This window comes from Callorhinchus milii, unplaced genomic scaffold (genome assembly GCF_018977255.1).
Source record: "Callorhinchus milii isolate IMCB2004 unplaced genomic scaffold, IMCB_Cmil_1.0 Scaffold1, whole genome shotgun sequence".
Classification (NCBI taxonomy): Eukaryota; Metazoa; Chordata; class Chondrichthyes; order Chimaeriformes; family Callorhinchidae; genus Callorhinchus; species Callorhinchus milii.
Genome location: NW_024704742.1, coordinates 87,795,381 through 87,867,469, shown reverse-complemented (window position 1 = coordinate 87,867,469; position 72,089 = coordinate 87,795,381). Strand labels below are relative to the sequence as shown.

At 42.4% G+C, this 72,089-nt stretch overlaps 3 protein-coding genes across 3 annotated transcripts in view; 1 reads left to right on the top strand and 2 right to left on the bottom strand.

The window, feature by feature from the left end:
• Positions 1–6,056, top strand: part of pum3 (pumilio RNA-binding family member 3) — a 25,496-nt gene extending 19,440 nt beyond the window's left edge. Inside the window, exons 16-18 of the mRNA XM_042332960.1 lie at positions 423–510; positions 3,018–3,108; positions 5,641–6,056. Coding sequence (XP_042188894.1) covers positions 423–510; positions 3,018–3,108; positions 5,641–5,770 — 309 coding nt within the window. The 3' untranslated portion in view covers positions 5,771–6,056. The remainder of the gene's footprint in view (positions 1–422; positions 511–3,017; positions 3,109–5,640) is intronic.
• Positions 6,057–15,748: 9,692 nt separating this feature from the next.
• kcnv2a (potassium channel, subfamily V, member 2a) lies at positions 15,749–23,621 on the bottom strand. The gene is made up of 2 exons (XM_007892614.2): positions 22,302–23,621; positions 15,749–17,066 (listed from the first exon to the last, which is right to left on the bottom strand). Exons 1-2 carry the CDS (start codon positions 23,619–23,621, stop codon positions 16,791–16,793), a joined length of 1,596 nt encoding a protein of 531 aa, XP_007890805.1. The 3' UTR covers positions 15,749–16,790.
• Positions 23,622–26,737: 3,116 nt separating this feature from the next.
• On the bottom strand, positions 26,738–50,056 carry vldlr (very low density lipoprotein receptor). Its single transcript, XM_042332955.1, has 18 exons — positions 49,795–50,056; positions 44,742–44,861; positions 42,174–42,296; positions 41,528–41,650; positions 39,431–39,802; positions 38,393–38,518; positions 37,482–37,604; positions 36,098–36,217; positions 35,895–36,020; positions 34,669–34,840; positions 34,139–34,360; positions 33,091–33,209; positions 32,864–33,003; positions 31,682–31,823; positions 30,882–31,031; positions 28,162–28,242; positions 27,610–27,779; positions 26,738–27,291 (listed from the first exon to the last, which is right to left on the bottom strand). Exons 1-18 carry the CDS (start codon positions 49,991–49,993, stop codon positions 27,256–27,258), a joined length of 2,664 nt encoding a protein of 887 aa, XP_042188889.1. The 5' UTR covers positions 49,994–50,056; the 3' UTR covers positions 26,738–27,255.
• Positions 50,057–72,089: the final 22,033 nt, after the last annotated feature.

Sequence of the window (72,089 nt, the reverse complement as noted above, 5' to 3'; positions counted from 1 at the left end):
CATTTGTTAATCTCTCTCCAGCTCCCTCATAGAACTGACTTTTGAGCACTGATTATAGAGGACTTAAATGGATTTCAAACAGCTCAGGCACAATTGGCAAAACATCCTCCTCCTGTGCTGTGAAATGCTAGGATTTGGGGAGAGAATTCCAAAGAGCTCTATTCTTCTGCCTGTTTATAATTTTGCATAACATAAATACTGAATGGCATGTTTGCTTGACTTGTACAATGGTTGTAGAACAAAATTTCGTCCACAAAATACACAATCATTTACACAGTGATTGTGTCATACACAATACACAGTCAATCCATTTTACAATATATTCTGTGATGTGCTTTGAGACGTCTCAACAACATGATAAGGGGTTATATCAAATGCAAGTATTATTTAGAAATGTGACGTTTTCCTTTCTCTACATTTAGCTTCACATGGCAGAGCACCCTGCAGGCCACCTGGTTCTTAAATGGTTAATAGAACAGGATGGGAAGTTGAAGGAACTTGGAAAACCAGGTAGGGGAGATTGCATAAATCAGTAATAACATATGTTTCTCAAAGCTTGTTGAAACGTTGTTGGAAAAAACTTAGGCTGCCTTTCTGTCTCAGTGGCACTGTGTGTTGCTGGCTAAGTGTGCATTGGGCTGGTGGGATAAGGCTTCATACCTGCAGATGTTCACCAAGAGTTCCTGATCTCAACATGGAGCCCAGGGAGCTTAGAAGGAGGGAGGGAGATAGACCTTGGATCACTTTTGTGCACCTCTTAGAAGCAGCAAAATTCTGACTTCAAGAGAAACCTGGGAGGAGTCGTCCTTCAACCTGCTCTAAAACTGAGTACAATATAAAATTACATTTGTGCCTTTCACATCGGTGGGATGTCCCAAGGCACTGGACAGTCAGGTATTTGGATCCGAGAGGTAAGCGAGGGTGGAAGGCTGTAGGTAGGGGGGTGGTCGAAGAGGAGGCAAAGGGAATGTGGGATGGAGTTCCAAAGGGTGGGGGTGAAAAGGCTGAAGACCCGACTGCTGATGGTAGGGTGAGTCGGGGAGGGAGCGGACAGGTTGATAAGGGGTTAGTAGGTCACATAGGTAAGGCTGTGAAGTACAGAAACATACGGACCACAAACCCTCTGTCCCCATTTTTAAAACCCGCCTTAAGATCTATCTTTTCAACTACGCTTTTGGTCATCTTTTTACCCCCACCCCCTCCAGCTCGGGTGCCCAGTCAGCTGTGTGTAGCGCTTTGTGATGTCCTCCCGAACTGAAAGGTGCTATATAAATGTGAAGTGTTTAGTCACAGATTTGGTCATGAAATCAAAAGGTGAATTTAGAAGTGCAGAAAACATTTTATTTACAAGGGAAACTCCCATTTAGCTCCTTATCCAGTTTGGTAAGCTTCAGTGCACATTCATTGCCAAAATTGGGCTTTATGAAAAAGGGGGAGGAAATGAGATATGGACTTAACGTTTTAGCACATTATGTTCTATTGAGAGCTGGTGGAAGAAGAAGAGAAATAAATTTCTCTTTATTCTCTCTGGCTTGTACTTCGTTACGTAGCCAAATGTTTCTCTTACTATTTGCTTGTGATATCAGTTGTTGTTAACATGGGAATAAGGAGGGTGGAGAGGAAATGTTATCATAGATTGGGCTTGCCCTGTGGTACTGGATCCTGGGTGTGATGAGAGGTTAAACTATCCTTTTCGACGGTGTTAAATCCGTGTTAAACAGCGACGTATCAATCTTTCTGTTGAACTGTGACTGCCATTGCTTTCTTTCACTTACATATCTTTAGATCGTTGTGAATCTCTGTTTTATAATCCAAACTAACATTCTTGACATGTAGGCATTTGTATCTTGTGGCAAGTGGCCAAAATGAGAGAATTTTACTGCTCAAGTTAGTGCTGTTACTTGTCTCTGTTGCATTTAACGTTTTATAAAAGTTGCCTTTGATAAATAATCATGCCTTGTTTCAGCTAGTTTGGAAAGTTATATTTAGCTTCAATGCAGAAGAAAAGGGACATCTTTTACACTGTTGCAGCTGTATTCAGATTGAATGAACAGGGAAAGAGTTTTAGTCAACCAGCTCGTTTGCAGTAGTATGAACAGTATGAAATCCATTTGAGTATTCACTTGAAGTAAAACCTGAGCGCTGATCGTGTATTGTATGAAAAGCAATAGAATGCACCCTTGAGGAGCATTAGAAACTAGTTTGTCTGGAATCTGGATGAATACACTAATTGTTTATTTTCCAAGGTGTGTATATACCGTTTCAGGTCAGGCTCATGGCATAAGGAGAGGGTGTAGGCAGCTGAATCCTTGAATTAGGCAGAGTCTTTGAATTACTAATAAGGCACTTCTCTATTTCATCAAACTATGTTACAGCTAGAAACTCATAATAAGGGATGAAAATTATTTCATATGTGATTGAATCCTTGAAAATTTGCGGTTGAATCCAGACAATTATCAATGGTTGGATCCAAAGCCTGCAGAGTGTAACATTTGGTGTGAACCTTACTCAGTTGGTAGGATTCTCGTCTCTGAGTCAGGTTGCGGGTTCAGAATGACATGACTGAGCTCATCGTCCAGGCTGACACTCCAATGCAGTGTTGGGTGAGTGCCACGTTGTCAGAGTTCCTTCCTTCAGATGAGATTTAAACATGTCCAGTCTGCCTGTTCAGGTGGATGTTAAACATCCCATGGCACTATTCAAAACGAAAAGGGAGTTTCTCCTGATATCCTTGCCAGCAGTCCCTCCAATAATAAAATTGATCTTTCACTTCATGGCTGTGCACAAATTGACTGCCATGATTGCCTTCAAATGTATAGTCACTACACTTTACAGTAAATCCTGTGAAGCACTTTGAGACATTTTGAAGATGTAATCACGTGCAATATACCAAATGCAAGGATTATTATTTTATACTTGAGTGAATGATGAATTATGATAATTCCTTCCTTTTCTGTTGTATTGTGGGAGAAAATTCAGAATCAATTGGGTGATAGTTTCTTGAATCTGTTTTGCAGAATGCTTTGCGAGGACCTTGGTAGAGTGTGTCGGGATTGAGAATCTAAAGACCTGGGCACAAGTAAACCGTGGAGCCATTGTCCTTTGCTGGTGAGTAAGAAAGAATACTATTTCACCTAACTCAGTATATTGCAACTTTACTTTCTCTGAGTCTTTAATAGTTCTGCTCATACAGCATCCTCACTGGGCCTTTTCAATTGTTTTTACACTGGTAGTAGATTTTCTAGTTTTATTACATTTCAGAAACGTTTAAGTGTTTGAATAAATACAGCACAAAACGTACCCAGAACAGCAACAACTTGCGCGGGGTAGCCTCCTAGAACACTTAAACTAGGAATAATTGGCCTGAGGTCCAGTCCGTCATCTTAATTTGCACTAAACAATTACAGATTAAATATTCCCCCATTCTCTTCCCACACCACCATCGGTTGCAGCCACTATAGCACTAACCTCTGGAACTCCCTGCCTCAATCCCTCCACTTCGCACTCTCTTTAAATCCCATTTTAAGACTTAACTCTTTGGCCATGTCAATGGTCACGTCCCCCTTCTCCCTTGCACAGTATCCAACCCCCACCACTGTCCCGCGCTCCAAGTTGCTATTATACATGAAAGACACTGTATAAATGTAAATAGTTGTTAATACCAATAATCACCGACAAAAAAATTATTATTTGGTCATTCAATCCACAACTGTTTGTGGGACACTGCTGTGTGCAATTGATTGCTGCGTTTTGCCCACAATATATAGTCAATTAATTTTACAGTATATTCTGTGAAGCGCTTTGAGACGTCTCAATAAAGTGATAAGGCTCTAAACCTCTGGAGTAATTAAAAGCTTCCTGATGCAATTTGCAATGAAATTGTGAAATGGCAGTTAAATGGCACTGATTGGATTGCTGTGTCAAAGAACCAGCACAGACATGATAGGCCACGCGGACTTCTGTGATATAAAATTCTATGCAATTTCAGCTTTACTTATGCTGATCAAAAGGTAATTTTCTTATCTATTTATTGGTGAATTGTAGAGAGAGAGAAACAGAAGCCAAATCTCGATGTTTTCCTTTGCATCTCGATAGGTCACTGTTTAAGGTCATTCTCAATTATAGCCAGAGAGAGCAGTAGATTTTAATCAGGCCACAAGCTTCAGATTAATTCCTTTCCTTCCTGAGCTGCATACTTTACCCGCTTGTAATCCTTAGCAACACTGTAAGCAGCAATAAGAACTGGATTTATATGTGCTGCATCAATCTAAAACCAGCCAGTTTTATTCCAGTACGCTATTTTAAGACAGTGAAACTACCTTAACCATACATTAATTGCACTGGTCTGTGAATTGAACATATGGTGACCGCATTTTGTTTAACTCCTTTAATCCCCGACCTTCTGCTATCATGGCTGCTCAGTATCCCTCAGATCCACAACTTGTGTTTATGTAGCACCTGTGAGGGGTAGAGACAGGGAATTTCCAATCTTAGGGGCGACGAAGGCTCATCTACTGATAGTGGCACAGAAAGGGTGGGGTACGTGCAGTAGATCAGAGGGAGTGAGCACAGCAATACAACACAAAATTATATTTGACGCCTTTCATGTCAGGGAGGTGTCCCAATTTAAATAGTGAATTTAAGTGGGAGAGAGTGGCAGAGGAAAAAAGTTTATATAATACTAATAATTCTTACATTTGATGTCATCTTACTTTCACATTGTGAGGACGTCCAAAGTGCTTCACAGGATTGATTGTGAAGTGGAGTGACTGCATTTTGCAGGTGAACCCGGCAGCTAATTTTGCACACGGCAATTGTCCCACAAACAGCTGTGAAATGACTGATGAATGTTATCTGGGGGAATTTGGGAAAGTGAAAAATACACAATTTGAAGTGCAAAGCTGTTTTGGCAAAGCTTACAAAACCATGCAGTGAAGCAAAACAGATTTAACACTGTACAGTGGACTCTTGACGTTGTGGGTAGTATATGCCCTTGCATATGTTGCCCTTATTGGTTTCTGTTTATAAAAAAAATCTGACAACTGTATGCATGCAGAAGTATTGGCTTGTTGGTAAGTTTTGTTTCTTTGATGGTATCAAAATGGATGAAAAAGAAACCCAAGGCATCAAGTTTCAGACCCACGGAAACCGAATAGTTTTGAAAGCTCATTATGGCCTTTCAGCGTACCATGAAGTGTATCCTTTTTTCCATGTAACTATTCAAGGAATAAATTGCAGGAATAAAGGCAGGTAAATAGGCCTGAAAAGATTCTTTCAAAGAGGATGGCACAATGGGCCGAATGACATTCTGTTCTGTAAATTTCTGAAGAATATTCCGAGTTCAGGGTATATTGCTTTTATTTGATCATGTATTGCTGTTTCTTGTAACCAAATTATTTTAACAATGTTCCTTCTCTTTATTCTCCCTCCTCCCCACACGCATACACAGGCCCAATAATTCTTGTATAGTTGTACCTCTTAGATATGAAATCATTCAAGCAACATTAAATGTAGTTTAACAATTGGTATGTAACCAATTTCTCAATGGAAACCCAAAGGTTGACTCCTAGTGCTGGACTCTACCAAGCACTTGCAGTTAGTCAATGCAAGACCTAATACATTTCCTTTTTCTTTTTAAAGCCTCCTTCAGAGTAAAGACGAGGATGTCGCCAACACAATGAAAAAAGGTCTCAAGAGTCTTGTTCCAAAGCTCCAGAAGACAAAGAGTTTGAAGGGCGTGGAAATGTTGTTAGAAAAGTTGACTGCTTAAGTGAATCAAAGGAGTGTGACCCTGCTGCACCTGAGGAAACTACAGGCACAGGGCTTCAGTCAGCTGTCCAAATAATTAATTGATGTTTTATTACTAACCAACTGTCCTATACGTTCAGATGCTTCAAGCACCAGCTCCCAAATACATTTAATTGAGGAATCTGCCATCGCAGCAGGCGATTATTAAGGGGAAGGGGGTGTGAAGGCTGAAACTGGCGTTAATGTTAGTAAGTAAACCTGGAGGAAGTTTTTGTTTTTATGCAATAAATTATGTATTTCTCACTTGATCTGAACTGCAAAAGAATTTGCAATTCTTTACTAATGCCTTCTATGTTGACTATACTTTTATTGCTTTTTTCCTCTTCAATTCTTTCTCAAGCAGAAATAGAATCTTACATTGATCTGAACTCATTAATTTCACTGGCTTCAGCGAGGGAACAATACACAGTATTAATTTATCATCAAAGCTTTCATTTATTATTTATAGTGAGTCCACTCCCCCCGGCTGTGACGCAGAAGACTATAGGTTCAAACCCCACACGTCAGAATGTAGAATTTAACAACAACCTGCATTTATATAGAGCCTTCAAGCAGATAACATCCCAGAGTGCTCGACTGGAGGAGAATCTGACACCATCAAAAACGAAGGTGTGGAGGGAGGGGGCAAGGCAGAGGCTGGAGTCCTGTAGCTCAGTGGTTAGAGCACTCGCTTTGCAAGTGAGAGACCTGAGTTCAATTCCCGGCAGGGCAAAACCTTGGGCAAGTTTCCTTACTCCACATAGAGCCTAATAATAATCCCTCCAAAACCAAAANCAATAATAAATTGGTCATTTTCAATCTACGACTGTTTGTGGGACATTGCTGTGCACAATTGGCTGCCGCGTTCGCCCACAAATATACAGTCAATTCACTTTACAGTGTGTTCTGTGAAGCGCTTTGGGACGTCCTCCCGACGTGAAAAGCGCTATATCAAATGCAAGGATTATTATTATTATTGAGGAAGAGATTCCAGAGGTTCGGGGCACAGTGGCTGAAGGTACAGCCACCATTCATGTTCCAGGCTGGCAGTGCTGGGGGAGAATCTCGTTGGAGGTGCTGAGATCTTGTTTCCTGTTCAGACTGACGTTAACGATCCCATTCTAGGCAACAATCCCCTAGGTAAAATTGGTCAAAAATAATCCTTGCAGTTTCCACAGCGCCTTATCACATCTTCAAGACGTCTCAAAGCGCTTCACAGAATACAAGTAAAGTGTACTGACTGTTTTTTGGGCGAAACACAATAGCCAATTGCGCACAGCGACGTCCCACAAACAGTCGTGGATTGAGTGACCACATTATTATTATTTTGAAGGGCTTATTACCCCCAGAAACCGATCCGCCGATTGACTAACAAGCGGGTTCCTACATACTGCTGGTAAACAGGCATGTGTGTGTGTGTGTGTGGAGTAAGGAAACTTGCCTAAGGTTTCGCCCTGTCCTGGGAATCAAACCCAGGTCCTCTCACTTGCCAGGGGAGTGCTTCAAGCACTGCTACAGGACTACACAAAACACACAGATGTTTCAGCTCTCAGAGAGAGAGAGGGAAGTTTCATAGCTGCTTGCAGGACATTGAGGTGAGCAAATTGGTTGCCATGTTTGGCTACAAATCCAGTCACAACACTTGGCAGTAAATCCTTTGAAGTGCTGTGAAATGTTTTGATGATACTGCCTGCACAGATTATTATGAATTAATAATAATAATCCTTGCATTTGATATAGGAGTGCCTCCGTCCATATCGCACTCCTAAAGATGCCGAAAAAAAACCCTGTCCATGCTTTCATCACCTCCCGCCTTTTTTTCTTTTCAAGTATATATCCAAACACCTTTCCGTGCTGGTATCTGAGCTGCCATAAACTAAAGCATAATACTAAAAATAGATAACAGCTGAGGGTCGTACCGCCTCTCTCCATGGTATTCGCCCTTGGAATAGGAACAAATGAGGTTGCGTCCAACCTCATCACTGAGAAGAGCTCAGACATTATCCTACATGAAGGCACTATAAATACAAGGCATTGTGCTGTTGATAATCCAGCCTACTGAGTCTAGCGTGGCAATCCTTTACACTCCATATATGTTGGTGTAAGACATAATTTCAACTTGTATCAGGATTTCCAGCCATTTACTTGTAACAAACGGAGTGGCACAATTCATTCACGCCAATACGTGGAACATGCATATGGTCCAGACTCTTCATGTTTGTGTCATCCTGGCTCAGTTGGTAGCGCTCTCACCTCAGAGTTGGAAGGTTGTGGGTCCAAGCCCCACTTCAGAACTTGGAACTCCCCTCTGCTAGGCTGATACTCAATGCGGTGCTAGGGGTGTGCGACATTGTTGGAGATGCCGTCCTCCAGATGAGATATTAAACCGAGGTCCTGTCTGCCAGTTCAGGTGAATGTTAAAGATTCCATGGCACTAGTCAAAATGTGAAGAGTTATTCCCGATGGCCCGGCCAACAATCCCCCAACCAAGATTGATCACGTGCTTCATGGCTTTTTGTCGGACATTGCTGTGTGTAAATTGGCTGCCATGTTCACCTACAAATGCAAAGTACACTTTATCGTAAATCCTGTGAGAAACTGAGCGCAAATTGGCTGCTGCTCTTTCCAGGAATTGCCGTGAAGCTCTGAGATATCTAAATGATGTGAAAAGGCACTATATCAAATGCAAGAATTTTTATGATTATTGATAGTATTTGATTTACAATCTAACCTGGGAGTAATGAGCGTTTCAGTGCCAAAACAGAATGCAGTATCTCTTTGTGACCAGAGCAATTAGACTTCAGCATTATTATAGTGGTGACAGACTGTAAGGTTACATTGGCTTTGAAATTTGAAAACTCTTGTTGCAATAGACAATACAGATTGGTCGGACGGAGGGAGGGAAGGAGGGAGGGGGTGGTGTGTCCGTGATGATAGAAGAATAACTGGAAGGATCCATAATAATTAATGTAAATATAAATTTAGGAGCTGCCATCTGTTGAGGATAAGATGCAATCACCCTAAGGTAGGTTGCAATGAGCTGAAACTACCATGGTTTTGGTGACTCAGCCTTAGAGCATTACTTTGAAGCTTTCATGCATAAGTGATGCATCTGAACGAGCTACTCTGAAGAGGTAACAGACGGTAGTGAAGCAAGGAACAATAAAACATCAAAGGAACCCAACATATAAATCATATATACTGATTTACACTTTTTTTTACATTGCTCGCTGCCAAAGTTAGAAACCAAATAGTGGAGCTTGGAACAAGGGCTTATACAATTTACATTTATATAGCGGCTTTTACGTCAGTAAAACATGTATCTCAAAGAGCTTTACACAGCTGGCTGGGTAGTCAACCCTTAGGGGGAGTTGGCAGATGACTGAAAGTGTGGTCAAAGAGGCAAGTCTTGATGTGGAGTTTGATAGTGGTGGGGAGAGGAGGAGGTGAGTCAGGGTCTCCGGAATGGAGTTCAGGAGAGCAGGGCAGAAATTTGGAAATAGGACATGAAGCAAGATGAGTTTGCTGAGCAATGAGAACAGCTGGGTTGTTTGGTCTACAAGAGGCGGTAGAGCTAGAAGTAGGGTGAGGCAGTGCAGGGATTTGGTGCGCGAAGGACGATCTTGAATTTGATCTGCTGGAGAATGGAGAGCCAAGTGAGGATGGGAGTGATAGGCTCACAGAGCCTGGATATGCGGTGAAGTGGGCGGTCATATTATTGTATAGCCATGTTTTTTTAAGCAATATTCCAAGGTGCTATTGAATGAAATAAGTTCCTATCTGTATGAGGAAGAAGCAGTAAGGGTTCCTACTGTAAGTAGGAACCCAGTTGTTAGTCATTGGCAGATCACTTTCCGGAGGGAATAAAAGAAAAATAATTTGGTCGCTCAGTCCACAACAATTTGTGGGACACTGCTGTGTGCAATTGGCGACTGCATTTCTCCCAGAAAATATACAATCAATTCACTTTACAGTATATTCTGTGAAGGGCTTTGAGACATCTCAACAATGCAAAAAGACTTTATATCAAATGCAAGGATTATTATTAGTAGTAGTAGTTTAGTTGTAGTTAGGCTGAACAGGTTAATGTGAGGTTCTAGAGTGTATTCACATCAGTTTGGCTGTGAAATCAAAGATCATTCGAGAGTATAGGAGCTTTGAGGCCCAGTCAGGCCATTAACGTAAAGAGAGGTTGATATTACCAGTCTATGATTTGTTTTCTGTGTTAAGTATATCATGAAGGTATTGGGCCTTGTGCCGTGGCACATTATTTTGGTGAAAGATGCAGAGAGGAGAGCATTATTATGCATGTAACAAAATACTGCAGAAATTATATGTAATCCTTTTCAACCCATATCGATATTTTTAAAATACAAATGGTGTTAGCACACAATGTATATTGAGGACTGTTGCAAGAGGCAGGAGGAGCAGGCTCGAGGGGCCGAATGGCCTACTCCTGCTCCTAATTCCTATGTAAGAGAACTGTGTCATCTGTGGAATCTGACCAGTCAGGGACAAATCATGTATATTGATATTCTGGGGTTTTCATTCAATTTCATCCAATATGGAGCCTTTCACTTCAGGAGGACGTCTTAAAGCGTTGCACAGGATATACAGTAAAGTGAAGTGATTATTTTCTAGGCAATTGCAGCAGTCAATTTGCGCACAGGAATGTCCCACAAACAACCAGGAAGTGAATGTTTGTGGGAATTTAAAAATCAACTAATGTTTTTATGGATTTTTGCCTGGTTCCCTGGGGAACGCATTTTGGAAGAATTCATGACAATATAAATTACTTATACTGAAGTCCAAAAGCATTGGATTGTGTGAGCCAAATAATCTAGCCTCATTCTATACTTTCTAACTTACTTTGTGCCAATACAGGCGAATTATAAATTATAATCCAATCACTGGCCTGGATTTTTCATTTTCTAAAGAAACGTTGAATATCAAAATATTTGTTGTCAATTTACAAACTAGCGCATCATTTTATATTTACTTCCTTCTTGGGGCATCCCTCACAATTCCTTATAACATAACAATTAATATAATATTATGTTATAATAACAGTGTGATAAGGTGCTACATCAAATACAAGGATTATTACTATTATTATTAGGTTTAAATTCTGGAGATTCAGATTTTGAAACTACTCCACTTCAGGCTATGAGGTGTTCATGAGTTTCTTCAAACCTGGGACCTGATTACTTGTAATTGTGTTACTATGCATTACTACAAGATTACAGGAAGCATTTAATTACTTGGATTTAATCCTGGATTTAATTGACCGTGACATCAATACCATGGGTTTCCGCAAGAGTATATAATAAACTCGTCTTGGCATGTTGAAGCCCTCTTATTTTGGGTGCTGCAGAATTGTTTAATTGGCATTAAATAAGAATTTATAATTAATGAGTATCTTCAAAGATTAGCGACTGATGCAGAGATGAAAGGCACAGACAGATACGTATAATCAAATTGCAATGATTTAATTCACATTCAAGTTAATCAAGGAAAAGGGCAATGAATAAATACAGAGAGCTGGGAATGCATTGGATACAGCCATTTGTGACACAATTGCCCCTAAAGCACCGAATGTATTGTAGATGATTTTATTTACAACTACAGACTAAAACTCCAGCTGTGAAGCCACCAGACAGCACAAACAAGATGTGCTAACTGTTATTCTTGGGCCACTCGTATTATGACTTAGATGTAAGGGTTGCAAAATGTGACATTTCTTGACAGATTTGATGTGGTAACAGGAGAGGGGAGGGAGAGAGAGGAATTATCAATAGACACTTAACAGCAAGGTAGTAATTAATGATTTTAGTTAAATAGATTAGTCTTGTCCAAGGATGGAGCCCATTAATCATCTACTTGATTTAAAGAGGCTGTAAGATTTAACGGGGGTTTACAAAGAAACATGCCTTCTTAACAATCAGTAAATTGCACATCGTGGGTGTAGAATTCTGATTAGGCTGTGCTTCAAGGGCAAACATGGGAACATTCAGTCTGAAGGTTTTCCTTCACTTTGTGAATAAAAAGCTGTCTCTGTCATTTTACAAGTGTACAGATCACCATCTTCTTACTCCTGAATCAGTACCGCAGAATTCAACGAGAAACTATCAGCGTTTTCAGCCTCACCAAAAAAACACATTATATGCTCACATATAATAATAATAATTCTTGCATTTGATATATGAGCTACCAAGTCATCGAGATGTCTCAAAGTGCTTCACAGGATTTACTGTAAAGTGTAGTGACTGTATTTTGTAGGCAAACGCGGCAGCAGATTTGTGCTTGACAATGTCCCACAAACAGCCATGAAGTGAGTGACCAATTTTATCTGGAGGATTTTTGGCTAAGACACTGGGAGGAACTCTTCTCTTTCGAATAATGCCATGGGATCTTGTAATGTCTATGAACTTTCACACACTGACTTATAGAGAGGACTCAGGCTGACCCATGTGAACAATTTTGCTAGGACTGGACTTGATAACTAGGTTAACAGAGAAAGAATGGCCACATGAAGTGGATCTTGGACGGCAGCTGCCAACGCTTTTTTATTCATCTTGGGATGTGGGTGATGCTTGTTGTCTTGCTACCACCTGTTGCCACCACTCGACTGGCCTCCGGCCTCCTGCTTGTCCCTTGTCTCATCCGTTCCACCTTCAGTGGCCATGCTTTCAGCCACTATGTCCCAAAACTCTGAACACTCTACCTCAATCCCTCAATCTTCCCCCTCCTTCCCCATCTTCAAGTCGCAACTGAAGACCTTCTTCTTCGACCGTCCTTATGGTCACCTCCTCCTGACTTGGCGTTGTGTACTGCCACTGTCAAGCTTGCTTGGATTCTACCCTGAGGGGCAGTGTGTAAATGCAGGTTGTTATTGTCTTCAGCGGCTTGCTAGGCCATTTCCCAGGGCATTAGGAGTCAACTACACAGTGTGGGACTGCAGTCATGTGTAGAATAGTACAATTAAATATTCTTATTTGTTTCAGTAATTAGAAATACGCTGCAATGTCCTCTGCCTCCACTCATTACCAGAATTAGTGTATGTCAGAGAATGTCTCAGGCAAAGAATTCTTGAGAACTGAAAGTGGGAATGTTAGTGGCGATGATCTGAGATTTCAGCTTTTAGAAAGAAAGCGTCTCTTTCTGAGCAAGGTTGACAGTCAGTACAATGGCTTCATTGCTTCAAGTGGGAGTAGGAGTCCGGCAGAGCAAATTATGTCATTGTCCTGTGCCCCCACGTCTGATTGAAAGGCAGCCTTACAGGCTGAACATTAGTTACTGATGTGGTACTTTTTTAACTGGATAAGCAGAGTGAAATTTCAACCGAGCTTCACACAGACATCAGACAGAGCACACAGGAGGAAGCAAATGCGGAGTCAAAACATTTCTTAAATTTTCAGCTAATAAACGTGACTGTTCTCATTATCAGCCTGACTCAGTGGTAGCCCTCTGCATCAGAAGGTTGTGGGTTCAAGCCCCACATCAAGACTTGAACTCACGTAATCTAAGCTGACACTCCACTGCAGTCTGGGGGTGAGTTGCATTGTCGGAAGCGCTGACCTTTGAATGAGATATTAAACTAAGGCTCTGTCTGCCTTTTCAGGTGGATATTAAAGATCCTATGGCACTAATTGAAGTGAGAAGAGTGTTTCTCCCAATGTCCTGGCCAACAATTCTCCAAATAAAAAAAATTGGTCATTTAATTGATGGTTGTTTGTGGGACACTGCTGTGCACAAATTGGCTGCTGCAGTTGTCAATTTAGACTATATGAGTTCATGTCACGACATGGGGCTTGAACCCCCAATCTTCTGACTCACACTGTGTAGTTGACTCCTAATGCCCTGGGAAATGGCCTAGCAAGCCACTGAGCCTGGGAGACACACAAGGAGAACAGTTACTCTTTATAACAGAAATGTAAGAAACTTTTTGACACTGCACTTGCTTCCTCCTATAATGCAGCGGCCAATTTGTGCACAACAATGTTACTCTACATCACAGTAAATCTTGTGAAGCATTTTGTGACAGCCTTCTGATTGAAACATGCTCTACTAAATGCAAGGATTATTGTTATATTTGGGGAGTCCTTCCAACATGAAAGGTGCTATATAAACGTAAATTTGTATTGTACTTGACACAGCAGATCATACTCTGAAGAGTCAAGTGGAACAATAATAAGTCTTATATTGTATTTGATATTGCGTTATAGACTGTTTTAAAGTGCTTCACGTTTTTACTATAAAGTGTAGTAACTTTGTATCTTAGTATATTTTGTGCACAAACTCACAAAGCAATGTCCCAAAAACAGCCATGGAGTGAATCACCTTTACCTGGGGATTGGTTGGAAAGTGGTGAAAATCCCAAATAGTGCCATGGGATTTTTAACACCTCTTGGCTTGACTCCTTCCATCACATATGAGGCGCTCCACCAGCATTGCATTGGAGTGTCAGCCTTGTCTGATCTCTGCGTCAAAAAAGCAGCTCGATGCATGGGAGTGTTTTTGCTAATGGTTCAGATCACTAGTTACTGCATGATTCCTCGGTGCATCGTTCCTCCAGTAAGATTTGTGAATTTGATTGCTTGTTAAACACAAGCCATGTCGCTGCACGTCAGCGCATTATGTTACAAGAGGAATGGTTCAAAGTCACTATGTAACTGTGAATTGTGTTGTATTTTGTACCAACCGTTTTATGGCAGCAAGTCACGTGTACTTCACTCGATTATAATACAGAATCATTTATTTCATTTTTTTAAAAAAATTATACTCAAGGTACAGCACTGACCCAGTTACATTAAATTGCTTCAGATTTTAATTAAAAAGTTCCTTGAGTTGCACAATTTTACATTGACTTCCTCCAATATCCATCATAATTGTACTGAATCCACCCTTCAATGCCAACACATCCAATCTGGATCAATCCCAGTCCCTCTGCAGTGACACAATTACTGATTTGGCTGTGAAACAGACACTGTATCCATCACTCAGCCTGAGGATAAGATGATAAAAATAGTCAAAATAAATACTTTATGTTCTGCCAACATTCTCAAGAATGTTTGTCACTGGGGAAATTATCTCAACTTTTAGTATTTAGATGTGAGGTGAAAAAAAACATACTTTTTACCATAACATCGTAAGTGTTTCACAGGTAATTGTTATCAGGTGCAATGAAAACCAACTGAGCAGTTGTATGCTCCAACATAGGGGGCCCACAAACAGCCATGAAGTGAATATCCAATTAATCTGGAGGATTGTTACCCAGAACACCTGCCACTTTTCAAAATAGTGCAGTGGGATCATTCACTTCAGCAGGCATCCCGTTCAATAATAAGAATAATAATTATCCGTGTATTTGATGTAGCGCCTTATCAGAACTCTTAAAAGCGTGAAGAAAGCAGCCCAGGTAAATTATTGATCTTGGCAGTATCAAGGAATTTAAATGAACTTATCTAAATTAATAGATGCCATCACTATGCCTCTCTCACTCAAATTGCAAACAAGTTAATTAAACTCTCACACTACCAGAGGAAGAAGGCCCTTCAACCCACTTGATACTTGCTTGGAAACTAACTTCCCATTCAGCACTTTACCAAAGGCCATTTGAAAATCTTGGCTTCTCAATGTCAAAATAATAATATTCCTTGCATTTGATATAGCGCTGCATCATGTAATTAAAATGTCTCAAAGAGTTTTACAGAATATACTGTAAATTGAATTGACTGTGTATTTTGTGGGGGAAACGTAGCAGCCAATTGCACACAGCAGTATCCCACAAACAATTGTGGATTGAGTGACTCAATTGTTTTTTGAGTGATCATTACTCCCGGAAAGCAATCCGCCAATCAACAAACAACAGTGTTTCCACTTATTGCTAGGTAAAAAGAGACATGTGGAGTAACAAAACATGCCTAAAGTTTCACCTTGCCCGAGAATCAAACCCGGGTCCTTTCACTTGCGAGGCGAGTGCGCTAATCAATAGGCTAAACTACAGGACTTCAACAGGAGAAAGACATTCAAGGGACTGTACAGAACACCTCCAAGAATGGAGCACAACACTGGAGCATCAGCAGAGGTGCTCAAAGCTTCTTGTGGAGATTGAACCCACACCCTGCTGACCCAGTGCTACCAACTAAGCTAGCTTTTTTTTAAAAAACATTTTTAACTTTTGAGAAAGTCGAACTGGCAAAGGTATGTGACTGTCAGAATTTCTAGATGCTGCAGAATCAAAATCAGGCAAAAAAAAACCTCAAGGTGGTAGGAATTCATTAATGGAGACTGCCATAATTCATTCAAGCAGAAATCTCAGTACAGCTTAGTACACTTTGAGAAAATAGATACATTTTGGACTACAGCATGTTTAAACTTATCCATGGTAAGTGTGCAAAAAAACAGTACTGTCACAACCATCAGGGGCATTGAATAATTAAAGACCTCACCTTTCGATCTCGGACTGGGACTCAAACAAGCAGCTTATTGCGTAAGCTGCAGCTCTATCCAATACATTGAAGTCAAGATCCTCGTCCTCACTTTCAAATCCTTCCAAAATCCCTCCATGGTCTTGCCCATCTTATCTCTAATACCTCCTCAAATCTTACCAACCCAGCCAATCCCTTCGCTCGGTGGGCACCAACCTGCTTCATGTCCCCAGTTCAGGTGTCAAGATAGGACTGCCAAGCCCCTTGAGACATCCTCCCGACGTGGAAGGCGCTGTATAAATGTAAATTTGTATTGTATTTATGTATTGTATCTGGGCTGTCCCTCAGGCTAATATCCAAAAAAATCTAAGACCTATAAGCTCGGAAACTATTCAGAAGACTTCTCTTTATTCTCTTCTCTTTATTTCCTTCCCTTTCAAGACACAATATTGAGGATATCGTCTTGATCTTTTCCTTGAATTGTGCTGATGGAAGGTTTTATCAAGATCCCTGTCGTATCTCTTGACAGTGAAAAGCACACACCACTTTCACCGTCTTTCCCAGGGGAATTTACTACTCTCTTGGCAGGAGGTGATGAGGGACCCCTCCACAGCATTCAGCTATCTTCCTCATTGCTCTATCTGAAAAGTTAATCTGGCCTCTCTGCTGCTGTTTTGTTGTGTATTCGTTGCTTTTGAGCTTTGTGTAGTAGTCTGAGAATTTATTGTACAGGATGGAGATTGGCATGCCGTTTAAGATGATCCCAAAAGCAATGCAGCCAAATGCGAAAAACCTTCCCAGGAAAGTTTCTGGATACACATCTCCGTAGCCTACTGTGGAGATGCTGACCTGCAATCAAAGAAAATCCTCACTCAGATGGTACTCTTTAAAAATATGTTCATGCAAAAAAATTAAATTATGGTCACTCAATCAATGACTCTTTGTGGGACATTGCTGTGCATAATTGGCTGCTGCATTTCATCCACAAAACACAGTCAATTCACTTTACAGTGTACTCTATGAAGCGCTTTGAGATGTCTCAATGATGTGATTAAGGCGCTATATCAAATGCAAGGATTATTATTATTATTCATGCACATAGGCGTTTTGGGACAATGACTTTGGGACGTCCTTCCGACTTGAAGGGTGTATATATACGTAAATGTAATTTTGTTGTTTTTAACAAGTATTCCTGCCATACAACACAGAGTAAGGAATTGTCATTTCCTTCCAATGGGTGTAGAAGGGTTACGAGCATGGCTTTATGATAGCATCTGCTAGGTGGCCACAGATATAGAGATGGAAAATATAGGGTAATAATTGGAGATTTCTGAGGTAAAGCCAAAACACAACTAAGTAAATCCAGGAGGAGGGTATTATATGATTCAGGGATAGAATAGGGAACTGGAATTAGGATGGTTGCCCTCTTGAAGAAGCAAATGTCAACACAAAAAAAAGCAAGTCATATGACCTCCAGGCTTGTTGTACATTTCTTTGGTACTATGGGTTTGACTGGGAGCAGAAACAAGGTGACAAGACATGGAACCAATTGATGGAGAAAGGCAGAACTGAGCGATGAAGGAAAGAATAGAATCCATCAGTGAAATTGGACTTACAGTGACATAGGAAATTATGTAAATAGAAGCTTGGAAAGTTTACATTACAGCAGGAGTCTATTGGCCCATTGGCAATCCAGGTTAGATTACGCTAACTCTCTGCTTGTCAGTCTTCCCAAATCTTCCTCCAAATTGCAGATTATTCAGAATTCTGCTGCCCGCGTCATCTCCCGCACCAGGCTCCGTGACCCTATCACCCCCATCCTAGTCCAACTCCACTGGCTTCCCGTCACACAGAGAAGCAAGTTCAAAATCCTTGTCCTTGCTTTCAAAACCCTCCACAACCTTGCTCCCCACTACCTCTGTGACCTGCTAACCCCATACTGGCCCTACTGATCTCTCCGCTCAGCGGACTCTGGTTTACTCCACGTTCCTCCACCCTGCCTGCCGTACCATCAGCGGTTGGGCCTTCAGCCTTTCTGTCCCCACGCTTTGAAACTCCATCCCACAGTCCCTTTCAAGACCTTCCTCTTTGACCGTGCCTTCGGTCAACCTTGTGCCTCTACTCTCCCTGCCCTCCATCCCTCCTGATCCCAACTTCCAGCTTGGGCGTACATCCTTGACTATTCCAGCACTTTGGGATATCCTCCCATTATACAACTGTAATTTGTTATTGTTGTGTCTGTGATGGCTATCATAGCCTGGTGACTGATGGAAAGGACTGAAAAGTAAAATACAACCTACTAATGGTAAAGATAAAGCCCAGTGGTCACATTGAATGGTTTGGTATATTCAATGCTACAAAAAGGGACAATAAGGAATCTAATTGAAGGTAGTGTTTCTTCTACTACAGGATACTTCAGAGATGGTTCAAATTCAAGCAGTTGGGATATGGGGCTGATGTTCGTGAGTTTTCAAATAATAATTGATTGTTAATGCAACCGAAAGACCTGGGTTCAATTCCCAGCAGGGCGAAACGTTGGGAAAGTTTCCTTACTCCACACTCCTCTGTTAACATTAAGTAGGAAAGTAAGCATTAAGTAGGAGCCCGGTTGGGTTCAAATGCCAGGATTATTATTATTATTAATAAAAGCATGGTCAAAAAGATAGGATTTTAGAAAAGAGCTTTGAAAGTAGGGAGAGAAGAACAACAACAAATTACACTTGTATAGCGCTCTTCACGCCGGAAAGACATCCCAGGGAGCTGGACAATCAGGGTTTTTTGGACCCGAACTGGGAGTTGGGGGTTAGGAGGGGTGGAGGGCAGGGTGGTGGGGGTGAGAGGGTGGTCGAAGGCACAGTCTTTAGACGGGACTTGAAAGAGGCAAGATAGGGGGTGAGGAAGAAGGATTGCGGAATAGAGTTCCAGAGTGTGGGAGCAGAGATGCTGAATGTCTGACCGCCAGTAGTGGGGTGGGAACTGTGGGGGACCTGAAGCAGGTCGGTGTCTGCTGAGCAGAGGGAATGCACAGGCTGATATGAGGTTAGGAGGTTGGAGAGGTAGGGAGAAGCAAGACCGGGAAGGGCTTTGAAGGTGAGAACAAGAGTTTCAAACTCAATATTCTGAGGGATGGGGAGCCAGTGAAGCCAGGCAAGGATGGGGTTGATAGGTTCCCGGAGCCTGGTGCGGGAGAGGACACGAGCTGCCGAGTTCTGAATGATCTGCAGCTTGTGGAGGGAAGAGTTGGGAAGTCAAGTAAGCAGGCAGTTGGCGTAGTCAAGCCGGGATGTAATGAAAGCATGGATCAGGTTCTCGTCGGTATGCGGTGAGAGGCAGCGGTGGAGGCAGGCAATGTTGCACAGGTGGAAAAAGGCGGAACGGGTCTCAGCACGAATGTGGGGTTTGAAGGATAGCTTTGAAATTACCAAGGTGGAGGAATTTTGGTTGTGAGTTTCAGAAGAAGGAAACACAGTGGCTGCAATATGTTCAGACACTGAGCAGCTGAAGAGCAAACACTATGGATCTGTCCAGTTGAAGGCTGTTGGGAGCTGCATTTTACATTAATTATAATAATCCTTGCATTTGATATAGCACCTCATCAAGTCATTAAGAAGTCTCATAGAATATACAACAACAACAACTTGTATTTACAAAACGCCCTTCACATGGGGTAGCGTCCCAGACCGCTTCACATAAAGTGAACTGTAAAGTGTAGTGACTTTCTATTTTGTGGGCACACAGCAATGTCCCATAAACAGTCGTGGATTGAGTAATCAATTTTTTTTTTCCCGAGGGATTATTACCCCTGGAAAAGTGATCTGCCAATCGACTAACAACCGGTTTCTTACTTACTGCTAGGTAAACAGATGCATGTGACGTAAGGAAAATTGCCTAAGGTTTCACCCTATCCTGGAATCAAACCTTCGCTTGCGAGGCGAGTTCTCTAACTAATATGCTACAGGACTCCACAAGGAAAATAAGTGTGAATAGACACATACAGGAAATAAATAAACTGGACAAGTGTAAAAAAAACACGAAGACTAAAGAACAAGGCACAAACAGAAACATGCAGAGGAACTAAAATATTAAAGAAGTGCCAAACATCATTTAGGTACATTAAGGGGGAAAAAAAGGAATCACACTGTCAAAAGTAAGGACAGCAAAAAAGAATAGAAAATAAAGTTTTTTCTTAATAAGTAAAACCTGATAGGCATGTGGAACAAACGACCAGCAGAGATGATGAAAAGTAACTACTGTATAAAGCGTTTTAAAAAGGAAGTAGACCATTTCTGTCAGTTAAGAGGATTTGGGATTATGAGATTTAGAAATAGGAATATTGAATTATTGATTGCAGTATGTTCATACACTCAATCCACAAATGTTTGTGGGACACTGCTGTGTGCAATTGGCTGCCACTTTCGCCCACAAAATACACAGTCAATTCACTTTACAATATATCCTGTGAAACCCTTTGAGACGTCTCAACAATGTGATAAGGCACTATATCAAATGGAAGGATTGTTATCATTATTGGTTGGGTCGACAAGATGTACCAATTACCTACTCCAGCCTGAAATGGTTACTATGTTACTGACTGTATCTTCTTCCATATCTGTTTCCTTCTTGTCTGTTATATCAAACCCCACTCGCGCTGTGTCATGAACACTGCATTTCATTAGACTGTCTGCTCCCTCAGGATCCTTGGTTGTGGCAGCTCCTTGACTGGGTTAACCCTGCCCACATTTGCTAGTTTAAAACCCAAACTTAAACTAATTCATTGGGTGCTCCAAGATACCGAACCTGGACAACAACTTTATGTATCTCAATAAATATTTTAGCACTTAATCTGCATCATGAGTATTTCAGTGCCCAGCTTTTGAACTCCAATGACTAATGAGCACTAAATATGAAGAAAAATATTGAAAATAGCAATTGATAAATAAAACATTGAGGATTATGGAAGTAAGTGTATCCGATACTTATGCCTAATCATAGATCTTATTTGTTTCCTCGCGTAGGGAGAATAGAGATTTATGTGACATTATTATTCTCCACTTTTAACACACCCAGTGACAATAACTGTCGCCTCTCACGATAACAACAACCCCTCACACAGGGTAGTCCCAGAGCGCTTGACAGTGACGGAGCATGTCTCTGAGCTGGGGAGTAGTGGAGGTGACTGTAAGCACGGTCGAAGAGGAAGGTCTTCAGGCTAAAGTTTTCACTACTACCACTAAGGTTAAATCCGTGAACTTCAATACAGTTCCTGGGTGTGCTGACAAGACACAATGTCTCATAATTGGGGACACATTATCTCTACAATGTCAATTTCGCTCTGAGGAGCCTTAAGAATGGCTGGAGTGGAACAGAGGAACATTCAATCATATTTGGTGCAATTAAGCGTACCTTTCTGGAGTTAAAACACATTTTAGGTAGAGGACAGATAGCTTTACTCAGCACCCACAAAATACAGTCAATCTACTTTACAGTATATCCTGGAAAGTGCTTTGAGATGTCTCAATGATGTGATCTGGCACTACACCAAATGCAACGATTATTATTTATTATTATTATTAACCCTGATTTAAGAATGATTTATGCTGACAATGAGCATGGTGTTCCATAGAACTGATGTCTTCCCTAAAGTATAATTGTCAAAATTTACACTCAATGTTTATTATTCCGAAGTATTTCACAGTTGGAAATAATATTAACAATAATAATCCTTGCATTTGATAATAGTACCGGTCGTTGTGACATCTCAAAGCGCTTCACAGATATATTGTGAAGTGAATTGACTGTTTTGTGGGTGAAAAGTGGCAGCCAATTGCACACAGCAGTGTCCTACCAACAGACATGGATTGAGTGGGCTACATTTTTTTTTATAAAGGGATTATTGCGCCCAGAAAGCGATCCGCCAATTGACTAACAACCAAGTTCCTACTTACTACTAGGGAAACAAAGGCATGTGGAGTAACAAAACTTGTCTAAAGTTTTGCCCTGCCTGGGAATAAAACCTGCGTGCTTTCGCTTGCGAGGCGAGTGCTCCAACCAACATGCTACAGGACCACACAAGTTGGTACTCACAGCAGCCCACCACCAGGAATGGGGTATGCTTGTAAAATTGGTCCCGGGAACGTCGTGCTCTACGGAGAAGACCAGAGCAGAGAAGGAGAATATTCCCATGGCGATGAAGAGGAAGAGGCAGCCAACCTGCTGGTAGCATTGCTTCAATGTAAAGCCGAACGCCCTGAGCCCTGTGGAGTGTCGGGCAAGCTTTAAGATCCGAAAGATCCTCATCAACCTCATGATCCTGAGCACTTGGCCCATTTTGCCTACTTTGACCACTGTCTCGATGTCCTGGTCAAGGCCCTTGTGGTTCTCGTCCAGGAAGCACTCCAGGATCAACTGCAGGTAGAAGGGGAAGATAGCGATGAGGTCAACGGTGTTCAGGACGCTTCTGGTGAACTGCCGGATGTCAGGCGTGCACAAGATTCTCAGAAGGTACTCGAGGGTGAAGAAAATGATGCACAGGGTCTCCAGATGCTCCATGTAGGTATGGCCGCTGAGTTGACCAGCTGCACTTGTGTATTGCATCTCCTCCACTGTGTTCATAGCCATGCCCACAATGGAGACTAGCACGAAGCTGCTGGAAGCCACTGCCATCATCTTGGCCGTGACCGAGGAGAAGGGTTTCTCCATCAGGTTCCAGATGATCCTCCTTTGGTAGCCATAGATCATGTCCCTGAAGTGCTCCTCATCCTCCTCCACCTCGATCTCTGCCTTTAGCTCCCGCTGCAACTTCAGCTGTTCGTTCAGCTCGTCCTGCCTTTCCTCGAAAGAGATCCTACAGCACCGGTTGCTGTTCTTGATCCTCACGCCCCAGTAGTGAATCTCCTCCAGGAAATTCCTGGGGCAAAGCTCGTCCTTGATCCACAGCACACCCGTCCTATAGAAGCTGAAAATGTGCCGGAAGACCTCGGGGTCGCGATCGAAGAAATACTCATTGTTCAGCACGCTGTAGTCATCGCACAGATCTAGCTTCCTGGAGGGGTCGGTGTAGGTGGCCAGCCGGCCAATCCTGGTCTTGGGGAAGCGGGCTGCTGCCCGGTAGGTGATCTGGAAGTTGGTGCCCCCCACGTTGATGTTGAGGATGTAATTCTTGATGGGCGAGGAGGGCTTGAATTGCGGCAAGGTTGGAAGCTCCTCGTCTGACTCAGATTCGTCATCGTACTTGATCTCATAGATGGCAGAGCCCAGATCCTGCAGGGAGCTCCACTGCTTCACCGAGCACTTCTTGGCCAGCGGCAGGAGGCGGTCAGTCGAGGACCTGCGAGCCTCACTCGTGCTCTCGCCGAGTTTGCAGTTGGCAAAAAGGCTCTGGCGCCTTCGTTTGAGTTGCAACATTTTTTCTCTCCCTCACAGCTCCCCTTTGCTTCTAACTTGCTCCCCAGGTTGGGTGGTGACTGTCGAGAGTCAGTGAGTGACTGATTGACTGAGTGATTGAGAGAGTGAATGACTGACTGATTGAATTTCTGAGTGAGTGTCTATGTGAGTGAGTGGAAAGTTTGCTCGGTGGAGCAGCAGTGTGGACTCTCAGCACTGCTTATCCCATTTGATGTGCTGACAGAGAGGATCTGGGAGCTTAAGCAAAGATTTAAAATATTTATCCCGTTTCGGCTGCTTTCCCTGGCAGCCACTGCCTAACATCTCCAATTTGCACTCAGTCTTTATTATTGCTTGTGCCCAGGGCTGGGTGAGAGGATATTGTCAGTCTGGGGGCTGAGAACAGAGTTCTCACTGGCTATACAGTATAACATGAGCACAATTTCACTCCTTGCCATTAACACAGTATTAACTCAATGTCAGGAATGTGAGTACTGCGTTCCCTTTTCCCAAAACATTTTGTTTCTCTCTCTCCTCTCCATCTTTTTCTTTATTTCTCCTGTTCATTTCTTTTTACTAATTTTCTCTCCTTTTTTGTTCCAATTCACCTCTTTTACTGCATTTCTCCCTGTTTCTATTCATCTCTTTTCCCCTTTCTCTGTCCATTTTCCCTCATTTACTCGGATTTCTCCCTTTCTCTGTCTTGTTCTTGAACTGTTTTCAATCATGCATTTACATTTTTATCACCTGCTTGGTTTTATCTTTTTTTTCTGATTCCCGTCTGTCACTTGCCTCCTTTTCTATCACTTTTATTTTCTTTAAGTCTCTAACCCCTTTGTTTTATTTAGCTCCTTTTTGCTCTCTGCCTCTCCCCAGTTTTACAGTGTGCTTTGCTCCATCCCCACAGGATGTAATAATAATCCTTGCATTTGATATAGCACTTTATCACATTGTTGAGCTGTCTCAAAGTGCTTCACTGAATATATTACAAAGTGAATTGAATGTATATTTTGTGGGCAAAACATAATGTGATACCTTCTCCCCCACCCATCTATTTTTAGAATGGGGTTTCTCTGCAGTGACTCCCTTTGAGAAACTCGATCTTGAAACTAGGTCAACATAATACTATTAAGCAGGAGAATAGTATTATGTTGACCTAGTCTGCAGCTAGGAAGGTAAGTGGCTAACTTCAGAGTTTGAACCTTTCTTGTTGTCGTGCCCATTCCCAACACCTCTGCATTTTCTTAGGAGAGAAAAATAATTGAATTGTTTTGTCACATTGCACATATATTGAGAACAATCCCCAGATAGATCATAGTTCCTCTGCATGTTTTCACCTGCCTGGCTGAGTGACTTCCACTTTATCTGGGGTGGAACTGAGTGTTGGGCACTGCTTGATTTTAGCTGAATTGCTATGGTGATAGTGACCCCATTGTCAAACAGTCTTTAACAGCTAGTTGGAAAACACATGACCTAACCTCAGGGGATGGGAGGATCAGCGATTGAAACAAATGGAGAAATATTCACTGAGATGTGAGGTCTGCATGGCACATTTTTATTTCATGGCTGTTTTGGGACATTGCTGTGTGCAAATTGGTTGTTGCATTTGCCTACAAAATACACAGCTCATACACACCTTATAGTAAATCCTGTGAAGCTCTTTGAGATGTTTCCAGGAAGATGAGGCTCAAAATAGAGTGCAAGGATTATTATATAATAAATTTGTTAACTAATTACTCAAGGGAAAAGGGCTCAGCAACAAATTATCCAGAGCAACATAAGTATAAATACATAAATAAATGCAGCCAGGATATTAATAGCACAATGGTTTTGAGTGATGGTGACAAGTTAAGCCAGGGTTGAGTTATCAGGAGTTTACTGTACTTATTTATGCATGCCCAGCTGTACTGAAATATGCAAATTGGCCACCATGTTTGCCTACAAACCTTCGATCCTCAGTTAACCATTAAGCCCATGTTCAGGTTCTCACTCACTTGGCTTTCCCACACCTCTGTACCATCACTCGCTCCCACCACTACCTCTTCCCTCTCACCCAGGAGGGATACATCCTGCTTACTAAATTCTGGAATTAGGCACAGGTTGGTGACCCTAGAGTGTGCATTGGGGTCCTGCTGGACTAACCAGCTAATACCACATGGCTTGTCATTGATAGCATTGTGCGTTATTCAACCCTAATCCACACACCAAGGTCTGCTGCAACACAGCCTCTAGTTGGTCAGAGCACCAACCCCCCCCCTACCTCCAAGGCCAGTGACCACCCACATCTCTGATTAGTCCATCTCCCATCCACACTCCCATTCTAAAACATTCAATTATTGACCTACTCTATTGTATTTGTCTTCCTGTATTTGTTTTAGAATGATTGCAAGGGAGAGACCTGGGTTCGATTCCTGGCAGGGCAAAACCTTGGGCAAGTTTCCTTCCTCCACATGTCTGATAATAATCCCTCAAGAAAAACAAAAAAAATAAATTGGTCACTTCAATCCATGACTTTGTGGGACACTGCTGTGCACAATTGGCTGCTGTGTTTTGCCCACACATATACAGTCAATACACTTTACAGTATATTCTGTGAAGCACTTTGAGACATCTAGAAGACATGAAAAGCACTATATCAAATGCAAGGATTATTATTATTGGGGGGCTTGGGGTCAGACCATAGATTATCACCATAGTCATAATATCAACCACATCCTCACTTAGTTTACAGATTGTAATTGATGGTGCTTCTGTACTATCATTCTATTATAATAACAATCCTTGCATTTGATATAGTGCCTTATCTCATCAATGAGGCATCTTAAAGAATATACTAAAGTGTAGTGACTGTATATTTTGGGTGTGAAACACAGCAGCTAACTGCACAGCAGTTTTGTTCAGATTTGAAAAAAATAAAATGAATTTAAAAAACAGAAGTGGTTAGATTTTCAAGTTTTAAAATGTATTCAGCTAGAGTAGGCAGTGTATGATTTTGGATTGTGGCAAGGTGCCAGGAAAATTATATAATTAAGGAAATTAGCAGACAATCAGTAGCTCCTTAAATGGGAGTAGTATCCAGAGTCAAATCTTGTATCAAATCTGTGGCTTTAAAAAAAAAGTAAAAATATGCACAAATACAATTTGCAGCATTTTTATTTCAGATGTGAAAAGTTTACAACATTAAATCTTTCCCAAGATACAATTTCTGTAAGTTACAAGAAGCATAAAGTTGTCTTTTGGCACATATAAAATTCTTATAAATCCTTGGCAGTTTCATACCCCATTCCTGTCTCAACCATTGCAAAAAGTTACTGTCCTATGTATATTAACAATTATTTACACAGTAAGTAAAGTACTCAATGTATTTACAGAAATTTGTACAGGTTCATAGTTTTAGTACAGATTATATGGAAAATGCATGCTTTAATGTCTTCATGTGAAAGTGCTTGCAGATCACTCAATGCTGAAGATTGAGGAATACTAGTTGGATTTACAAAATATTTACATACTCAGAATCTCATTTGCATCAATAGATTACAAGAACATCCACATAAACTACATATGCATGTCACTGCATCTGAGGCTTTTTGCATTATTTTATTGAAACCATTAATCTTACCAAAAACTGTTGTGTGGGCTGAAGACATTGAAATAATCAAGCCATGTCATCTTCTGTCTTGACAATGGAGATCTAATAAACAAGATGCAAAAGCATTACATTTTGAAAGCAAGCCAGTATATTATTCCATTGCTGCAATAGCCAAGGCATGGACTGAATGACACACCCGTGCAGAGACAGCTATACATTAAGTAGGCAGGCCGGAAGTTAACATTGTTGAGAAGTTTCCCCATAAGAAGTGTTCTCAGGACCAAAGCAGAAGTCTGAATACCATTAGAACCGGCTTTGGGTGGGGGGGGCGAAGAGAGACACGAGAGGAAATGGTCTTACCAACAGAATAAGTGTTCACGCAGGGGTAGAAATTCCACTTGAAGACAAATGTCTACTTACTGCAGGGTAGGTATGACCGACTGATTGCCCTTGTCTATTGAGATCAATGTTCAAGTCATCTTCAGTTGTTTTCAGGTAGACTGGATTGTCAAAATTCATGCTCTTCAGGTTCTTGCTCTGCCAGTTGCGCCATGATAGGTAGCCGGCTACACCAGCTATTGCCAAAAGCACTAAACAGAGACAAGTTAGAATTAATACAAGCTTTACATTTGATGTTGCATCTTTTGAGAAACATCTCAAGTACTTCACAGGAGGATTTATTGTAGATGCAGTGACTTTTGATGAAAGCAGCAGCAAAATAGCCCACAAAGTAAATGTTTAAACCATTTTTAAAAATTAGAGGCGAATTGTTGGATAGGACACTTTTTGAAGGCCATGGGATCTTTAACATCCACCTGAACAGGCAGATAGGACCTTGGTTCTCATGTTTTGTCTGCATGCAAAAAAATAAGCTTAATTCTGAAAGATACATTAACTGCTTGAAGAATATGCCTGGAGTTAAATTGCCTATGTGCTGACACAACGAAAAAAAGTTTCACTCGTTGTACTCACAGATAGGAAGGATTATCCATGCTGCTGTTGGTGCTTTTCCAGACTGGTTTACAGGACTGACCTTAGCGCTCGAATTTGAATCTGTAATAGAATAAACAACATTACATTTGTAAAGCGCCTTTCATGTTGGAAGAACGTCCCAAGGTACTGAACAGTCAGGGATCAGGACCTGAGCGTGGGGGGCAGGGTTGGGATGAGGGAGGGCAGTGGGGGTAGGAGGGCGGCTGAAGGCATGGTCAAAAAGGAGGGTCTTGAGTCATGGCTTGAAAGGAGGCAAGAGAGGCAGCAAGGCAAAGGGATTGTGGAATGGGGTTCCAAAGAGTGGGGGCAGAGGCTGAAAGCCCAGCCGCCGATGGTAGGGTGGGTCGGGTAGGAGACCTGGAGCAGGCTGGAACCTGCTGAGCGGAGGGAGTGGACAGGTTAATTGGGGGTCAGCAGGTCAGAGATGTAAGAGGGGCAAGGCCCTGAAGGTGAGGACGAGGATTTTGAATTCTATCCGAGCAATGAGGAGCCAGGCGAGGGTGGGGGTGATGGGGTCTCGAAGCCTGGTGTTGGAGAGGACACGAGCTGCAGAGTTCTGGATTATCTGCAGCTTGTGGAGAGAAGAGGTGGGAAGGCTGACAAGGAGGGAGTTTCTGTAGTTGTGCTTTGAGTTGATGAATGTGTGTATGAGGGTTTTGGCAGCCTGAGGGTTGAGGCAGTGGCGGAGTTAGGCAATGTTGTAGAGGTGGGGGAAGGCAGAACAGGTCATAGCATGGATGAGGGTGAAAGGACAGTTGAGGGTTGAACCAGATGCCCAGGTTCCTAACTGGCTTGGTGAGGGAGGGTGCAACAGTAGATGCTGATCCTGCCAGCGCCTGAGGTGCTGGTGCGAGCCAATCAGGAGAGCCTCAATCTTGCTATCATTCAGCAAGAGAAAGTTGGCTTTCATCCAGGACTTGATGTCAGACAGACAGTGTCAGAACGTCAGTTGTCCTGGAATCGAGGGTGGAGGCAGAGAAATAAAGTTGGGTGTCGTCCACATACGTATGGAGGTTGACCCCATGTCTGCAGATGATGTCACCAAGGGGGAACATGTAGAGGTTGAAGAGAAGGGGACCAAGGACAGAGCCCTGAGGAACAACACAGTGCAGGGCTGGAAGAGAAACCATTGGCAGAGACAAATTGGAGACTATGTGAGAGATAAGACCTGAACCATTCAAGGACAAAACTCCAAAGGTTGAGGTGAGAGGAGAGGCAGTGGAGGAGAATGGAGTCATCCAGTTTTGAAGGCAGCAGAGAGGTCAAGGAGGCAGAGGGAGCCCTAGATTCAGAGGGAGTCATAGATGGACAAAATGTCATTTGGTAAGGTAAATCAGTACAGGAGGTAGGCCAGAGAGGGAGGAGTTCAGATAACTCCAGGGCAGCAGAGAGATTATGGGGAGATAGGAGATGGAAGTGGGGAGAGGGATTGAGGAATTAAAGGAAATGAATTAAGGCAAAATTAAAGGCTAGTTTCACAATGCTAATGTTTACTGGCCAGTTAAAATATTTATTGATGAAATAGGAAGCGTTACTGTTTTGACTGACATGGATTTAAAACGGATTCTTGGCAACTTTACTGGTGCTTTAGGCTGATACCCATTTCTCACCTTGGTCTCAAAACTAAGGCAAGGGAGGCTTTTCAAACCAAGAAGCAGAACCCAATGATGACAAGCTGAATATGATAAGAACCATGATCATTACTGCCAGATTTCTAAATGCAACCCTTACTTGAATATTGAAGTGAACCACCTTGCCTACATCCTAGCTGAGCAGGTTTATTGTTGAATTAAAGCACTTTTTCACATCACAGTAAATCATCAAGACAATAAACTCAAGCAGGAGTTTGGTGCATTTCAAACCTATGCAAAGACTTACATTTTGTGTACAATGCGAAACATGCCACAATGAGCCATTAAAACTCTGCATTACCTCTAGAACCAGGCAAAACTGTGGCATAGGAACCAAAATCTTTTGAGGAACCACTGGGAACCAAGGGTTTAGTATATTCAGTAGTTCCAGTTGCTGAACAGAAAGAGGAACAAGACCATTACAGGACATACACCAAATGACAATACACTGAAATTGCCAGTTGCTATAGAAGATTATAGGTAAGTAGTTCCAAGATGGAAAAGCAAAGGTCAATGCTGGAAGAGTGAAAGCAATTTGAAATATGGAAGCACTACACATAGGATGCTCATTTCAATATTATGTATAGCTATGGATCCTTTAAATGTGTGTTTAGGCACCAAAAACAGAGGCAATGCATTTCTTTGTAGCTTTAGATAAGCCATGCACAATAGAACCAAAGCTACAGATTTTGCACAACATTTCAATCTCATCAAGAAAAGCAGCATTGCCTAATTTGTGCAACTGGCTACAAAGAGTGGAGCATAGTGCACTTCACAAGCCTTTAAAGTACCCTTTTACAATAACTGAGGCAGACTGCCACTGAGGCAGTTCACATACATCTTCATAAGCTTACTGGAATGAAGCTTTGAGGGGAAGTCAATAGATTTTCTTGTGTTCTACCCTGCTTTTATTCCCCTTGCCCCCAAACACTAAATTTAAGTTGTGTTATGTATTGTAACAAGTCTCATTTGACAAAAGGGTACTCTAGTTAAAGTAGAATTTCAATGGCTTGTTAGAACATTAGCTATGCCCAGATCTTTGTCCTGGAGAAAGAGCTTCATACATACCCATTCTACAGTGCTGGCCATCCTCCTGCAGCTCATCTCCTGATGGACACACACAAGTGTATTTTGGAGAAAGGCTACTTATTTGAGGGGCAGGGAGACATAGGTAGTCACAACCACCATCTGGCAAGCTGCCATTGCACCAGTTTTTGCCTGCAAAAGGAATAAAACTGCACTCAGAATCATAGAATCCTACTGCACAGGAGGCCATTCAGCCCATTGTGCCTGTGCTGACTCTTTGAAAGAGCTAACCAACTAGTCCCACTCTCCTGCTCTTTCCCCAAAGCCTTGCAATTTTTCTATGTTCAAGTATACACCCAATTCATTTGAAAGTTATTGAATCTGCTTCCACCACCTTTTCAGGCACTGCATTCCAGATCATAATTCACTGTTTTTTTTTAAAAAAAAGTTCTCCTCATCTCCTCTCTAGTTCTTTTGCCAATTATTTTTAAATCGGTATTCTCTGGTTACCTAACCCACCTGACAGTGGAAACAATTTCTCCTTATGGATTCTGCCAAAACCATCATAATTTTTAACAACTCTATTAAATCTCCCTTTAACCTTCTCTGCTCTAAGGTGAACAATCCCAGCCTCTAATCTCCACATAACTGAAGACTACGATAGACTATTTTAAGTGGATATAGTCCTGCTGCTTTATGTAGTACAGTACTCAGAACCAGCTGATCCTGAATGCCTAACATCACAGAAGAAGCTGATAGTTGATGCCCTTGAGCTAACTTTGAAGTAGTCTACTGCCCAATAGTGAACTATAAGAACCCTCTAGCAGGTGCAGTTTGCTTACCAGGTGCCTGAACTAGTTGATGATAAATTATGATGTCTTGAGGTTCGTTTAAATTGGAGGCCAATATTGTCACGTCCTCGCCTGTGAACTTGTTGGCTCCATAGATGGCTTCATTTTCTCCATCAGTCCAGAAGGCCTGATCCTGGAAGGACCATTGTGTTAAAGTAATCCAACTACTAAGAAATACATAAGACCCACATATGCTCATGGAAATAAAAGATCTCACATCCCTTCCTTAGATTGGTTAAGCAAGTCTACAAGTAGCAGTAGCCTTTCATTATTTTACTCAAGTTCAGCCATTACACAATTTAAGAAAGGCAACAGGGGGGAGAAATAAAAAAAGCAGTAACAGGCTGGAGTCTAAGCTGCCCTGTGATGACAAGGTGGTTTAGCAGTGTACAAGGGGATGTGGAGTAATGCTCATGTTGGTTTGCTAACTGCATTTTTGTGAGCTGGAGAGGAATTATTTTCCCCCCTGTCACTGGTCTTTTGACTCTGTGCTCTGAGACACTACCCTGCGTGGAGGGTGCTACATAAGTGTAAATCACTAGAGATATGGTGTTATGGAAGACAAAAAAGCTTTGAGGTGCAATTCTGATGGGAGACATTTCCTGTCTAAATCTAGCTGCCCCTCCCTTGGATATTATAATTTAAAAAAACACTTGTTTTGGGAATGTAATAATACTGAAAGCAGTCATGTATATACCCACAAGGTTAGATTATTTTAAGTAGAAAGTTGCTAAATTGCAATGTGCATTAATAACTAACAGCGAAGCAGCAATTCATGCCCCAGATAGAAATGTCAAAACCAGGTAATGTACAGTAAACTGCTGATAACTCAACATACCAAGTGATGAGTTAAAGAGCAAGTTAAGCACATGTATAAATACAAAATGCAGTTGATAGACAGCATTCAATACTTAAGTAGTGGTGACAAGTTAAGATAGGATCAAGTTATCAGGAATTTACTGCAATAGAAGGGCCATTTAGCCCACCATACACAACTGCTAATCAACTTTCTCCCCCCCATATTCCTCAATTTAACTTCAGATTCCTTTTGCTCAAATTGACATCCAATTTGTTGATGTACTTCAGTCTCACTCAAACTTTAATACAGAAAATTGAATACTTAATTGAAGGCTGCTGCCTCTAATAAAATGATTTAAACATTTAATGCCTTACCTCAAACACAGCAACAGCAAAAGGATGAGCAAGGAATCTCTGTGACAGGAGCACTCTCCTTCTGTCCCCACCATTGAGGTCCACACTTGACAAGGTGTGCAACTTTGAATCAACCCAATAAAGTCGGCTTTTCACAAGATCTGTCAAAAATGTTGGAACATTGTAAATTTGATCTATTTATTGGAAGCATAAACTTAAATAAAAGTACTTTCATTCAATACACTTACCAAGTGCAATGCCATTTGGCCACTGAATATTTGTGGAAACCAGAAGTTGACGATCAACACCATTCATTCCAGCTTTCTCAATTTTTGCTGGTTCACCCCAATCTGACCAGTAAATAAACCTTTTTAAAAAAAGTAAAACAAGTAAATGTGATTATCTTTAGCTATCAAGGGGATGCAATTTAAAAAAAAGACTTTGTACTAAATAAGCCAATGGTGTAAATACAGCTTTAAAATGGAGTCAGCTGCACATCAGACAGGTCTCATGTGCAGGACCCTGTATACAGACCGGTAATAATAATCCTTCTATTTGATATAGCATCTAGCTTCTAGACCTCTCAAAGTGATTCACAGAATATACTGTAAAGTGAATGGACCATTTTGCAGGCAAAACTGTATGTAAACCACATCAGGTCAAGATCAGCTACAATTTGTAGGATGTATGCAGTTTTGTGAAAAGCAGAATGCATCACATGCATATACATCTTAGAAGGTGCAAGCAGAACTTGCTTAAGATTTTGATGGGGTGTCAAAAGCTGAAAAGAATCTCATTTTGACATTTCCAGCATTTGCAGGATATTTTCAGTGTAATTTGAGCAACCTACATCATCTAAATCAGTGCTTCACTCATTGAAAATGAGGTGAATTGTTAACAGCAGCTAAATCTGTTCCAGCTGTGTTCTATAATGAGAACAGCCAGTTAGGAGGGGAATGCAAGCTAGTTGACAGGGAGAAAGTCTTCATGCATCGTTGAAGTATCGATGTAGGGTGATGATAATCATCCTTGCATTTGAAATAGTGCTTCATCATGTTGTGATCCATCAACTTGAAATTCAAAATCAACAGAATTCAAGACTTGTGTACAGTGTAACATGTTAAAAGCATCCAATTTGCAATGTCTCATCACAAATGAAAGACAAAGTGTAACAACAGACAAGAGGGGGTGCTGGGTCTGGAGTTGCATCCAGGCAAGATTAGTGCCATTTTAACTGTTCACCCAAAGAACATTCCTTAACAGAAACTAGATGACATACAACAAAATTTGCAGTACCCTGATAGTGGATCAAGTGCTACAGAAGCTGGTTCCCTTAGGTCAGAGTCAAAAAGAATCTTCATCTTAGTTCCATCGAAGGTAGCCACAGATATCGTTTTAGTTTCCACATCAGTCCAGTAAATGTGCTTGTAGATCCAATCCACAGCAATTCCCACCGGCATTTGGACCTCAGCTATTCTAGATTTTCCAATAGCAGCTCCATTTTGGTCCATGGATATACTGCAAGATTAATGACTGTTAATTCCTACAAATTAATCTAGCAGGTTTCAGACTCCTAGGCCAGTCTAGCCATATTAACACAACTATAAATTGCATCTAAAAATCAATTTGAATACAATCAGATGGGGCCATGTGATGTGCAAATAAAGCCATTATTTTGTAGAGGAAAAAATATGAATCTGAACATATATAAAAAGGTGATTGGGCAAACAATTCATGGTTTTAGATTTGAGTGATTATTTACAGGTGGTGTGTAGCTCAAATTGAATAGTTTGGTTTAAAGGTTCCTGCTCACTACTTGTATTTACCTGAAGATTGCCCGCTGTCCCATGTCAGCCCAAAAGATCCTCTGTGCTACAATGTCAGCATCAAGTGCGACAACATTTCGCAACTGCTCAACTACCTGGGTGTACTCCTTGTGCTCCAGACCTAGTTTCCGTATATCACGGCGGTTAGTGAAGATCAGGTAGGGCTCTTTTCCTGTGCAAGAAACAGAAGGCAGCAAACTGATACTCAGCTTATCAACTGATACGTGGACTCTCAGCAGGTCAATGGTGTTTCATATCTTGTCAAAATCTAGTCTAATATTATGCAGTAACTGAAGGTGGTTCTTATCCACAAGAGCAATAATGTGGGCAATACTCCTCCCACATCCAAGTGGAGCATTTGACCACCTGAGCCAGATGCGAGACTTTGAATTCGAACAGAATCTACAACTAACCAATGCTGACAAGTCACTAATACGAAGAATTAAGAACACTACATTTAAACTGGCAAAGAATTTATTTGAAAGTTTAAGAATAAACATTAGAATTAAGGAATTAACTAAAGTGGCTTCAGCCTCTTGATTGTCCCTCATACGCGCCCCTCTGTTGCACCATCAGTGGCCATGCTTTCAGGCACTATGCTTCCAAACTCTGGAACACTCCCTCCACCTTGCCCATCTTCAGGTTGTTCCTTAAGACCTTCCTCTTCAACTGTACTTAGTCACCTCCCCAGGTGCTGTGTCGTGCTCAGTCACTGTCAAGCATTCTGGGACACAATCCTGCTTAAGGGTGCTATGTAAATTGTTAAACTAGATTAATTACTTTCATTTTTAGTGTTCAGGATAGGTTTACTAGTCCATGTCAAGTACAAGATTGACATCTGCATAGAAGTCTATTTCCTTTCTAGTCTTCATTTAGATTTGCAAACATTTGGAAAGATACAAATCGAGGGATTAAGGGATATGGGGATAAGGCGGGCAGATGTAGTTAGATTAGAAGATCAGCCATGATTTTATTGAATTGCGGGGTAGGCTCAAGGGGCTGAATGGCCTACTCCTAATACCTATGTTCCTAAACGACAATGTAACCAGTCTTGTATTTGTAAACAGAATTTAAGACTAATTAATTGATCAGGTTAGTAAGATTTCCTACAGCTTTACTGGATACTTGAGAATAATGGTAAAGGAAAGTTTGACATAATCCAGTATCAAAGTTAAATGGGCTAAAGGCTACTTGGTCTCACTTTGGTTAATTTTGATTGTACCTACCTATTGCCTTGCAAACCCCATTAGCTGGATCCATTTGATATCCTGCACGACATTCACATTTATAGCCTCCTTTCAGATTAAGGCAAATTTGACTGCATATTCCAGGGTTCTGACACTCATCAATATCTGTAAAGAAAACAAACTTTGAGATTCACAGATTAAAAAGTAGACTATTTCTTACAGCAATTAAACCCTCAACTTACCCCCACATGTTTTTCTGTCAACCAACTTAAAGCCAGGAGGACAGTAGCACTCGTAACCAATCACCAGATCCCTGCAGACGTGGGAACAACCACCGTTATTCTCCAAGCACTCGTTTAAACCTGCAGAAGAGAAGTCATGGACCATTACTTTAGTCCTTTCACACTAAGCAGTAGCCCCTTAACACCAAGCAAACTGAACTCCCAATCGATGCTCAACAGGGCTTAGATGCCAAAGACAGCCGTAGAACTTGACATGATATTTGGCTTAAACCAGTATTAGAGTGAAGACTGCTTACACAGGCAATAGTTTAACATACAGTATGCAGTTTATTTAAAAATGTACCCCATCTTTGAAGTTAACCATTTAAAATGGTAGCACAGTTGAAGGCTCTAAAGCAATGAGTCAATGCTCTAACAATACTGAAAATGCTTGCTTACTTGCCAGGTAGATTGCTTTCTTCAGGATTAGTAGCATAATCTGCTTAAGCAATATTACTAGCATAACCTCATCCAGAACTTCTGAGGCCTGCATTCTTTCCCACACCAGGCTTCATATGCCATCTCACCCAATCCTTGTCAGGCTCCATCAGCCTCCCCATTTTCTAACATTTCCAAAACCTTTGAATTTTAAAATAACTCCCATCTACATCTGCAGGTTTGTTGCACAATTTCCACCCTACTAAGGGCAGTGTGTGCTCATGCACATGTGGTGGGGGGTGGTGGTGATGTCTTAAAGTATCATCAATAGGCCAATATACAGCTTCCTCAATGCCAAGACTTGTACAAGATCTACCATTTGAGTTTGTTTGAAATCAAATGAAATATTCGCAAACTAGTTAACTAAGATGCGATTTCAAAGATGTGGTACAAGTTTTAGAAAGCAGATGCATAAATTCATTGTGAAAGTGGTTTCCTGATGTTTAAAGCTAGACAGACATTTTCAAGGTGCTGAGTAAAAGCCATTTTAAAGTCATCTGTTCAAATCATGGAGTGGAATTAAATACAACACAGGCTATTGAGGGAATTGCCATATTAAAGAAACCACTGCAGACTGCCACACTAAGACTTTAACTAGCTCTTTAACCCACAATTTAAAGTAGTTTCTAAGAATTAGATCAGTGGACTTTCATTTTCTACATATCAGAATTTGCATCTTGGATCTCACTACAGGGTCAGATTTACCCAGTGTGAAATTCTCCATTTCATTAAATAGGTCATAATCCACATTTCAAGGATGAGCATCACAATTTGAGTTGGAACATTGTTTTTCATTATATCTAAGGGCACTGAGTGACTAGCTCATCAATAAGGCAAGTTTAAAAAAAACATTCAGCATCATGAGCAGCCATGCAAAAAATTGAAATCAAAAGGGCCAGCCACTTACCACATTCTTTGAGAGGCTCATCGCTCCAGTCCCTGCAATCCCGCTGTTTGTTGCATACCAGGGTCATGTCTACGCATTCTCCAGTTTGGCATTTGAAGTTAGTTGGCCCTGTACATTCTGTAACTGTAAAATACAGACCCATCAGAAAGCTGCTGTATTACTTGTAGTTGTGACCTTATTATTCTAAAATAATCTGCTTTTGATATAGCACCTTATCACATCTTCAAGACATCTCAAAGCACGTCACAGAATATACTGTCAAGTAAATTGATTGTGGGAAAATGTGGCTGCCAACTGTGCATAGCAGTATCCAACAAACCATCGTGGATTGAGTAACCAAATTATTATTATTATTTAAAAAAGGAATTATTACACCTGGAAAGCGATCTGCCAATCGACTAACAACCAGGTTCCTATTTACTGCTAGGTAAACAGAGGCATGTGGAGGAAGGAAAATTGTCTAAGGTTTCACCCTGCCTGGGAATCGAACCCAGGTCCTCACTTGAGAGGAGTGCTCTAACCAATACACTACAGGACTTTACATTCTCAAGGTGCATGATATAGCACCTTGAGAACATCTCAAAGCACACACTTTCTATAAAATGTTGGCAAACGCTGCAACTAATTTGTGCACAGCAAAGGATTTATTAAAACAAAAAAAACTAGAGAATACTTTGAATAGTGAGTGTCACAGGATTTTTAATATACGTCGAATCAGGTAGATGGGGGGCCCTTGGTTGAGCATCTCATCTGAAGGTCAGTACCTCTGACAAAGCAGTGCTCTAAGCTCCACATTGGGAGTGTTAGCCAGGGCTATGAGCTCAAAGTCTCATGCAAAGTTTGAAACCTACAACCTTTCGATTCACAGGCAAGCGCTACCAACTGAGCCAGACCGACACCTAAACATGCACTTACCATTTGACAGCTGACTTCATCACTACCGTCAATACAGTCCCTAAAATGATTACATTGCCTGCTTCCATGAATGCAGCTACCATCACCACATCTAAAGTAGTCAGGTCGACAAGTCCGAGGAGCTGAGGAGAAATAAAATACATTTCATAAAAAAGTTGTTACTAGCTGAACAGTAGCTTTACCTTGGATTACGTTGGTCATAGGTATTAGATGAAGCCATTGCTGGTCTTCTACAAAAGCTCTCATTACTTGTACAAGCAGCAAATATGAAACAAATCAAGGCTTTATTCCTATGACATGTAACCTGACCCATTCAAACATTAAGATGTAAAGTGAAGTTTGAAGCAGGCAGCACTGGTTAGGATATGAGTAAATCATCCTTGCATAGGATATCGCTGCAAAGCATAGTGACCATTTTGTAGGTGAGGAAAATTTCTAGCAATAAAATAAATTATATTCTATGGGACTAAGTTCTATGAAACTGCAGAGGCAATTTGGTTATATATCATTTCTTCCAAAGGTCTTTACTAAACGTTTGAAATCCCAGCAATTTACATTCATTGTATTGGAATAAATACCAGTATCTGGTTGGCACATTTTGCAGCCATGCTTCACTTAATCCTTGCATTTGATATAGTGCCGTGTGTTGTCAAGACATCTCAAAGCACTTCACAAGATATATTGTGAAATGAATTGACTATTTTGTGGGCAAAACACAGTAGCTAGTTTTCACACAGCAATGTGTCACAAATAGCCAGAGTGATTGACCAAATTTATTTGGGGGATTGCTGGCCAGGACTCCCTTCTCTTTCTGAAGAATGCCATGGGATCTTTAACATCTATCTGAACAAGCAGATGGGACCTCAGTTAACATTTTATTCAAAAGATGGATAAAAGGACCTGAAAACTGTCAAGACTCAAGGTTACTTTAGAAAAATGAAAGTTGTTTCAGTTAAACTAAAACGGCCAAGTCCCTCGGTGAGGTAAAGCAACCATTGGCAAATATGCTATTAAAGATTTGACAGTCCACTTACGGCAGTTAATTTCATCACTTCCATCTTTGCAGTCAGCATCTCCATCACAGTACCATCGGCGGTGGATGCATTCCCCTGAGCCACACTGAACCTCACTGGTGGAGCATTTCACTAGAGGAGGAATTGTGTGTCCACAGTGATCTGCTGACTCATCAGATTGGTCCATGCAGTCAATGTCACTGTCACACACCCAACGGAAGGGGATACACTCTGAGCTATTGCAATGAAACTCATGTGGACCACAGGTAGGTGGAGCACACTCTTGCTCATCGCTTCCATCACCACAGTCATCCTCCCCATTGCACACAAAGGTCTTAGAAATGCACCGGCCACTGGAGCAAGTAAACTCTAGTATACTGCAAGTAAGCTGTCCTGAAAGATAAAACATTTGAAAGTTAGGTTTATACCACCTGAGACCATAAAGTAGTCTGCTCCTTCCACTATCCATAAACTTCTATTATTGTGAGCAACCGTTTATTTCCACAATGGCTTTGATTTGAAATATGGCACACACAAGGCAAATTCAATTGCATTGAAAGTGACATTGGCCTTGAAAGATTCACTCTTGGGAGTCAGATGTAGACTGCAGCAGATTTAGAAATCTAGAAAACAGGAGGCCATTCGACCGATTGAGTCTGCACTGACTCAGAGCAAGGAGATCAATTCAATCCCACTACCCCACCTCATTACCATATCCCTTCAAGCCCTATTTCATATGCTTATCTCAGTAGGGCATTCCACATCCCAACTCTCTGGTTGAAAAATTTGTCTCAAGTTCTCCTTTCACTGTTCTTGTGGCTCATAACCATGCTCCCTAGATTTATTGACAAATAGGACCTTATAGTAAGAACTAATGCAGCTGGTTACTGTAATATGCTTTGAAGCCCTGCGCTTCAGTTTTGAACTCTGTACACTAAAGAAAAACAAGTCAAAATAAAGCAGAGCAAAAGAAATGTGTATTAAATGTAATGGTCTGCAAGTATGCTCCTGCTTAAATATTACAACATGTGCTTTTAACAACAAGATTATTTATATAGCACCTTTCACGTCAGGAGGACATCCCAAGGTACTGGACAGAGTACAGCATTTTAGGCCTGAGCCTGGGTCGGGGGAGAAGCGAGGGGAAGGGGGGTGGCTGATGGCATAATAATAATAATAATAATCCTTGCATTTGATATAGCGCTTTTCACGTCGGGAGGACGTCCCAAAGCGCTTCACAGAACACACTGTAAAGTGAATTGACTGTATATTTGTGGGCGAACGCGGCAGCCAATTGCGCACAGCAATGTCCCACAAACAGTCGTAGATTGAAAATGACCAATTTTATTATTGTTTTTGGTTTTGGAGGGATTATTATTAGGCGTGTGGAGTAAGGAAACTTGCCCAAGGTTTCGCCCTGCCTGGAATTGAACTCAGGTCTCTCGCTTGCAAAGCGAGTGCTCAACCACTGAGCTACAGGACTCCACAATCCCAGGCATGGTCGAAGAAGAGGGTTTTGAGGCGGGATTTGGAGGATAAGGAGGGGTGACCCTCCGTGAGGGGATGCATCTATAAATGCAATCTTGTTGTTGTGGATGAGGTGGAGTCATTGGGGGATGGAGTTCCAGATGTTGGGGGCAGAGTGGCTGAAGGCTCTCCCGCCAAGATGGGGTGGGTGGGTCAGGGCATGTGGAGCAGGCCAGAGTGGAGGGAGCAGGCGGGTTGGTAGGGGGTTAGGAGGTTGCAGAGGTAGGGTGAGGCCATGGAGGGCTTTGTAGGTGAGGATCAGTATCTTGAACTGGGGGGGTGGGGTCACAGTTTTGTGCGGGAGAGGACACGAGCTGCAGAGTTCTGGATTATCTGCAGCCTGTGGAGGGAGGAGTTGGGAAGGCCGACAAGCAGGGCATTTGCATAGTCGAGCCTGGAGTGGTGAAGGCATGAACAAGAGTTTCAGCGGCCTGAGGAGTGCAGTAGTGGCGGAGTCGGGCGATGTTACGGAGGTGAGGGAAGGCAAAGGGAGTCATAGCTTGGATGTGGGGAAGAAGACAGTGGAGGGTCGAACAAAGCACAGATTTAAAGTCAAAGTTAAAATCAAAGTTAAACCTGCTATTAACTTACCACAGTTCTGCTCATCACCACCATTATCACAGTCCATCTCTCCATCACACCTCCATGGAAAAGGGATACACTGAAGGGATGCAGAGCCACAGCTGATTTCATTCACACCACATGTCCTCAATTCTGAAAGGGAAAGGTTATGTCAGAGTTTAACTGAGCATTTTCCTGAAGAAAATCAACCAACAAATTATTCCTCTTTGCTCAGTGATCCACATACTGTAGTGCAATTTGAACTATGCCCCTTCCTAGTTTAAAATTGTATCAGCAACACACAGATCTATATAATGCAGACAGGTCACAGGCAGCCTATGAAGATGCCACTATTCGTTACAGCTGTAATTGTAGTACTGTAGCTTATTGCATATTAAATCTTACTGTAAAAGGCATTGAATGCTGAGGTGGTACATTTCATGTGTATAAGAGGGCAGCCAATCTGATTAAACAGATGGCGAGGCTACAAAATCAGTCATCCAACTTGATAAGTAAAGGCTCATCACTAGAAGGATCAGTAGCTTCAGCATGGTTGTATGAAAATGTTTTTGTATGGTCATCGCTTTACTAGGAGTGAAGAAAATCATGTACAGACTTAATCTGTTAAACCTATACAGCAGGTGAATAGTTCATTTGTATTAAACGAAAAACTTACGACAAACTTCTAGACTTTCGTCAGATCCATCTTCGCAATCTGTATCACCATCACACTGCCATCTATCAGGTATGCATTGCCCATTGTGGCACACAAAGTCAGATGGGCCACAGGTCTTTTTTGCTAAATAAAAGAAAACCATTTAGAGTGAAATAGAACTGCACAACAACCTTGTCCAACACTGATGCCTTTACAAATTAAAGCTATCAAAAGCTTTGTGATTTCCTTCTCAGTGGGAAAGCTTTAAAATTCTAAACTAGTAAAACACAAACCAAAGTTAAAAACATGTAGGGCAAGGTCACCTGGCACCCAAGCCTCCTTCAGCTGGTCTTATTCACTCCCATAGTCTTGCAAGGAGAAAGATCCCTTTGCCACTTCTGAAAAGACTGGAATTCACTTGATTTAAAACTATATGAACAAGGAATAAGCCTTAAAATTAAGTCAGCATTTTGACGGTTCAATACAGGTTAGTAGTTCCAATACCGAGTTTATTGTAGCCTCATCACAGTACAGAGAATTTATACTGTACATCATCATGTCTAGGTTTATTGCTTCAAATAACCTGACTGCCACATTTATGGGCTCATTAATTACTGCTAGAATAAGTTTACACGAGGGATACATTTTTTGCTCAGACCCAGGTGTGAATAGCCTAGCTCTATTGAAGTTGGAGTATATAGGTGGTTGCCATTGGTGTGTTCTAACAGGCCATGCACTTTAACAATGATACAGTACTTGCATTTGATATAGCTTATGTTAATATCTTCAATTACATGCATTGTAATTTTATAGTTTACAGTCTGGCCTACAAATAGTTACATTGAAATATCGCTGCTAGAAGAAGATACAAATCTATAATGCAATGGATTAGAACTCACAAATCAATAGTTCATATTGGGATTGAGAGTAGTTATTGTAAAATTCATTAAATGCTATAACAGTAAATACATTGAGATTAGCAAGAGTCCATTGAGCAGTGCTCAATGCTAAGATGTGTTCAAAATGCTTTTACGATCTTATACTGCAGTCTAGCTTTGTCCTGAAGACTGCCTTCATAGGCAGAGGCTTCAGGTCAAAGATGCTCTGAGCTTGGCAATGACTTTCAGCTTCCTTAAGTTGTGGAAAGAGGACCCCCAGTAACCAATGCAACAAGCCAGTAGGACTGCAACTTGATGTCATTTTTCAATACCCCAGTCAATGGTTCAATCAGTCGACCCCATGTCAACACCTGACATGCAAGGAAGATTCCCTTTAGAGGTAGGGGGAGTCAATGAAGCTCTGAACTAGATTTTAGTCAATGCTATTTCATTTTGGCAAACATTGTATACAACTACTTCTAAATTAAATGCTACAGGTGCAGTAACATTCATTCAATATTTCTATACATCACCTTTCATCATATGCTTACAAGTTCAAAGCTCTAATTTCAAAAAATTTAGTTAGTCCAAAATTGAAGCAGTTTTGCTATCATAAAACCTCCAAACTGCATTCATACAAGATCAATTTATTAACAGCAGTCATTATAATACCTTTCATGTCAAGACGTCAAAGCACTTCAGAGGATATATTTGTGGAGTGCCTGTTTTGTGAGCAAGTGTGCCACTAAGCCTGAATACAGAGTACCATTAAGTACAGTAGATGCCATCTCTAATAGTACTTGCTGATGTTGAACTCTGCTGAAAAAGGTTGAAGCGCACCAAGTGTTTTGGGCACAGGTCAGCCAGCTACAATTATAAAACATGAACTAAAAAGGTTGAAGTTAATCTTCAGTAATAAAACATCACTTGTTAACACAAGTACTGATCTTATTGGTTTGTGGACAGATTCTAAAGCTTGTTCAATACTTTACCAATAGCTGTCAGAGTGACCAGTGAATTTCATTCTGATTGACAGACACCTTTACAGGTGGAAATGTTTTTTTTTTGAAAAAAAGCATCTTATGGTCACCTGTGCTTTGTCAGAAATAAACAGATCTTGGAAAAGTGTTATTCCCATATGTTGGAAGAGATTTACAGTTGATCAAGGGCAAACATGGATATTCTTAGACTTCATATTCATTATACTAATTGGATTTTAATAGTACACTGGTTCAAAGCTTTTGGGCTCATGGTTACTTAAACTACATTTTAGTACCATTTGACAAGATCTTGGCAGCTATTCTGTATCAGAAGAAGAATACCGCCACTTGAGCTAGCATTAGAAGAGCAAAGCAGAATACTTTCCAACATGCAATTTACAACCGTGAAAGCTAACCATCATTCTAGAAAGGACCAAGAATTCAGTAAAATACATACAGTAAACACTTATGTTTGATACTGCATGTCATGAGGACATCTCAATGCACATTATAGAATGTACAGTGGAGTGACTGTTTTGTGGGAGAAGAGTGGTGGTACAGAACTAACTAAATTAGTCTGTTTAGAATCCACACAAGATCCCACCCCTCCTATTCCCCTCAACTAGACCCTTCTCCCTTATGTATGCATCAGGTTCATTTAAAAATACATGGTTCTTTGCTTCAAAGTTAGATCATTATGTAAAAAAAAACTTTGAAAGTTCAAGACTCACCACAGGAGCTTTCATCACTGCCATCAACACAGTCGTCATCACCATCACATTTCCATATTGAAGGGATGCAACGTCCATTTCTGCACTGAAACTGCGTTTCCTCACAAGACACTCTTGAGCCTTCAGGAGTTTTTAAAAAATGTAATTTTAATGCTTCAATTACAGCCCAAAAGGAATTTAACAAGCATTCACCAGCTTTAATATGTTTAATAAACAATCTTGATATAGTACCTTATCACATCTTCAAGTCATATCAAAGCACTTCACAGAATATACTGTATAGCGAATTGATTTCATGTTTTGTGAATGAAAACTTGGCAGCCAATCGCACACAGCAGTGTTCCACAAACAGTCATGGATTGAGTGACCAATTTATTTTTTTTGAAGGGATTATTATTCTGGATAAGCAATTCACCAATCAACTAACAAGGCATACGGAGTAAGGAAATCTGCCTAACGTGTCCCTTGTGAGGTGAGTTATTTTAACAAAAAGCATTAGTTTTTAAAAATCACATCTTGTTTAAAAGACGGTCAAATTAACACAAACATTTGGGAACACTTCATTTTGAACAATATTTCATTTAGCTGATCAACTCTTCCACAAGAATGTGAAGCAGCAGATTACACAGCATTTGAAAACTTGGCTGCTTGCTCAAGAGATCAAACATAGGCTTTTGTAGTGAGCTATTGTCAGATTGGGGCTGGTTTAAAAAAATATTATGTTAATCCATACTTTAATGAGTAGTTTAATTAAAGCAGGATTAATGTGTACTTAAGACACAATACATTAAAACATAATGTTCACCACATTGAGTTGCCAGTTTAACACTACTTTGTTTTACTTTGATAGCAATTGTTCAAGCTTTATGATGTCCCAGTAAAGCTGTGGCAAGAGGAAACAGATTGATAAGGACATGTGCAATCTTTATTTATATTCTAGATACAAGATCAGCACCTCAAAGTGAGTTTGTCTGCATAGCAGCACAATTCTAGTTTATTTGGTTCTTAAATAGCTATCTGACAGTCTACAGGGACAGTGAAATTACAGCCTCACAGAAATCAGTGACACTGAAGCAACATATTTATGCACAATATGATTAAGTAAAGAGGTTGCTCAACTTTGGAATTAGCCTCCAGCAATTCAAACAAATTTGTTTTGCTGTTCTTTATAATAATCCTAAAATGTAATACGTCACCTATATCAGGAGCAAGTCTTAAAGCTAGTAGCTTTTGAAAGTAAACAGCAAATTTGTACATAGCATTGTTCCAGAAAAAACAGCTATGAAGCAAACCACCAATTTTATTTTGGGGGATTATTGACCAGGACACCAGAGAAACTCCCTACTAATAAGGTTGTTGAGTCTTTAACACCCACCTGAACAGGCAGCAGGAACTCAGTTTAACATCTCATCCAAAAGGATAGAACCTTCAATAAAGTGGTGCACCCCAGCACTGGACTGGAGTGTCAGCATAGACTGATGTCAGAGTCCATACATGGGCCTTGAACCCACAAACTCAAAGGCAAAAGCACTAGCAATCAAGCCAGGCTGACCCAATGACATTTATCATATACAGTAATCTTTAGTTTGAGCAAACTATAGGTGGTTTCTAGCTCACATCTCACTCAATTTCCTATTGACAAGGGTCATTAGTACAGCAGCAGAGAGAGTGCTATCTGCTGGTTATATTATTTTTCCTACTTCCTCAAAATTCAGAAATTCATGGAAGTATTTGGACTTCAAAGAGGAGACAGTCATGGGAGTCAATCAGCTTTGAAATTTCACTTGTTGGGGAACTTAGAGAATCTCCTTCCAGGAAGATGTCATCCTCACGACAAAAAAAAGTCACATCAATAGCACTGACATGTCTATGGCACACTAGGCCACTGGAGTCCTGTAGCTCAGTGGTTAGAGCACTCGCTTTGCAAGCGAGAAGACCGGAGTTCAATTCCAGGCAGAGGGCGAAACCTTGGGCAAGTTTCCTACTCCACACAGAGCCTAATAATAATAATCCCTCCAAAACCAATAATTGGCCATTTTCAATCTGCGACTGTTTGTGGGAATTTGCTGTGCGCAATTGGCTGCCGCGTTCGCCCACAAATATACAGTCAATTCACTTTACAGTATGTTCTGTGAAGCGCTTTGGGACGTCCTCTCGACGTGAAAAGCACTATATCAAATGCGAGGATTATTATTATTATTATTACTATAGAGGAAATATCAGAGACCAGCACTGCTGCGTTGAGGCATTATCCTGATCACTTTGATATGGTTCAACCAAGTGTCTTACACATGCAATAACCCATCATCATGTTAAATAGCATGTAAACTTGACAGGTAGCAATGCCACCTAGTCACAGAAATTTGCCCGCTTTTGGAATGGATTATTCACTCCCCAGGACGCGCCCCGATCATCCAATTCTTAAGGTTGGCAAGACCCATGGCCATTGTGTTGGGATAACTGATAGTTTAATCTGCTGAAACCACAACACTTGCCACCGAGAGCACCGTCTGCCTCCACAAGTTAGTCTCCTTTTTGAAGGCTCAATGTTTCAATGAGCGCCTAAATTAGGGATGCCTTATGGAGAGAAGGGAATTAAATGGTGCAGTTATAATCAAAAGGGGATTGCTTTAATAGCTGGTATGCATCAATGCTTTTGTCAGAAAGCGACTCCCTTCAAAAAAAAAAAGAGTCATGATTAGCTAGTTGATCCTGAAAATACAGGCTCAAATTAAACCTTGAAGTTTGGAGCAGACATTGACCGAGCAGCTGGTCAGGGCAGGCTGTGTGGGGGTGGTTCTGGCTGTGGATTGGATACAAAGACCCAAATCGCTACCCAATTCCTTTCAGAGGCGGGTCTTATGCTCTGAAAAAGTAGTTCAGCAACATTTCAGTAAAACGTGCAGAGGAGGCAGGAAGGTATTTTATATTGCTTATAAATCCACCACCACCAAAATGCTGCAACACTTACAGGGAGATACTGGGACATGGGAGAATTGCAGATCTAAAGTGGGGCAGTGTGATGACAGCAGTGGCGTGGTTCTGTTCCACTTACGAGCTGTGCCGAGACAACTTGCCTTTGATCCACAACTCCATTAAAAGAGAGCAACAATTAGTGTGTGTATGTGTGGGGGGGAGGTAGGGGGGTTGGAGAGAGAAAGGATCAACTACTGGACTTGAAGTTGCACTAATAATAATAATAATAATCCTTGCATTTGATATAGCGCTTTTCACGTCGGGAGGATGTCCCAAAGCGCTTCACAGAACACACTGTAAAGTGAATTGACTGTATATTTGTGGGCGAACGCGGCAGCCAATTTACTAGTCACTTTACCACAAGTAAGAGTTGGTTTGTTTATGCCAAACCCAGTTCAAGGGCAGCGGCCAGATAACAGAGAGAGAGAGACCAGGGAATTCTGCCTGTCTTGGATTCATCCAGCTTGTTCAGTCAGCTGTTTCTCAGTCATATTAATAGTGACCCTTATAGGAATAGGGAATGCTTTGAAGTAAACTCGTGGCAAATTGGAGCGGAAGGAGGGAGGGGGTGGGGAGAGAGAGAGAGAGAAAAAAAGAGGAAGGAAAGCGAAGTAGTTTAGTCGTCAAATTAATCTTTTTTTTGCTCAAGATAAACGTTAAGAGCAACTTGCACCCGCATAAGGAAGGGATCGCCAGTTTCAAAGGCTGTGATCACTTTTGGTGGCAGTTTGGAGATTTCTTAGTGCAATTCGTGCAGTTGTTTAAATGGAAAGGAGGTGGGGGGGTGGGGGGAAGAGGGTTGTTCAGCCTACTTTCCAGCACCAGGAAATACAAGGTTCCTGCAATTAAGAGGAGGAACACACCTCCACTTAGAATAAACACTCAAATCCATTCACAAATAACGCAATGATGCTCTACACTTGCATCACAATCGTGGGCTTTGGAGTTCAGGCACCTGAAGGGGTCGGTGCCAGACAGCAAACCCCATTGCACTCCATGGCATACAGGGGGGGGAAAAAAAACAATTAAAATAAAATAAACCTCTTTGTGACTCAAGCCATTCAGAGAACAAATGCAGACAGCGAGTGAGGAGGTGCAGCCCCTGAACTCAGACCAGACTCAGTCCTTTGCAAAACAAAAAGGGGGACAGTCTTTTGGTGAAAGGTGACATGACAAAGCCTTGGAATCTGTGCATTAACTTTGCATTTATATCCCCCCCCACCACCACCACCAATGCAATGGCGGCTTCCAGTGGACCCCACGAGATAAATATAGGTAGAGAATAGACAGAGAGAGAGATAGAGAGAGAGGCGGTACTACAGAGACCAGTGCTACAGATGGCATCTAATCCAGGATTCGAGGCTACAGCTATTACCCCTTTAAATCGGTGCTATTTTTAGTATTAAGTAGGACTGCATTCCCGGGAGGGGATGATGTGGGAGTGTGTGTGTGTGTGGGGGGGGGGGGGGAGGGGGGGGAGGAAGAAGAAAGACACATTCTTGATTCCCACACGAAACATTATAAAAATACAGTGCAGCTCAGCCACAGCAGAGAGAGAGGGAGAGAGAGAGAGAGGGAGAGGGAGAGGATAGCACGAACAACACGCACCGCCCGCCCGCCCAGCGCAGCCCGCAGTGAGGGCTCAGCTACAACACTGTGTGTGCGGGTGTGTGTGTGTGCGGGTGTGTGGGGGGGGGGGGGGGGGTGGGGGGGTCACACACCTCACTCACATAGTCCGGCTTCTCTCAAAGCTGAAACGGGTTACTTTATCGCGTTTGAGAGTGGGGAAGTGGCTAAAAGTCAACAGCAGAGAGAGAGAAAGAGAGGGAGAGAGGGAGAGAGAGAGAGAGAGACGCCTTGTGTGTGTGTGTGATCACCTCATCCCACATCAGCAACACCCGTCCACCCCCCCCCCCTCCCCTCCTTTTACCTCTCCCAATTAAATGCACACACACACATGCACACACACACACACTCGCATATGCACACACACACACACGCACACACACACACACAAAGCCCGACGCCAGTGCGTGTGCAAAAAAAAAAAAAGCCTTTTGCAGTCACATCTACTCACCGTCCACCCATGTGCTGTGATGCACGAGCAGCAGCAGCAGCAGCAGCGGCGGCAGTAGCGGCAGTAGCAGCGGCGGCAGCGCGAGCCCGGAGCGCCCCATGCCCCCGCCTCTCCTGCCCCCGCCTCTCCTGCCCGCCCGCCGGCTCTCCCCGGCTCGATCGCTTCTCCCTGTCACCCCCCAACACACTGAGTGGGACATGTCGACACGCCGGGAATGACGCAGGGACGTGCTCTTATATCAGTCTAAATGCATCTCTCCCTCCCTCCCTTTCCCTCTCCCTCTCCTCCCTCTCTCGCTCTCTCCCCCCCCACCCCACCTCCTCCGCTGTCTCCCAACAACTGGTTGGCCGGTGTGTCCCTCCTTAACCCAATTACCTTGTTAAATAACTGCATGGAGGGGCGAGGTGCTCTCACGTTTTTTGCTGCTTGGAGACTGGGGAGGGAGGGAGTGGGTGGGTGTGTGTGTGGGGGGGTTGGTGCCTGGTTTGCTGGATCTGGATGAGTTGGTTTCTGCCCCCCCCCACCCCCCTCTTACCCCCCCCCACCCCCCTCTTACCCCCCCCCCACCCCCCCTTACCCCCCCCCACCCCAACCCCCCTTACCCCCCCCCCACCCCAACCCCCTTACACCCCCCACCCAACCCCCTTACCCCCCCCCCACCCCCCTTAACCCCCCCCCCACCCAACCCCTCTTACCCCCCCCCCAGTCAATCAGTTTCCCCCCACTGCCAATTGCAATGTGTTGTGTGGAGGTGTTGCACACACCCCCACACACACACACCCACACAGGTACTGACTGGCTGTTCAATTAGGTAATGCCATCGTTTTGGTGCTGCTGTTGTTGTTGTTGTTGCTGCTGCTGATGATGATGATGATGATGATGGTACCACTGTTTTTTATCTTCTGACCAGTCTTTGACTGAACTCTTTCCTCATCTCATGAGATGTCAGTGATCGCATACCATCCCCACACCCCCACACACACACACACTCACACCACCACACACAGACAGAGGTTAGTTATGGGGTTAGAAGATTGTAATGTGTTGGTCCCAGGAGGTGGAAGAGGGAGATGACTCTGTTTGCAGCAACAAAAATCCAGCTTCCTGTTATTATAATAATAATAATTATCTTTGCATTTGATATAGGGGTAAGGAAACTTGCCCAACATTTCACTCGACTGGGGAATCGAACCCAGGTCCTCTCGCCTGCGAGGTGAGTGCTCTATCCAATACACTATAGGACTCCATGGGGGATAATAATAATAATCATTATTATTATTAAATATGAAAAAGATGAGAAATTTCTCAGGTTACTAATGTTAGCGATAATTTTGTGGTGTGTAAACAAGAGCTGAATTGTAAGGGGAATGTTGCCGATTGAAGTTATTTTTAATTTCTGCCAGACATCCCACCCCTGCCAAACTGCTGTGAAGAACATTAATGGCAATTGGTGAAATTTATTTTGCTAAGACTATTAAAACCTTTATCCACACCCTCATGGCAAATGACAAGACAAGAGCTTGAGCGGTTTGAAAGAAGCAGAGAGAGCCATGTCAAACTCTGCTCTCGAAAGCAAGCTATGTAGTTTTAACTGGTCAAACTCCAGCAGAATCCTAATTCACACTCTGAGGTTCCCAAATCTTGGCCCTTGCCAACCTGTGCCTAATAATTTCTGGAATTAGGAACCTCTGCCTTTTCATACAGGTAAATAATAATAATGGTCCTTACATTTGGTATAATGCCTTTCATGTCAGGAGGACGTCTCAAAGTGTTTCACAAACTACATTGTAAAGTAAAGTGACTGTTTTTTGTGGGTGAACGTGGCAGAGAATTTGTGCACAGCAATGTCCTAGGTTGTTCACTAACTGCAGAAGGTCTAGGAGGGAAATATGCTCCCAGCAAGGCAATTTATCCACCAACTTCAGCAGGACAACAACAACTTGCATCTATATACTGCTCTTCATGCAAAATAGCATGTTGGAACACTGGAGCCAGAAAACAGCCTGATTTTGTCTTTCCCCTTGGTTAACACTTTTCCATAGTTGCTTAGTTGAGATGGCAGCTTAGTAGAAATGCGTGATATAAATCAGGGTGGTCCAACTGGCGGTCACCAGTGGCTCAGGCTTTGCGCGGCAATGGGACTCACCGATCAGGATAAAATATTCAGCAGCCAAAAGGTTGAACCACGCTGATGTCACCTAGAATTTCCCCAGCCATGGGGTATTTGCTATTCTTTCCATATTCCACGCCACTGCATCCTGTAATATAGCCAGTGTCTATTAAAAAAAACACAAAGCTCACTCAATACAAGGCCATATGTTTCTAATTGTTGCAACTACAGGATTCCTGAGCTACCGTTGTAGGCTGGCGCCTACAACTTCCACATGAATGCGGATTACACCCAACTGTATTGCTCTGCCTCCACCCTTGACTCCAGGATCACTGTGGTCCTGACAGAATGTCCTGGATGAGAGCTAACTTTCTACAGTTGAACGTCAACAAGACTAAGGCTCTCCTGATTGGCTCCGTCAGTGCCTCCACACCTCAGGCGCTGGCAGCATCCACATCCATGGTTGCACATTCCACCTTACTAAGCCAGTCCGCAACCTTGGGGTCTTGTTTGACCCTCAACTATCCTTTCTACCCCACATCCATGCCATGACCCGCTCTGTCTTCCCCCATCTCCACAATATTGTCCAGCTTTGCCACTGTCTCACACCGCAGGCCGTCAAAACCCTCATACACGCATTCATAACATCCAGGCTTGACTATGCAAACTCCTTGCTTGTCAGCCTCCCCAACTCCTCCCTCCATAGCTTGCAGATCATCCAGAACTCTGCAGGCCGTGTCATCGCCGCACCAGGCTCTGTGACCCTATCAACCCCATCCTCGCCCAACTCCACTGGTTTCCCATCACATAGAGGATACAATTCAAGCTCCTGGTCCTCACCTTCAAAGCTCTCCATGGCCTCGCTCCCCCCTATCTCTGCGACCTCCTAACCCCCTACCATCCTGCCCACTCCCTCCACTCAGTGGGCTCAGCCTGCTTCACGTCCCCTGCCTCAACCTCCCCACCATTGGCGGGCGGGACTTCTGGCACACTGCCCCCACCCTCTAATATTTTATCTTTTAAGTAAAATGTGGTGGGATTGTTCACAGGGATTAAACTTCCTCCTGCATCTAGTGTTTTTCGGGGGTTTTAAATAACCATATCTTTCAAGGCAATTCAAACCATTGTCTTCTTATAAAACAGCCATTGCAATCATTCCAATGTTTGTGCCACATTTTACGCTTTAAAATAATTATTTTTTAGTCAACCCGGTATCTGACGCATCCAGAAACCCATCATTATGCTTAAGAGCATCCAAACCAAACTGAGATTTCCATGCATCCCACCTACACATGGAAAACCCAGAGATAGATTGTTGGAATGGTATTCACACTCTCCCTGGAGGGAAGTATCCTGCTTAATTAATTCCGGAAAGTATTAGGTGCAGATTGGCAAGAGCTAAGGCTTGGAGATCCCAGAGTGTGCACATGTGAATAATCTGAAGTGTTTCTCATAATAAAAGTAAATTCTTCCATGTTTAATCTTGCTACAGTAATTTAGTTTTATGGGATTGTCAGAATATTTTTTGAAACATTTAACTGCCATTTATTAATCTTTACAATGTTTGTGTAATTCTCAGAAACACCTACACTTTACTGTTCTCATTTATATCTGTAATTGGCCAGGTCTATTGATTTCATGGATTGAAAGGCAGTATTGTTGTATGGGCCAAATTCTATTTCAGGAAAAATAATAATTCTTGCTTTTATATAGTGCCTTATCATGCCATCGAGACTGCAAAGCGGTGTGACTGCATTTCATGGGTGAACACGGGAACCAATTTACGTGCAGTAATCATATAAATCATAGAATCTTACAGCACAGAAGGAAGCCATTCGGCCCATGATGCCTGTATCAGCTCTTTGAAAGGGCTATCCAACTAATCCCAGTCCCCCGTTCTTACCCCATAGCCCTAATTTTTTGTCCTTTTCAAATACATTCCTAATTCCCTTTTCAAATGTCTCACAAACAGCTGTGAAGTTTTATTTGGCGAATAAATAAAATAAACTATAAGCAATATTTATTTTTATATTTCCCTCCCACTGGCTTCCATTTATTTGTTGGTCATAGTTTATAACTAAAAATAAACTATGACCAATCAATGAGTGGAAGGCAGTGAGAGATGTAGTATACAACAATGGAATGTATTTTTAATATCAAAAACAAAGTCGTTTTTATTCAAGTATCATTTCCCCCAGTAATTGATTTTAATTGATGTTTCAGTCAAAAAACAACGTTTCTTTATAGCTGCATAAAATATTAGATTTTCAACATGTTGGTAATTTGTGTTTGATTACCACCAACAAGAAGATGCTACAGACTGCAATAACATTACTGTGGACTGCACACACCAGCAAAACTTTGCCCTTTAAAATGAGTGGTTTGGGTAGGTAACAGTTTACAGGTGTAAATCCGCAAAGGGGGTTGTAAATTAGTGAATGTGGAATTCTGCCTGGATGCCAATCTCCTGTCAAGGCAACAATCTGGAAGCCAAAACTGAGATAGGCGCCTGAACAGTGGTTTGCCTACAAAATATAGTCAATACTCCTTACTCCTTATAATCCCGTGATGCACTTTGAGACATCCTCCTGATTTAAAATGCACTATATCATATGCATTATTATTATTAGGTGCAGCATCCGTTGAGTATAGATGTCGCTGAGAAGTGAGTATTGTTTTTACTATTGTGTGTCAGCCTGGCTCAGTGGTAGCACTCACCTCAGTCAGAATCTTGTTGGTTCAAGCCCAGGTCAGGACTCGGGACACCTAAGAATTAAGCACATTAGTTATTATATCATAATGAAGAATATTACAGAAACTGGATGACTCACTGCTATAAGATTATATTTGCGATGCTTATATATGTTTTTATGTTTTTTATGTTTTTAATGCTTTAGAATGTAACATACTTATGATCCTCTACTGTATGACCAATTAATTTCATAAGACATGATAGGGGCTGGTTGTCTCAAACGACTACAACAACAACAGCAACATTCCATTTATAGAGCGCCTTTCACGTCGGGAGGACGTCCCAAGGCGCTGGACAGTTGGGTCGGGACCCGAGCAGGGGGGAAATGGTCAGGGTGAGGGGAGGGAAGGGAGGGAGCGAGGAGGGGTAGAGAGTCGAGAGGGGAGCTGAAGGCACGGTCAAAGAGAAAGGTCTTGAGACCGGCCTTGAAGGAGGAAAGGGAGGAGGCGGCGAAGGCACTGGGGGATAGAGTTCCAGAGCCTCGGGGCTGAGAGGCTGAAGGCCCGGCCACCGATGGTAGGGCGGTTGGGGCGGGGGATGTGGAGCAGACCGGAGCCAGAGGAACGGAGGGTACGGGCAGGTAGGTAGGGGGATAGTAGGTCGGAGAGGTAGGAGGGAGCAAGGCCGTGAATGGCCTTGTAGGTGAGGATGAGGATCTTGAATTCGATCCTCTGGGGGATGGGGAGCCAGTGGAGGCGAGCGAGGGTGGGAGTGATGTGGTCCCGAAGCCTGGTGCGGGACAGTACACGAGCTGCAGAGTTCTGAATGACCTGCAGCTTGTGGAGGGAGGTGCCGGGAAGGCCGGCGAGGAGAGAGTTCCCATAGTCCAGCCTTGAGGTGATAAAGGCGTGGACCAGGTTTCAGCAGCGTGAGGGGTGAGGTAGTGCCGTAGTCTGGCGACATTCCGGAGGTGATGGAAGGCGGTGCCAGTTGTGGCGCGGATATGAGGGAGAAAGGACAGCTCAGGGTCGAACAGAACCCGAGGTTCCTGACTGGCTTTGAGAGGTGGAGAGTGCAGCCTTGGATGCTGATGCTGTCAGCGCCTGAGGTGCGGAGGCGCTGACGTGAGCCAATCAGGAGGGCCTCAGTTTTACGCACATTGAGCTGAAGAAAGTTATCTCTCGTCCAGGACTCGATGTCGGACAGGCAGCTGTCAGGACATCGGTGGTCGTGGAGTTGAGGGTAGAGGAGGAAAGGTAATAATAATAATAGAGGTAGAGAAAGGTAGAGTTGGGTGTCATCCGCATACATGTGGAAGTTAACCCCATGTCTGCGGATGATGTCACCAAGGGGGAGCATATAGAGGGTGAAGAGGAGGGGACCGAGGACAGAGCCCTGAGGGACACCGCACGAGACAGTGCGGGGGTGGAGGAAAAACCATTCGTGGAGACAAAGTGAAGACGGTGGGAGAGGTACGACCTAAACCACTCAAGGACAGGGCCTTGAAGGTTTAGGTGGGAGGACAAGCGGTGGAGGAGGATAGCATGGTCGACCGTATCGAATGCTGCCGATAGGTCGAGGAGGACGAGGAGGCAGAGGAAGCCCTGGTCACAGATGGTCAGGATGTCATTGGTGACCTTGACCTGTTATGGGCAGCATGGAAACCCAACTGAAGGGGTTCGAATAATGAATGGTTGGAGAGGAAAGAGCGCAGCTGGGAGGCGACAACTCGTTCCAGGACCTTGGATAGGAAGGGGAGGTTGGAGATGGGCCGGTAGCTTGATAGCTGCGACGCATCAAGGGAGGGTTTTTTCAAGGTGGGAGTGATGGTGGCAGTTTTTAAGGGAATGGGAACAGAGCCAGAGGAGAGGGACAGGTTGACGATGTCTGTGATATGTGGGGCAAGGAGGTGGAGCTGGGAGATAAGGAGTGGAGTGGGGATGGGGTCAAGGGAGCAGGTGGTGGGTTTCAGGGATAGGATGAGTTTGGTGACAGAGGGTGGGGAAACGGGTACGAAAGTGTGTAGGGGAGGATGGGTAGGAGTCGGAGTGTGGGAGGGAAGGGGTGGGGGTGGGTGGATGTTGGAGGGGAAGTGACCGCGGAGCGAATTCCCTTGATTTTGGATTCAAGGAAATCCAGCATCTCCTCGCAGTGAAGGTTGGAGGAGATGACCTGCGCGGGGTGGCGGGGGGAACGGAGGAGTCGGCATGTGGTAGAGAACAGTAGCCTGGGGTTGTCCTTCGCCTCCAGGATTATCCTGGAGTAGAAGGACGATTTGGCCGAGGCTAGAGTGGAGCGGTAGGTTTTGAGGAGGTCCAGCCAGATTTGTCGGTGGACCATTAGGCCAGATTTGACCCAGGTGCGTTAAGAAGCCCGCACCTGGCTCTTCAGTGAGCGGAGGTGGGTGGTGAACCAGGGGGAGGAGCAAGAGTAGGAGACAGTACGGGAGGTGATGGGGGCAAGAGTATCAAGTGTGGAGGAGAGGGTGTTGTGGAGGAGGGTGAGAGGGTTGAAGGCCAGAGGGAGAGGAGTTCAGAGGACTCCAAGGCAGTGGTTAGGGATTGAGGGGGTAACTTCTTCCAGGGGCGGTAGAAGATGGTGGTGGGTCTGGTGGATGTGGTGAAGGAGATGAAGTGGTGGTCAGAGATGGCCTTGTCGGTGATAGTGACATCCGAGACACTGAGGCCCCGGGTGATCACCAAGTCGAGTGAGTCGACTAACTTAGCATGAGTTAAAGATCTCTTGGCTGGACTCGGCTGAGGTCAGTTTCTGATAACATTCTCCTTTCTCTAGGCTGAGGAACACCCAGACTGCAGAAACAACACCAGATCAGTTCTTTTCTCATGGAAAAATAGTCTGCTCTTGGTCACTGGCTGCCTGATGATGGAAGGGTTGCAGCTCCATTTTCTCAGTGGAAAAACTAGTGATACAGGCAGGGAGTCGTGTGAATCAGACTATTGAAGGGGAGGCGGAATTAAAAACACATGAAAGAAAGAAGTAACTTTGGAAAAGTCGAAGTTGTCTTAGAGGGTCAGCGAGCTTCCCAGTGGAATCAATATCGATTTTACTGTATCTATGGTCTCAGTTTTAAGAATAAGTTAGGCTATTTGTATTGCTTAATAAACTTTGGATTATTACACAACCGTATCGGTCGTTTCCAGCCAAAGCATTGTACAACCTCAATCAAGGGATATTTGTCCCCAAGTAATGGTTTAAAAATAGTATTAAATTCTACTGAAATGTAACTTTGATCGCAAATATTCAGGATCCCCCTAAGTAGAAATACCTGGCCGGTTTTAATATCATTCATTTCCTTTAAGAAAATCCCTTAATTGCTGTATTTGCCAGTGAAAAAGAAAAAAAAATGTATTATAGTGCCTTCAAGGTGTCCAAGCGCTGCTTTGAGCTTCACTGTTAAGTGTAGGGCACCAAAAGTGGTATTGGAGCAGTACATTTATATGCAAATTGTTGTCTAAAGAGCCACAGGCAGTGCTGTGGGAAGCAAGCAATGAACAGGTGTTACATCTGCTGTGACAGCAGGAGAAAGTGCCTGGAAGGAGTAGTTGGTGAATGACAGCCTCATTCACTGACAGCGGAGTGAATGAGGCTGTCAAGGAGGGATTAGCTGCCCCATGAACGTGAAGAAGTGAAGGAACTCTTTAGGGTGAAAATTGTGACTTCAGTGTGATATGATTCCCTTGGAGGTCCTCCCGATGTGAAAGGCGCTCCACAAATGTCATTTGTTGTTGTTGATGTGTTAATGATCACTTTGATGATAAATGCAGCCAACGAAACCGCAAATCCACCACAATGGTTGTGCCTTGAAGCTGGATGTGGACTTGTCTCACTGCATCGGAGTGCAGGCTGGAGGAATACCAGTTTAACTCAACAGAAACAAACTCACAGTTAAGCAACGATGCTGCCAACTAGCCCTCTGATCTCATGGTTCATGAGCCAACAAGTTCAGCGTAGCACCAGCTGGATTTAGACTCAACCATTGAAACAAACTTGCTGGGTGGAGCTGGCAGCAAGAATCACACCCATGACCAGTCTGTGGTTAGACTGGCCCCCTGAGCATATTATGACGAATAATGTGATAATTCTCACTGATGATAACGGACACATAGTAGGTTGCATTTCTCATCCCCATTACGTGAAGTATTTTGGTATAATAATGTGTTGTGTGAATTATGAAGCTTGTATACCATTTCCTGGTAATAAATCTGTCTGCGATGGCGATAAAATATGGTTCCCTCAATTTCTAAACATTTCACAACTGTTACTTAATAATCATTATTACATCATTGGACACTGCTGTGCGCAATTGGCTGCTGTGTTTCGCCTACAAAATATACAGTCGATTCAGTTTACAGTATATTCTGTGAAGTGCTTTGAGACGTCTCGAAGACATAATAGGGCGCTATATCAAATGCAAGGATTATTATTATTACACTGGGCAGTGGAAACCTCAGAAATGCCACTTTCAGTTTTTGCTGAGTTGTCTCAGTGATTTTGGTGCTGTTTAAATACTGTTATCACTTTCCACATTACTGTGAGGTTGGGAGGCTAAATCCAGTTAATAATTAACCGGGTAAAAATCCAATATTTTTAACTCTTTGATACGCAAAGCAAAAGGTCAAGTGCAATGCTGTTTACGCATTGCAAAATGCCTTGTAAGTGGACACTTGTTTTGAGCTTTTGTTTTTTTTCCCACAGTTTGGAATTCTCTCCTGAATTGAGTGCTGAACAACACAAAGGGAATATTTCCTCAGGGTGTGTGTCTCCACAGCTTTCTGTATTATTCAAGTCCCTGGATGGAGTATTTATTTACAATGTGAGCCCTACTAAGGAGAACAGCATGTTCCATTCATTACCAGACCATATTCTTGATAAGAGTTTACCACATTATACATTTTACGGACTGCAGTGTGCCCCAGTGATCAAAGGTGACTTTGGAGCTCTTTCCATGTTATTGACCCCTTGTTATGTAATAAATGATTTTCTTGGGGAAAAAACTGCAGTGGTGTATTTCTAAACAAAACCTATTAGATTTCTCACTTAAGGGGAGAAATTTCACCTCCGTCCAGTAGGTTTTACTGGGTTTTCTTGGCATTTCAAAGCGTCCATGATTTGACACTTCTTCCTCGGTGCTTATTTGGCACTTTAGTTGGTGGTTCTCTAAGCCTTGTCTGTTTAACTGTTAGCATTCAGCTTCAAATTGGGTTCATTGTATAAGTGTGCAGATTAATTATGGATCAGGGGCTATAAGCAGGGTCATTTTCAAGCAGGCAATAACATCAGAATCTGGTAGGCAGCGTCCCATGGCATTTCACCTCCTGAGTGCGGGTGCAAACAATGCACTTGCGAAGTTTTGACCATATCAGCTCCAAATGCTCCTAGCCCATGAAATCTGAAAACTGACTGAATTACATTCAACAGTCTCCAGTCTCAATCTATCTGCCTCAAGGCTGGTGTGTGTGTGCTTCGCTTGGCATAAAGTGAGTAATCATCAATTAGGATTCATTATTACATACAAACCTTATAGGGTTAAATAATTCAAGGTGAAAACCCAGACTTATTTTACCTGCAGTAACACCTTGAGCAATGTGATCAGAATAAACATCTCGTGGCACTTTTCAAAAACAAGGGAGTTTCTCCTGGTGTCCTGGCCAACAATCCACCAGACGTAACTGGCAGATGAATACTTTTTGGCTTACTGTGGGACTTGCAGTGTGCAATATTAGCTGCTGCATTAATTGCCTACAAATACAGTCACTGCACTTTACAGTGAATCCTGTGAAACACTTTGAAACATTTCAACAAAGTGATAAAGTGCTATATCAAATGCAAAGATTATTATTGGATTACATTATATGATTAATTTACTAATTTATGACAGAAATAAGCTCCTGCCAAAGCAATTGGCGAGATAGGAAAACTCTTTATACATGTATGTTAAGTATGGCGTTAACACCCAAAACCATAGAATGTGCTTTACATAAAAATTGATCAGTGATGTAAGGTGCAATTGTACTTCATCAACCACTGAACCATAGGAATTTATAGCACAGAAGAAGGCTTTGCTGCTCTTTGAAAGAGCAATCCATCTAACATTATTAACCTGGCCTTTGCTTTTGAAGCCCTGCAATGTATTGGTTAGAGCATTCGACTGGCAAGCGAGAGGACCTAAATTAGTTTCCTGGGCAAGGTGAAATGTTAGACAAGTTTCCTTACTCCACAAGCCTCTGTTTATCCAGTAGGAAGTAGGAACCTGGTTGTTAGTCGATTGATGGATCGCTTTTCCGGGGATAATAATCCCTTAAATTTTTTTGAGAAATAATAATAATTTGGTCACTCAATCCACGACTGTTTGTGGGACACTGCTGTGCCCAATTGGCTACCGCTTTTCACCCACAAAATGTAGTCAATTCACTTTGAGTATATTCTGTGAAGCACTTTGAGATATCTCAATGACATGATAAGGCGCTAAATCAAATGCAAGTATTTTTATTATTATACCCCTGCAGATTACTGCTTTTTAAATATCTATTCAGCTCCTTCTTGAAAGCGAATATGGATTCTGTCTCGGCCACTACAATTGGCAGGGCATTCCACATCCCAGCAATTCTCTGTGTAAAAAAAATCCTCCTAATCTGAGTCGGCCAAGCAAAGGGAACGGGTAGAGGAGTGGGGTGTGAATAAATTAGAGAGGTGTCATCTTAGACTGTGAGGTCAAAGCCATGACAAAAGTTTCTTAATATGATGCCTAACTGCAAAATATGTAATGGGATGTTTTGTTTTAAAGAAACAAATTGCTATATATTTTAATACATTTAACTATCAAAATGAATGTCATTCAGTTAAAAATTTGGTGAGTTGACTGCACATATAGCTGTCCTGTGTGTCAGCCTGACTCAGTTGCTGGTATTCTGGGTCAGAAGGTTATAATAATAATAATCAGTTTTGCCCACAAATACACAGTCAGTCCACTTTACAATATATTCTGTGAAGCTCTTTGAGACATCTCAATGACACACTATATCAAATGCAAGGATTATTATTATTGATACAGTACCTTATCCCATCTGCGCGACATGTCAAATTGCTTGTGGGTTTAAGCATTATGCTTTGAGCTGACAGTCCTGACCAGCACTCCAATATACTAAGGTTTTTTAGATAAGATATTAAACAGACGTCCTACCCCCATTCAGGTAGATGTTAAAGATCCAATGACACTAAGGACATATCTCCCAGGTCCTAGCCAATAATCCTCCAGATAAATTAACGATTTACTTCACTGCTTTTGGTGGGAACTTAATAATCATCCTTGTATTTTAATATAGTGCCTTATCATTGTCATCAAGTTGTCTCAAAGGATTTACTGTAAGTGTAGACACTGTATTTTATAGATAAAATAATAATCATAATAATTCTTACATTTAATATAGCTCCTTATCACGACTTTAAGATGCCTCAAAGCACTTCGCAGGATATACTATAAAATGTAGTGACTGTGTATTTTGTGGGCGAAATGCAGTAGACACCTTGTGTACAACAATATCCCCGAACAGCCACAAAGTGGATGAACAGGTTTATCTGGGAGATTGATGGCCAGGACACCGAGAAAAACTCCATTCTTCCTGCTTGAGCTCCACTTTTTGAGCCTTGTTGTTAAAGACCATAATGATAAATAATAATCCTTGCATTTGATATAGCCCCTTATCACGTCTTCAAGACATCTCAAAGTGCTTCACAGAATATACTGTCAAGTGAATTGACTGTATATTTTGTGGGCGAAACACAGCAACGAATTGTACACGGTAGTGTTCCACATACAGTCATGGATTTAAGTAAGCATTTTTTTTTAAGGAATTATTACCCCTGGAATAGCGATCTGCCAATCGAATAACAACCGGGTTCCTGCTTACAGCTAGGTAAACAGAGGCATGTGGAGTTTGGAAATTTGCCCAACATTTCTCCCTGCCGGGAATCAAACTCAGGTCTCTCACTTGTGTGGCGAGTGCTCTAACCACTGAGCTACAGGACTGCAAGATATGTTTATCTACATTAACAGACACTATGCTTGACAGTAACTACCTTTGGTAATGAGCTATAAATATGCAAGTTATTTTTTTATACTGCTTAAACCAGAGTTACCACCAGAAATGATTTCTTTCTTTCAATTTTAATTAAGGAAAAGGGGTTAACTCTGTACTCCAAGGAGATGCCGGTGTGAAATGAGCAGCCAAACGGATATCTAATGGATTTCAATGGATTTCTCATGCCTGCTCCTATTGGTACATTACATCCTCACTGGGAGTACGTTTTCCTCTCCCCTTATCAATATGTATCAATTTTTCACCATGCCTCCTCTGGTTGAAAAGTAGTCCAGCTCTACACACAAACATGAATTCTTGGTGTAGTTTTAACACTAAATTTTTGTCTTCCTAATACAACAACAACAACAAGTTGTATGTATAAAGCAGCCGTCACGTGGGGCAACATCTCAGGTCGCTTGATATTAATATACATACAAAGTCAAAGCATCAGTCTTCTACTTGAGACATTTTCTGCCTTCCATGAAAGCAACTTAGTTAACTCTCCAGGGCTGGTGGTAAAGTTATTAGTATTTCAGTTATAATAATACTTACATTTCATGTAAAGTTTAGTGACTGAGTACTGTGCAGGCGAACACCATGAAGCCATGAAGGGAATTTTATTATTTTATCTTTGAATTTCAGAAAGCTGACAAGCATATTTGGGAAAACATAAAACATATTTTGTACGGCTCACACCAGATGGGAGGCGTATATGCATTTGGCTTTCACACAGAAAAATATTCATCCTTCAGCCCAAGAATTCAAGTTACCTGCTGTGTGTACGTGCTGTTGGGCAAGTAGTCAACATGCTTCACACAACTGAATGCCTCCCTTAGATGCCTGAATCAATGAGTTAACGTCATTGACTGCTTGTTACTTTCCCTAATGAATTAAATTCCAGAATTCAAACGTAGTCTCATGGCACAGTGCTAACAACAATAACAGCACACCTGTATCACATGCCCTGCAACCTGGGACGCTGAGTTCAGTTCAGTCAACAGTGAATATAAGTGCAGCACAACAACCACTTGCTCTTATCAAGTGCCATCTGTGTCAAATTAATGTCTCAAGGTGCTGTACGCTGTAGAAATTATGTGACTGTTATATAGGCAATTACGGCAGCTTATCTGCACTCTTAACATCCCATAAACAGCACTGAGATAAGCAGTCTAAAAATAATAATCATAATTCTTGCATTAGATATAGTACTTCATCACATCACTGAAAACGTTTCAAAGTGCTTCACAGGATTTTTACTGTGGAGCACAGTGACTGTGTAAGTGTAGGCAAACGCATCAATGTCCCACAAGCAGCCATGAAGTGAATAATCAATTTTATTGGGGTAACTGTTTCCCAGGACATAGGGAGAAACTCCTTTCCCTTTTCAAAGATTTCCATGGAATCTCTAACGTGCACTTGAAGAAGCAGACGGGACCTCGATTTAACATCTCTTCATCTGATCTGAAGGACGATGTAGCACACCCCAAGCACTGCATTGGAATGACAGCCTAGTCTATGAGTTCAAAGTTCCAACATGTGGCTTGAACCCACAACTTTCTGACTCAGAGTCAAGAGTGCTACCAACTGAGTGCTGTACTGACCTCTAGTACTCAGCAACAGGTTAGGGAAGGATTCGCCACCGAGCTGCTGTTGTGCCCATGGGAGGGTTGGTGAATAACAGCATTGACCGTGGTCAGCATGTGGTATCGTACACATTATAGCTCAGAATGACATCAGTCTCAGGTGGCTTCAGGACAAAGCAAGAACATTGGGACTGAAGGGTTATGAGTGTGTGCTCTCATAGGGAGAGTAACATATCCCCAAAACGCAAGGATGTTGCTCAGAGCAACTTGCATGTTACCTCCCTTCTGTCAGTGGTTAGTCACTGGGCGTGCATAAATATGCTCTGACATAGACTGTTATAATGTGTGATTATGAGGTTTAAAGATAGGCAAGGCCACACCACAAGGCAGACAAGTGCTATTTTCTCATGTTGCCAGTTGATCAATGCAGAAAATAAACAGTGCATTATTTACTGTCTGTCATTTAACATCGCGCCAAGCTATTAAAGGCCTAGTGTTGACAGGAATCTCATGCTCCATGCGTAATACATTCCTGCACATTGATGTCAGAAACGAGAAGCCTCAATTCCTTATAGAGCAGCTTGTTTAGTGACTTAGTTGGGTGGGTGGGCGAGGGAAAGTATAGTGGTGCACAGAGGGTGACTGATGGGATCTTCTGGATAGCAATAGTGAGGACAATTTTGAACAGGCTCATAGTAGGAACATCACGCTGATGGACTGATAGATTTCTCACTTCTAAAACAATCCACAGCAATGCAGAGCGCAAACATCAGTAGATGGAATCTGCCCTCCATTTAATACAGTGGGCACCTCAGTAAAGTGGAGACGTACTATTCAAGCTATTTGTTCACTGTATTTTTTCAATTGTGAATAATATTAATAGTAATAATTAATAATTCTTGCATTTGATATAGCATCTTTCATCTCGGGAAGACGTCTCAAAGCGCTTCAAAGCATATGCTGTAAAGTAGAATGACTGTATATTTTGTGGGCGAATGCGGCAGCCAATTTGCTTCAGCAATGTCCCACAAACAACCATTGAATGAATCACCAATTTTATTTGGGGGATTGTTGTCTAGGACACCAGGAGAAACTCCCTTCTCTTTTCGAATGGTGCCAAGGGGTCTTTAACAATCGCCTCAACAGGCAGGTGGCACCTCGGTTTAACATCTTATCTGAAAGACAGCGCCTCCAACGATGCAACACCCCCACAACACTGTACTGGAGTGTCAGCCTGATGTCAATATGATGTGGGGCCGAACCCACAAACTTCTGACTCAGCTGAGGCAGGTTGACATAAAAGTGTGAAACTGATGTTGGCAAAAATTCTAAACTCACAGATAAAGGGCAAAATAAGATAAAGTCTAGTAATTGCGCTTAATAGGCAGTTCCCACTGTGACCAGTTCCCACTGTGACAGCACTCAATATTTTCAGTATGTTTCTGTAATCCAGTACTCTGGCAATCTTGTCAAACTCACTACATTTACACTGTGGAGCCAATGGGACTGAACTGGCAGCAGATCAGTCGGCTGCCTCTTACTCAGATTTACAACAATGACTTTTATGTTATTGTACACATTACAGCTCAGAAGGATGGCACCTGGATTTCACAAAATCACAAGATTGATCACATTCAGATGAAGAAGGTCCATTGATTTAATTCTTCCAGAACACCCACCCTACTGTCCCCCCCATCACAGCATCAATCTGCTTTTTTTTTTAAAAATGAGTCCAGTGTCCTGGCCTCAACCACCTTTCCTGGAAACCTGTTCCAGTCTTTATTTACCCTCTGAGTAAAGTAAACCTTCCTGGTGTCTGCCTGAAATTGCCCTTTACTAGTCTAAACCTATCTCTTCTTGTTCTACTGTCTTGGTGCGCCCTGACGTCTTGTTCTGGGATTACTTTTTCAATCCCATTTGAAATGTATGTAGCTCAATAAAGTCCCATCTGAGTCATCTTCTCTCAAGAATGAAGAGCCCTAGCTTATCCAATACTCTCAAACATAAAGCTGTCACGTTGGCAGTGTTGGAGAGTTATATAATAAACCATACAGCATAAAAGAAGAGCAGAAGCTTTTGGGCACATGAAGCCTGTGTTTGTGCCAGCTCCTCTTCTGAAGCTATCTTACTCAAATCTACGTTCTTTGCCCCCTCCTCAATACCCGCCTATATTGTTGTTCTTCAAATAATTATCCAGTGCCTCCTTAATTGTTGTTAGGATCTCATTTGCCACAGCCAACAATATCATAGCAAAGTGTTCCATGCTGTAATAACCTGCTATGTGAAAAAATATAAAATCTCCTTAATGGCGTGGAGTGCCTACTTTGTACTCCCCATTTGAGGTCCAGCAGGCCTCTGCACATACACACTCCCCTTAATTCAGGAACTCTCTCCCCAATCCCTCCGCTTTGCCCCTCTTCCCCTCTTTTAGCTCACAACTGAAGATCTTCCTCTTCGACCGTGCTTATGGTCACCTCTTCCCTCCACCTGGCTTCAGCGTCAGGCTCCGCCATTTAACAACAACAAAATTACATTTGTGTAGCACCTTTCATATTGGGAGAATATCCCAAGGTGCTGGACAGTGTTTCGGACCCAAGCTAGGTGTTGAGGTCGGGGAGTGCGGAGGGAAGCAAGGAGATTGAAAGCATGGTCGAAGAGGAGGGTCTTGAGATGGGTCTTGAAGGAGGCAAGGGAGGGGGCGAGGCGGAGGGACTGCAGGATGGAGTTTCAGAGGGTGGGGGCAAAGTGGCAGAAGGTCCACCCACCAATAGTGGGGCGAGCGAGGCAGGGGATGTGAAATAAGCTGGAGCCTGCTGAGTGGATGGAGCGGGCAGGATGGTAGGGGGTTAGGAGGTCGCAGAGGTAAAGGGGAGCAAGGCTATGGAGGGCTTTGAAGGTGAGGACCAGGATCTTGAACTGTATCCTCTGTGTGCTGGGAAGCCAGTCGGGCAAGGATGGGGGTGAGAGGTTCACGGAGCCTGGTGCAGGAGAGGATGCGGGCTGCAGAATTCTGGATGCTCCTCAGCCTATGGAGGGAGGAGTTGGGGAGGCCAACAAGCAATGAGTTTGCATAGTCGAGCCTCGATGTAATGAAAGCATGTATGAGGGTTTCGACGGCCCGTGGTGTGAGACAGTGGTGGAGCAAGGTGATGTTGTGGAGGTGGGGGAAGACAGAGTGGGTCATGGCGCAGATGTGGGGTAGAAAGGATAGTTGAGGTTCAAACAAGACCCCAAGGTTCCGGACTGGCTTAGCAAGGTGGAGTGTACATCCATGGATGGTGATGCTGTCAGCACCTGAGCTTAAGCCCTCCGATACGCTGCCCAGTGTTTATAACTGCAAGTTGTTGTAGCAAAAATACAGAGATTTTTTTCCTTTGTTACCAACCAGCAGGAATAATCTCTCACTACCATTGGCCTCTCCTTGCTGAGTAAGTTGGTGAGAATAGTTGTGCAATGAAAACACTGTCGTGGTGGCCTGAGGGATAGAAGAACATGTCATTGGAAGCTGCTGGAGGAAGATAAAAGTTCCTTTAAGTTCGCTAGACCAGCCTGAGGTGTACCAAAGAATTACCTTGGAGGCTGTCGTCACAGTTTCATCTTGTTTCTCACCTTCCTAGCGTCTCACTGGGTCATGTCCCAATTAGGTCTGATAAATCAGCAGGTTTTCAGGCTTTTATCAGTTCTATTCTGTAACACCGCAATGCTTTGAGATGCTCATCTTATATAGAAGTGCCTATACGTTGGTGTGGGCTATTAAGAGGAGCTGAACGAGGGTAGCCCAAGGGAACATAACCTGCATAAATATACATTGATGTATATATTGGTGTATTTCTGTGTGCCTTAAAATGACGAAGGTGAACTCTGTGGTATATAACAGCTCTACCTATTGGCACCCAGTGGTAGCACCAAGTCCAGGACAACATGGGTCAGATGCATAGTAATATAATATCATATAATAAAAATATTCTTTGCACTTGATTCAGTGCCTTACGATATTGTCAAGATGTCTCACAGCGCTTCACAGGATATCTGTAAAGTGTGTATTTATGTAAAGCTCATTCTACCCAGCTCTGATTCAGGGGAACCTCGCTGGGTTAACGGGATTAGTTTCCATTTCCACACCAGTCGTCTAGTGCCGTCTGAGTGACCTTGAGACTCTGGTGTCAATTTGTGTTGCAGGTGCAGACGAACATCGAGTTACTGTGGCACCTTGCGGGCTAAGCGACTGTGGTGAAGATTAGCTTTTAAAACAGTAATGTTGCCAGCACCCACTGGCCCCCGCTTGCCCCTCTCCCAACTTGCCGACAGTGCCCTCCCATTTCTAGTCAGGCCCACGCACCCCACCCCCAAGAATATTTTCACCACCACCTATTACTATAATATGATCCAAAATCTATCAGACACAGGAAGCGGCAAATAGGGTTCCCACCAGCTGTGCATCATTACACTGCTTTGCAGCAAGATCTGCTAACATGTTGGTGCATAGGTCCCATAGATTGGTGTGATGCCCTTCTGGTAAGCAGCAGGAGACACTGATCCAAACTCCAATGTGTAAGATTCCTCTTGTTTGCTTTCAGAGCCTTGGGACGTCCTTCCAATGTGAAAGGCACTGTAACAAATGTAATCTGTTGTTGTTGTTGTTACTGTATGCTTGCACGGCCTTTACAACTGTATGCAATCACACAGCCCTCTGCCCAGGAGACCTCCCGACACACCGAAGGGATTGATTCGAGTGTATCACTTTCAACCTCAAAATGTGCACAGCCCCTCCCCTTTACAGTGTATACTGTGAAGCGCTTTGGGATGTCCTCCCGACGTGAAAGGCACAGCACCAAATGTAAGGATTAAGATCATGCCTGCATCACCTAGCGTGGATTGTGCATACAGATGCGAGATTCTTTACTAATTAACCCACATCAGTCCAGCTATGTCTGCATACACATACATTTTAAAAAGAGAGAGAGAGCGAGCCCTGAGGATATGAGAGAATCACATGCTCCAGAAAGAGCTGGAAATACTGCACACTGGGGGATTGTCTTGCAAGGAGACTCCTTTAACATGATTTCAAATGGTGTCAGTCGACCTAGATTCAGGAAAAAACACCAAGTGCAGAACTGATGCAAACCAAGGGTTTATTTTACAAATATATTGTACGTATAATATTACAAATATGATGTGTGTACTTATATTATATTACAAATATAATCTGTGTATATTATTTAAAATAAATATAGGTATTTTAATAAGATGGGGAAAAGAAAACACGAGAGGGAGACAGCTGAGCAAGCTTAAAAGAAAAAGCTGCGAAAGAGAGATGCTTCGGTTGTGATGACATGTTAAACCAAGATTCTGTCTGTTTAACATCAAGTGGATGTTAAAGATTCCATAGCACAACTTGAAAAGAGATGGGAGTTTCTTCCGATGTCTAAGACAACAATCCCCCAAATAAAATTGGTCAATCACTCTGGCTGTTTGTGGGACATTGCTGAGCGCAACTGTCTGCCGCATTACAAAATGCACAGTCAATCCACTTTACAGTTTTTCCTGTCATGCGCTTTGAGACGTTTCAATGATGTGATAAGGCACTGTATCAAATGCAAGAATTATTATTATCATTAAATAAAACAAAACATAAATAAAATAAGTTTTCTCCCCCTCCCCCCACACCAACAGGTTGAAATGTAATTTCAAATTGTCATTTATTATATTAACAATTTAATTCTTGATTTACATGTTGCAATAAATTTAACCGGCTGTTTTTTATTTTCTCCCTCAATTTTCCCACCCCTTCCACAAGATTACACCCACCCCCCACCCCCTCACCCACCCAGCTCCCACCTCCAGCTGAGGTGCCCAGTCAGCAGTGTTGAGTGCTTTGAGACAAACCTCTGATGTGAAAGGCGCTACATAAATGTAAATTGTATTGTATTAGCATCGCCTGAGGTTGAGTCAGGGGAGGAAGCAGGTGGGGGGGCTGGGGGGAGGTGCTGGGGGTCGCGGTGCTGGGAAGAACTTGTCCCTGGATCTCCGCCAAGGTTGCTGTAGAACATCTGGCAGGAAGCATGTGAGTGTGATTCGGAGAGGGTTCTGATCTTAATTCAGTTTTGTTCCTGATTCTGCTTGGACCCCATGACTGTTGTCTGGTGGTGCCTAAGGAAATCTCAATCAGGAAATTCACATGTATTCCTGGCATGCTTTAACGTGGAATTCTGGAATTGCAAAGAGAAAGAAATGGCCTGATTCAATGAAATGCCAGCAGTTTCACTATGTTGTGAGTCACGAATAGTGGATGTCTCAGTGTCTCTCTAATTTATTTGCTATCACAAGGAAGTGACTTTTCCACTTTCCAGCCCACACAGATCTTTAACGATCACCTTCATTTGCAAGAAGGAAGGAGGAATTTGAATTGTTATGAAGCCAAATCACATCAAAATATTTTCTGTACACATGTGGTGCTTTTGTACTTTGGTTTGGATATTCGTAAGCATGGTGGTGGGTTTCCATTTCGGCTGCCACTTGGCTGACCAAAAAAAGGTTTCATTTTATAGATAATCACTTACGTATAGTAACTTTTTTAATAGACAAACACGACAGTCGTTATGCGGACAGAATATCCCATAAGCAACTGTGAAATCAATGGACAATTTGTCTTGAGATTTGTTAGGCTGCACCTCGGAAGAAACAACCCTCTCTCTTCAAATTGTTTCATGGGATCTTTAACATCCACCTGAACAGGCGGGCGGGGCCTCGGTATTAAAATTGCATACATAGGATGCCATCTTTGCCTACAAAAGACATAGGCAAAATGTAAATGTATGTATTGGAACCAGGGTAAAAGTCCTGCACCATTTGTGTTGGTTTCTCCCCCCACCCAACACATTTTACTGTAAATCCTGTCAAACGCTTTGAGAAGATTCATCAACATGAAAAGGTGCTATATCAACTGTAAATATTATTACATTATCTCAGTCAATGCAACTTTACCTTAGTAGTGCATTGGTCTGTCATCCTGGATTGTGAACATTATGACATGGACCTTGAACTCAGGTCCACCCCATCAGGGAGGCTGTGGAGTTTTCACATGAAAACTTGGTTTCTTGTGCGTCAGCCTGGCTCAGCTGGTAGCACTCTTACCTCTAATTCAGAAGATTGTGGGTTCCAGCCCCAAGTTGGGACCTGAATTCATGCAGTCTAGGCTGATAGTCCAATGCAATTGCTGCATTGATGTTGGTGCTATCCTTTGGATGAGATGTTAAACTGATGCCCCGTCTGCCTGTTCAGCTGGAAGTTGAAGCTCCCATGGCAGTACTTGATAGAAGGGAGTTTCTCACAGTGTCTGACCAACAATCCTGCTCTTTGTGGGACATGGCTGTGTGCAAATTGGCTGCTGCATTCCCCTGCAAATAGCCCAGTCAATGAACTTGACAGCAAAATCCTGCAAAGTGCTTTGGGACATCCTTCAGAGATGAGAGGCATTTTACCAACTGCAAGGATTATTTGTCCAGGCAGAATGCTAAATCAAGTGCAGGTGCTGTGTTTGTGTGGTTTACCTGGTTTGTGTCAAAAGCGTGCTATCTGTGAAATAACATGACACACAGGTAATGTTCTGATTCTCTCTCTCACACACACAAACACACACGCCTCCACTCAAGAGAAGGGATTCTGGCCAGTTTCCCCCCTGACTGGTCCAGTGACATTAAAAGCAATTGTGATCGCTGACACTCTCTGCCCCGTTCATCCCCTAAACACTGCTGTTCTGGGTGAGATTAGCAAAAAAAAATTTTTTTTAGCACTTCAGTTGGTACAATTTT

What these genes read in the sequence shown, in the direction of transcription:
- vldlr (XM_042332955.1), bottom strand. Translation starts at nt 49,993, where the DNA reads ATGTCCCACTCAGTGTGTTGGGGGGTGACAGGGAGAAGCGATCGAGCC. An exon ending in TCACAGCACATGGGTGGACG is followed by an intron (nt 44,862 to 49,794) that starts GTGAGTAGATGT and finishes AAACTCCTGAAG; the next exon opens with GCTCAAGAGTGTCTTGTGAG. An exon ending in GGACAGCGGGCAATCTTCAG is followed by an intron (nt 34,361 to 34,668) that starts GTAAATACAAGT and finishes TTAATCTTGCAG; the next exon opens with TATATCCATGGACCAAAATG.
- kcnv2a (XM_007892614.2), bottom strand. Translation starts at nt 23,621, where the DNA reads ATGTTGCAACTCAAACGAAGGCGCCAGAGCCTTTTTGCCAACTGCAAA. An exon ending in ATTCCTGGTGGTGGGCTGCT is followed by an intron (nt 17,067 to 22,301) that starts GTGAGTACCAAC and finishes CTTTGATTGCAG; the next exon opens with GTCAGCATCTCCACAGTAGG.